The following is a 72,089-nucleotide window of genomic DNA, read 5'->3' as shown; positions in this document are numbered from 1 at the left end:
TCGAACGATTGCAAATGCGGTTAAATATATTTCCGAATGACGCTTTTGAGCAATTTAAAAATTTCAGCATGAATTCTCTTCGCCGCAGCTCGAACATTGCCACTCTCCGCAGTTCCGGCGGAGATTTACGTAAGAGGCGTTGTTTATGTTACTAGAGTTTGCACAATAATTTCTTTCTCAACTTGACATGAAGCGCGGCTGAACGACTTCTAGCGCTGTGTAAACAACAACTGCGGAGGCGGGAAAACTGGATTGTCATGGAGCCTATTTCTGCCTTTTCTCTCTTCATGAGAATAATCAAAAATCAATTAATATAAAAAAGGACCCTTGCTGTAGGTTTCCATTTAGCAATAGAAAAATTAACATTAAACATAATTTGATTAAATTAATTAAATTTTTAAAATTCCAACGGCGAAATAAAGAAAGACCAAGTTCTTTCATCTTGGTTATATATATGAATAATAAATCGGAATAAATAACAGTTGGACATTTAGAAAATTTTTATCCCGGCTGCTGTTATTTACGTTCGAAAATTTGCATCCAAAGCCCAGAATCTTTTGTTGTGATTTTTTGAGTTCTCGTGGAGAACTGTGGAGCATTTCTTTGCTTGAGTGCATGTTTATCTTGTGTGTTGCCAACTGAAGTCTTCCGAGTATGTCGTGGCATGATGCACTGAGCTAGGCTGAGATACTGATGTACTTCCTTAAAAAATGGAAATACTTAAGTTATTCACAACATGTTTCCGGGAATTTGAATGGGCGTGAGATTTACACAAGGATTTATTCTGTAGTTCCTATGGCAATAATCTAAGAAAAGTGGCCGGTATAAATTTCATGGTGTATCTTACATTCCATATAGTTTAACGATTATCAAGAATATTTTTAGATAATAATAATAATTTGAAATCATTTGAAATCATGGATAATTTGCAATCATGAACAGCTTAACTTATTGAGTATAAGAAAAAAGTAGATAAAAACACTAAATACTAAGTCGAATTGTGAAAAAAATTGAAAATTTATTAGTAAAAAAATATTAATATTAATATTGAATATTAAATAATAATATTAACATTAAAAATATTAATATTAAATATAGCATTCACATGGAGTTTCGAGGGAAATGCGCACTTCAACTGTGGTACATTATTGTCTTCGTACAAGGTTTTAGCTCTTTACTGGCTCACGATTAACTTTGCTCAATACAAGGTATATATGCCTTGTGCTGTAGTTTGAAAACCATTTCTTGTTATGTGTTCCATTATATGGATTCTATTTGATGTATTTCACAAGTGTGATCACAATTAATAATTTAACAATTTTTTTCATTTTAGTTATTGGTATTAATTATTTGCGCAATAAAAATTTTCTAATAAGAGAGACAACAATTTTTATAAATCAAAATTTTGTTAGAGAACTGATTTAAGGGCAACGACACGCTCAAAGTGGAAGTTTATCTCTCTTCATACCGTGTGAGTTGTAGTGGCATCGACATATGTGAAGACTCTGCTGTCGGTGTTCGGTAAAACATTGCAAGTTTTAGAAGCAACGCTTTACAGCTGCAGCGTTATAGTTACAAAACTGCAGCGCTATAGTAACAAAACTGCAGCGTTATAGTAACAAAACTGCAGCGCTATAGTAACAAAACTGCAGCGTTATAGTAACCAAACTGCAGCGCTATAGTAACAAAACTGCAGCGCTATAGTAACAAAACTGCAGCGCTATAGTAACAAAACTGCAGCGTTATAGTAACAAAACTGCAGCGTTATAGTAACAAAATTACAGGGTTATAGCAACAAAACTGCAGCGCTATATTCGCCGTTAACACAGCGTCGCTTCCAGTAGTTGTTCGGCGTCCTGCCAGAAAAAAATGCGCATATTTTTCCAACAGTTTTGAGCCTAGAAATAATAAACCGCGGCTCAGCGCTCCAGAAACTGACTTTTGTACACATTAATTTCACTTAATAGTTCCAATCTGTCCTTTTTTCGGAAGTATTTCTTTTTTATTCACGTAAAATTTTCGGGAATATTTTAATTTTGGGGAGTAATTTTTTATGGATGTAGGTATTTTGAGGGAGCTCACATAATGCATGTTTATTAGCGACAATACAGCAATAAATTTATTTGCGTAGAAATGATTTTCTGAAACAAACTATAATAGCTCCTCATGGTAGCCAAGAACGATGCGAAAGTAAGGCAATTGATAATTTTATTCTATTTGTGAAGCAATGAAGTAATAAAGTGTTGCAGATATTTTTTCCGGATAAAGGAAATATCAAAGCAGATATTGAACTAGAAGCATGCAAAAAAATTAATTTTCTGGATTCAATGGAATAGAAACCAAATTGTCATCAATTTATAAGAATACACCAGTTCCGGTCAATTAACATTTAAATTATCGGTGCAACCGCACCAAAACTCGCGCTAATAACGTTTATTTAATTTATTCTGATAAAATATCCTGCAGTTTTCACCTCCATCCTCAGGCTTAAATTTAAGTTTCCGCTGAATCATATATTTTAGTGATAGCTGGAAATGTCAATGATCCATTTACATTGATATCTTAATAAACTGAAGATCAGAAAAAAACGTTGTGCATAAAATATAATTACTTTCACGCATAATTAAAAACAAAGTATTAGACCCGCGCAGCCCCAGCTGTATTCTGTAATGGGAGAATGAATAATGTAATTTTGCTAGAATTTCAGTTTCTGCGTTGATCCATCCAATTAAGGTCAATTTCCTTTTTTAAATGTGTTTCGAAATGAAATATTCCTTCACCTGCAGACCTAATCCATCAGGAGCAGCTGCAGAGTCATCAGTTGTGACACAAAAGGAAAGCGCTTAGAATATTCATGTCGGACTTACTGAAGCCATGCCATTATTTTTCTGTCCAATCGCGTAAAAAATAAATTGTTGCGGTTAAAATTTCTGAATTTTCATCAATTCAGTTAACGAATTGATTGGCGTCACAAAACGCCGGTTGGCTTACAAGACATAAAAATTTCAGTAGATTAATGGTCATTAGAAAATTTAAGTGATGATATGCGTTAGTTCATGCAACTTTTGATGAAGACCAAAGAATAAATCTTACTGAATTTTTATCGCTTATCTCGATTTTAGCTATTAGAGTTATGGTTGTATATTGTATTTCAAAGAAGGAAACATTTCATTTTTTTTATTTAGTGTGACGTTCTAGATTAACGTATATAAAAAAATTGTTGAAGACATCAAACTAATGTTGCATGAAAGAATATTCTCTGTCGAACTATACATAAATTTCACTAAGTAATGCCAATTTTCTTGGATTTTTGTTTCAAGATAATTCTGTTATCGCGAAATTAAATTCCGATACTATAATTGTTTGCAAATATTTATTTGTATTCAGTACAGTAATAAATTATGCCAAGGATTCTTATTCTTCATTTATCTGAATGTTTAAGGGAACCAGTTACCCATATAGTTCGAGAGAGATTAATAATGACTAATTTCGGTTCGATTTAGCTTTAAAATTTAAAATTTGTGAATCAAATGAACTTAAATTTTTATCGTATAACATATGTTTGATTATCTGGCCGCTCTATTTCAAAACATATCACTCAACCATTGCGTGCATAATTTCACTTACTATACATTTTTATTGATCCATTTAACCTATTCATATACAATTTACTGTATCTCACTCTAATTTCAATAAACATTATTTCCATAACACAACCGCTACGATACCTGATCATCATATATATAAAGTTTTACCCCTAATATTTATGAGGCTTATTTTTTTCACAGCGTTTTGGGACCTGTTGGTCGGTTCTTTTCATACGTTACGTGCGCGCTCCGTAGACTAAGATTGATTCGCTCTCGACTGGTCATTAGTTTGGGAGATCCTCTTTCTTCAGCGCGTGAAGAATGGAGTCTCTGAACGAGGCAAAACGAGACCAACAAACGCTTTCTTATAAGCCTTCAAGTGTGATACTTCGTCTAAAATTATAGCATATGACTCAGATATTTAAAGCCGTTTCTTACGGTTAATTGTTAACTTCCATTTACAAAATCAAAATCAATTTATGTATTATTCACACAACATTGATTCACATGAGATCTGTTACGAGGTAAAAATAAGTAAATTAATTGCCTTTTCATGCATGTTTGTTGTTTAATAATTCCTGAACTCATATACCATGAGTCCTTAATCATACCAACGATGATAAAATCCATTTTAAAATATCAAGCATCATATCAATATTTCTCAAATAAAATGCCAGTTTTATTCTCTACGTTTCATACCCGATGAATTATTCTAGCGCTGAATATTCGTCTCCATGAGACCAGTTTAAAATTGTCTTCACCTGGAGACAAAGAAATCGATTTAAAGAGCGAGCCTTTTCCGAAATTGAAAGGAAGCGGAATTGGCACGACGCGTGAGTGGCATAACAATTACGAATATTTTTACACTGCTAACTGAATCAGTCGAGCTCCTCTTGGCTGATGACTCAGTTGGTCCTGTAACCTGATCAACCGAATTCGTATGAAAAATGAATGTGTTATTCAGGATTTAATCAGCTGAGCTACTAATGGCTGATGACTAGGTGGCTTATAACTAAATCTGCCGAGCTACTAATAGCTGTTGACTAGGTTTCTTATAAGCAAATAAGCCGGGCTACTAATATCTGATGACTAGGTTTCTTGTAACCAAATTGATGAAAATTAATAGTTGAAAATTTTGCTAAGCCATTTACATGCCGATAATTTTCTCCGGTTGACTGGAAAATAGACCGTCAGGTCATGTTCATAAGTTTAAAAAAATAAGGTGACCTAAACATGCACGGCTAACTAACATGTCATTGTAAGTTAAGGAAATCATTATTAAAAATGGCTGTTAAGGACTTACGAAGTTAAATCATTCCAATTTACTCCCCCTGGTAGGAATTCTTTCAGTGTTCATATTCCAATTTAGCCTCGTGGTTTGTAAGGGGATTACTAGTGAGCTCAATGTTTGAACTATGTTGCTTTTGTCCTGAAGCATTTGCAAGATATTTACTCATGCATCCTAAATAGCCCTCCATTTACCGCCGACTTATTACTGATTCACACGGACTGAGGTAATTGAACATTTCTGAATAAATTCCTGAATGTAAGATTTGGTTCATGAATATTGTGCCGCTCGCGCCCCGTGCAGCTATTGATACAAGCCTTGTGTTCATTACATGGATAAAAAATTATACTAAACAGTTTTAAAAATACAGGATTATTGAATAACCGAAAAACCTATAAAAAAATAAACAATCTCATTTTCACGGATGAAATTATAAATAAGAAAACTGATCAGGAGATAAGTTCTGAAAATGTTGTGTTTTCAAATTCCTTGGTTCGAATACATTCTTGGCTCGAATATCTGCGAATTTACCTTATGGAATTGGAAGAGTTGGTGTTCGTTGTTTTTCAACCTAAAATTGGTTTTATTATAGGAAATTGTCCGTAAATGTATAGTACATTGATGAAATGTTAGAGATATCACAGAACTAATAGCTATCGATAAATTTGATGACATAAATTGTTTATAGCAGGTCATATATAATTTTTGAACACATATATTAGATTTTCAGAACCCAATGAGATATTATCATCCTTAAAAAATCCAGCTTAGTAACGATATGTTTTTCTTATAGTATAAATAACAAGACACCAAAATCTGTTCATTTTAATTACTAAATAAGCTGTAAAGTGGTTAATATGAGTATATGAAACAAATTATGGCGCTGAGATTATTCTATCACATTTCTTAGTTGCACTACATAATACGATGAAAATCCTCTAAAATATAACTATTGGATCATGATTCCTGCCCTGTTGAGGACATGATAAAACTTAGTAAAACATAAGGCCTCACTATATGAGGTTACGGACCTCACTGCATTCGCTGCCAGAAAAGAAAATTCGGTAATTCATAAGCCAGATGATAAATTTTTATTGTATCACTGGTCCACCAACACTCTAATCACACAATCCGAGATTTTTCACTAAGTTCTATAATATTGCCGAAACAATTTAATCTGAAATCCTTCGGTTTCGGTCGTTCAATTAAAAAATGCCGAGAGCTCGATCTTCGTCGGCTGCTACAAAACAATTTTTCCGACGGCCTTCCCGTGATTCGGATTAATTTTTTCCAGCGCTGGCAGAGAGAACTCATTCCTCAGCGCATTGTTCTGTTCGTTTCTTTTGGGAGCCTACAATCCGTTTTCTTGATTCGTCATCTTAGCTGTTTGCTTCATGAATGATTTTTTCAATTGTTTTTTTTTGCAGTCATAATTAATAATTTACTTAATGTCATGGCATGCAACTTTGCTATTGGTTTATGCTTTTATTATTTATTGTTTTTTTTTCTATTGGTTGATATTTATGTTGAAAAATTCCAGAATGTCATTCATCTTTCTCTCACTGTAGGAAGCTCAGATTGTTATTCGTATAGGAGTCATCAGCCTTTGTTCCCCAGATAATCCTTACACCATTCATTTCCTTATCAAGTCAATCGAACATGGTTGTTCACTATTTTAACTTGAATCGCCTCATCTGCATCTGTTTCTACAACAAAAGTTGATTATTATGTATTTTCATTGAGCCTTATTAGAGCACCAATCAGTCAGATCTCCGGAGTCTCTGGCACGATCAGAGCGCCGAGGATAATTTCAAGTGAAGACTTCGGGAGCTCGATATCCTTTGTATGCGACGCTCGAAATCTCCTACTCTGTCCGGAACTTGTGACGCTAACTTTCTCAAGAAGAGACGCTACGAATTTCTTGTATATTCTCAAAGAATTCTTCAGGTGTTGTGTGCGAATCAGCAGCGTATTTTAATTTTTGTATTGAAATACGCTGATTTGATTTCAAATTTGATTCGTATTAATTTTTTATGGATTCTACTCTACTTTGAAGCTTTTCTTTGCCATTTTTTTAGTTTTTGATGTTATTTCTTATTAGAGAAAGGTATTATTTATTCTGAACTACCTACTTTAATGTTCAAGACAAAGTTCCCGAGTTTTCTGTGAGAAGACTTTTCATACATTTTGTCAATCGTCGTGCATCCTGCTAATCGGCTTGTCGCTTTCGTCCATTTAGTATCTCGGCAAATTTTATGTCATATAATCGCCGGAGAGAAAAGATAGAATTTCATTATCAGTGCAATTTAATAATGATGAATGTAAAGAATTTTTCTGAAAATACTTCTCCCGTATACATAAGGTTGGGACCATTTAGGTAGGACCAGAGTTAATGAGCTCAGACAAAATTCATTTTGAACCAAACTTGACCGAGATAGTTCAGCAATTTGGTATGTTATCATTTACTTATGTTATGATCCTTTTATTACTTGTTAACTTTGGCTACTTTCTCTATATTGTTTATAATCTCGAATAACCTCAATTTGTATTCAAATTGTTCATTCTTTGTTTTCAGAAACAGTTACAATCTACAACGCGTTTTTATTCTGAACAATCCCCCGAACAAAGAGCCATATTCTTTATAATGAATGTATTTGACACTTTACTTTTTTTAAATTCTTGGCTATAATATCTTGTCACACTGTCGACATGACTAAAATACCTTCATCTTGGTTATATCTTTTTTTGGAAGCCCTATAGTTACTTGCATCCTCCATATTACTTGCGCATTGCTCATATACCACAACCATAATTAAAGTAATAGAAGTAGTACGATAGTTTCGATTCAACAACGTGCAATGACCAATCCTCTTTTTTTCAAGCCAAGTCTCAATACATTTTTGTTCCTCTTTGCCACGGTTGCACTCGCCCCCCCCCCCCCTCTCACGCCTCCTTCATACCAGACATGGAGCCAATATGAAGGTAAAGTTTTCATTCGGTGTTCACACAAGAATTCTTTTTTAATAATACTGGTGGCGTAGCGCGTGTTTGTTCCAGCCAACAAACACGACCGGCGCTGCAGGAAGGCATTGTTTTTAGGCGGGACTGTGTTGGTGTGCAGTCTTGATTAAAAGATTTGAAATCCAGCGAACTTTTTGCCGCAATAACCAATTATTTGCGGGACAGGAAATTGTGGCAGGATAAGAGCAAGGATACAACTTGGGCCTAAGAATCTAAAAAGAATTGTTTGCTGCAACTTCCACCATAGCGACTCTGCAGTAAGCAATGTTCAAATAATATAGATTTCTGGAGGCTCTACTGAAAGTTTGTTCAGTTCAGGATCCACCTAAATTTTTAGCATACTCGGATTTTAGTTGTGCATGAAAAAAGTGATCTTCATATTTATACCAAAGCAAACTTCTATTATTGGTGGTACGAAATTCCGTAATATTTTCTTTTCGTCTTCATCCCCATATCATGATAATTTATTCTTTGGTGAAAAGAATTCCGAATTTAGTTTTCCTCCATTCTAACCATAACCTTAATGAATAATAATATATAAACACGAGTCTCTCATATTCAAACCTCTAATAGCCAACACCCGTAATAAAACATCATAATAACATTCCTGTTCCCTCAGTTGCTATATTTCTCTCCTACTTCTTCCACCGGCGCTGAGTTTCAATTATCCAAAAGTTTGATACGAGGCGCTCTTAATGACAGCCCCTCGGGCAAACTTCACGACCAGGTCGGGACAAACTTGCTTCTTTTATGTAGAGTTTGTGTCATTTTTGTTGCCAGCGATCTTGGCCATCTTAGTGATGCCCTTGTTGGTCTTCCTGAATGCAGCTCATAAGTCTTTCTTTCAAACGGTCCTCCGATCCATGAATCTTTTGCCCGTGTAGCTGAGGATGCAATGAGGCTTGGGGTACACATAATCCGTATGCAATGTGTAGAGATTATTCATATAATCTTGCGTATTATTATAATAAAAGAAATTTATTAATTAGAAAGAGTTATATTCCATGACCTCGCACTTTAGTTCGCAAAAAAATTGTGCACAAAATTTTCGTACTCAAAAGCAAGAAAATTGAGAACAAAAACGAAACACTCTCTATTCTAGCTTAAGTGAAAATTCTTTATTTGATTAGTTTAGAGGTCAAATTGCTGGGATCTTTATAATATTCAAAAGTTCAATTTTAAGTTGCAATATAAGCACTCAACGGCAACTAACAATTGAAAAAATTTTTTGTAAGTTAACGATGCGAATTGCAACCTATAGATAAGAATGTTAGTACCCATATTTAAACAATAAATTTTAATTTCACTCCGTACACAAGCTAATGAAGATATACAAAAAACGAACAACGATATTGTTTTTTTTTAACCTGACAAAGCAGCTTAGTTCCTAGTTTTTAAACGGAAGCTTCCATGATACAACAGATGCTTAATGCCTAGTTTTTATACTTCCATTGATACAACGGATATTTTCACACCATCATCCCCATAGATCTCGGGGAGATAAGCAGAAGAACTTATCGCGGTTGATGAGACGAAATTTATCATGCAGATGAATGGTCGACCCGAGTAGGACTAATGCCTCGAGATCATCCCACGCCGCGGGGTTGAAGCAAGGGGCAAGGGAAGAGAGGGTTAAGCCCCCTGTGTTTACCGCTTGTTCTTGAGCCGTGAGCCTAATGAGGCGCAGATCCATGGCCTCATTTTAGCCCTCCTTGCTTTATTATCATGCAGGAACCTTCCACCCCAACCACAAATCTCCATTTAACCCAACGTTTTTGATATAATTAACCAAACTCGATTCCACAGACGATCTCTTGAGAAAAAAACTTTAAAAAGTTATGAATTATAGAACGGAAGTAAAATGAAAGTTGGATCCAAAATAATGTATATAACACTATATAACACTAAGATTGTCCTCACTAACAGCACTAACAATTGTCCTCACCAAATGTAAAGATTTTTGGTATTTTTTACATAAGAAACAGTTTCCGTTCTGCCACATCAAGTTCTCTGTACGATGTCTGTTCGCGTTGATTATATCTATCAGTTTCCTATTGTCGTTGCTGAGAGCACATTTTACTCTTTATTTTTTTCAATTATCGGAATCTTCCTTCTAAATTTTCCTATATTTCCACTCACTGCCTCATAGTATATTGCAAAATCATGAATCGGGTACCTCATTTACCTGCCTCATGTCTCACATCCTATATAAACATTTTCCAAGCAATCCTAAAATCCAGTGTTTTGTCTCACAGCTTCACAAGTAGACGTTCCTCTTTCCCTTCCCCCTCACACGCGGGGCATGTCCCTCATTACCTCCTATCCACCTCACAAGCCTCATTATCATAATGAAGTCGTGAAGAATTGATGCAAGGCGAGATACATCACTGCTGGTGTCTTCACTATAAGCAGCTTCTTGCATGGCCTGATGATATCAAGCCACAGTATATAGCAGAATTAGTATCCAATTACGATGCGTTCCTGGAGCTGGGTAGGGAAACTGTTCTAACGTTCACGTATAAGTTTTGTTGATTATTGCAACCCTTGATTAGATCCGTTTTGTTGGTTTGCAAATTTACCTGCTGTGAAATTAGTGCAATTATGGCGTCCATCGTGCGCCCGAGCTAATGGCTCCTTTTCGTGTCAAAAAATTGATTAAGTTGCTTGAATTGAACCGTTTATGAAATGCCTAGACTCCATTGCAGTCCATTTCACATAGTTGATTAGTCATTGTAGTGGTATTTGTGATTGACTGCACGTCGTTTATTATATAAGGCGAGATTCACCAACAGTTGAAACGCACATACTATTTTTGCCGGGTGTATTGACTGCCCAGAGGATCGGAGGAAATGAAAGGTTCGCTCAAAATATGAGGGAATCAAAATAATAAACATGGTAAAGCTTAACCCTCTCTGTGCAATTAGAATCCGGGTAGGGGTCTTGATTTTAAAGTCCTAGTGCTGCAAGATTGCATAGCATTGATTTCCTTGTGAACGTAAGTAGCCTAATGGCTAAAATATAAATTAAATAAATGACAGTTTTCATTCTTTGACCGATAAACTGATGAACAGATGAGTTAAACAAAGCGGGATGAAATTTTTCAAAACTTTCCTGCAAAGCTGAGAATTAAGAAACTCGATCAAGGAATAATATAACGAAATAAATCTACTAAAATATTTGTAATAAAGGGCAGGATGGGATGAATATTTAATTTATTATAACTTATCAGCTGTCAGATTATAACTTAGGTTAAATTTCAAAAAGCGACTATATAACTATCGCTTCTAAATTCTTATGGTTAAAAGTGCATTTCAATCCTACCTCTAATCACTCATTCTCCCATCCCCCAAATTTAGCATTAAACAATTCAACGTGTTTATTCCAATTTGTGAAATATAAATTCAATACATTTACCTCAACACGATTGAATTTCATGATTTATCCGTCGATACCGCATTTCATTTGAAACTTCTCAGCCCAGGGAATATCTTCCTTCCTATATTTGTTCAGGATATAATTTTATATTACGCTAATGTAAAACTCCTATATTTTACGGCTAACTTATTTACATGGAAACCTTTTAGCATATTGTCCTCCGTAGTATCTTTAAGGTTTCAAGATTATTTCCGTGTTGTCTAAGTCACCCCTTACATTCCTCCTTCGAAAGTTTGTAGTTTTGTTAGGAATTTTGTTAAAAACGCTTGTAGCTCTCAGTTTGCTCGGCTCGCTGCAATCTTCTGGAAGACCACAAATCTAAAGTTTCCGACGCACGCCAGCGATTTTCGAGCAAACTTTCATCACGTGTGATCTAAAAATAATACAGTTCGTCGGCTTGGAGTCATTTCCAAGTGAACTGAAGTCTTGTATAGATACCTCGAATAATGTTGAATATTTGTGAAGAATTTATTCGTTTTTAAACTTATTTTATAAATTATGAAACTGCTGAAAATATATCATATGTATTTCAGCCTGTATATTGTGTTGATAGTAATTCGATCTTAAGCATTCTTTTCCCTTATTAAAACCAGATTTTTACCAACCATATAAAAATAAAATTATTTAAATAACAAATTTACTCAATAATTATCGTTTACCAATCACAATCACCAGTCAATACACGAACATACCATAGGAAAAAACTACTGACAAGCTCCCGCCGTCGCACGTACTCTTCTTTTCATTAGCACCAAACACAGTTACAACGAGTGTTTCGCAATCATGCGGAAAATAGACGGTATTTATATAAAACAATCTAGAAAATATGCCCCTATCTGTAAATTTATAAAATTTTGTTCATAGGAATGATAAAACTCCATATTTTAATTGAAAATTTCTGACCTATTGATGACTACACTAAAATGTAACACAAGGAAAGTTATTTACATTTTTCATTTATAACACCCACCTCTCTCCATCTTCTGCCAATTTGAAGAATCATAATGTTTACTTGAATCGCAATTTGTTTTTTGCTTAGTATATAATAGCGAAGCAAGAATATACCAACAAAGAACCACTAATGATAAAGATTCTCCACGCATCTATTTTACTGATAAAATTTTCTAATATCGGATGTTCTCGAAGCTCCTTCTCTCTCCATTTTAAAAAGAATTAATAATGAAGACATGGAAAGATAAAATACGGATGGCCCAAACTGTAAAAATGATATGTACCTACCAACGTCACCACAAAACTGCTTTTCAAAATATCAGTTTGAAATCTTTAAGGCTCACTCGAACAACGCTTCATTCTTTATTCTCCTGTGGAGGAGGCTAGGATGAATAGAGACAGCTTCCTGGCAACCTGCCGCCTCTCACACAATCGCTCTTCGCGTGCATAACAGTTTTGGGAGCCAAAGCTGCTTCAGCAAGAGGCTTCACCTTGCAACGTTTCGGCCAGCAACGCTATATACTCTGGATTTCAACGATTCACTGATACTTCTTCCATAGTGTCTTTGATTTTAGGGATTCTAAGACGATCCCGTCAAGTTCATAAACAACTTAAAGTCTCAGAGATTGTTGACGCTTTTCTTCTTGACTTCGTTTTATGTGTCTTGGAATTTCTAGGTCAAGTTTACCAGCGTCTAAATTTTAAAGTTTTTTTCATACTCCGTGAATATTTTCTAGTTGCTTGGAAATTTATTGTCTGGGTTTATCCCAACCCACGCAATTTATTATCTGCATATAAACGTGTTTAACTCTTTAATTCGAATTTGTTGCTAAGGCTCTAACGAGTTTAGAAAATTTCCTAGTTTTTCTGATTACCGACAATAAATAATATTATTAAACGTTTTTATTCCTACTTAAGATTTTCGTAAAATATCCAGAAGATATAACTTTCTCTATTTTTTTTTTGGATGAAGGGCTTTTGGAAAATCTTTATATTTAAAAAATTGGTGATTAGTTCTTTATTTAGATGAAAATTTGAAAGTCACCCATCATATTAATCTCCCTCGCCTGCAGACGTAGGGTTAGTGCCTAAAAATTAATTAGAAACATTCATATTGGAGAAATAACTTTATCTCGACACGTCAAACTTGGAAGATTTTTAGCTTGAGAATCGCCACAAATTCAGCCGAATTTCAGTAAAAATATGTGGTCCGAAGAATCGTCAAGAACTTTAGACATTATGAGTCCTAGGAACGATGGAGCTGGCGCTTACCAAGCAGTTTTCATCCATTAAAAATGATCGGCACTCACTTGAATCTTGAAGCTTACACGCGGCTTGCCCGCAATATTGTTCGGCTCTTGCACAGACCTCCACAGTCGAAGTCCAGGATACGGAGCAGGGACGCTATCTCTAATATTCAATTCTCGTCTGAACAAATTACTTTGAAACAGCACATAAATTACAGAACTTTTTACTTTCAATACGATAAATAAGCCTATCCAAAAACACGAGGCTATTCAATTGCAACTCAGTAGCCATACGTCCGATGCCCGTCTCGAATCAATAGATGAAAGAGCACCAGCATATATTTTTTCAATACTCGAAATTAGTATTATTTGATTTTTCATTAATTTTCAATCATTTCATCCTATCTTGGCAGTGATTGAGTCAATAGAATATAAATGGAATGCATGAGTACATACTTCATTAGTCTGCCTAAATTGCAACCTAGAATTTAAAAGCAAAAAAATACGCCAAGTTAATAATTCATCATAACTTCATTGAAGACGTTTCGAAAAATCAGCTGCATAATCAGTTCAAAAAGTTCTCTACAATAAAAAACAATCATTAGTGAAAAGCTAAATATACATGAAAGATATCTAAACCTAGATAACTATAAAAAATACAACCGTACAAAAAAATTATACATTTACAATTTCAAGAGGAAAAGAACCGTACGCGTTATTAAGACTAATATGTGAATATTATATTTAATGGGTTGTAATTATCAAATGGTTGAGTCACCACTGAATTAGACACAGAATATTATTTTCATTATTGAATGTTTATTCCAATGATAACGAAATGGTAAATTTCGTTATTATTCTCACTTTACTCGGGATGTGCTTAAAGCCGTACGCGTTTAATTTATCCTATAATCTAGTAATGGATGATCAAGTATGTAGCTATGTCAGAAGACTGTCTGCTAGGATCGAAAAATGTTGCTTTGAACTCGCTAATCAAAACGATTTCAAAAATTTTTAATCCCTTTGAATTCCTCACCCCTGAGCAAATTGTTATATTAATCCTAGACGGTATTCACTCCAACTCCTCAGTGTACGTTCAAGTCCGTCTGGTACTCGCATTTAAAGGCTGATAGCACCAGCACCCGGAACTACGGTACAGCAGCAGGATGGTTCCGGCCTTCCTCTATCGGACGAGCTGTCGCGCTGGAAGTCGCTCGCACTCCTACTGCAGTCCCAATGTCGACGAGAGCACTTCAGTGTTCTCNGATGGTTCCGGCCTTCCTCTATCGGACGAGCTGTCGCGCTGGAAGTCGCTCGCACTCCTACTGCAGTCCCAATGTCGACGAGAGCACTTCAGTGTTCTCGAAAAAAAGCTGCAATTCACAAAGGAAAATTCATCACAGAAAATTAGTTTTTTGAAACTTTTCTAAATATGAACCGTTAATTTTAATACAGACCATTATTAGCTCTTAAAAATTACTAAATGTGATACCAGCTGATTGTGAATCTAGCATCAAATGTAGCTTCCGTCCTATATGGTAAAAATTGAAAAGAGCCATAAAATTTCGAGAACTTCAGCGTATATCGTTATTTCAAAGCAACCCCTAAGATTTCAAAATTATTAAATGAAGTCTTTACAATTAATCTCGTCACATAATCCTGCCAAAAACCATGACAAAAATCTATTTTTCAAGCATATATGTTTGATTTACGAATCCCTGACTTCTTGTCAGTAGCTCTACCTCGAAAGGCATATTAGCTTTACCTCAAACTCGAGAAATTGCAAAAATTAGTTCAAATTTTACTGAGATTCTTCTTCGCCTAAATAACATCACAAATGTCACCGCTAACATGGGAACGATTCGTCTTACACCAGTGTTCTCTTATCTAAATTTTTTTTATACCACTGCATCCATATCCGTTACTACCTTCGTCTTCCATTTCCCATGCTGCCATTTGCAACACCCGCAAAATTGGGCTATATATCACGGGCTTATTCTGCTCTCTCTGGAGGACGATTGCCATAGTTTTTTTCTCATTCGCCACGAAATGCATTGAGAAAATCACTAGCTTGACACACAGACTCCTACGTCTTCATTTCGAGCGTGGCGTTTATCGGGTAAGGCATCAGCTGGGCAATATTTACGCCTGTTAAACTGGGTCCGTTTAGATAAACGCAAGTTCTTTGCACTATTTTAGTTTTTGCACACAAATATTGATGCAATCCTGACGCTTTGTCGAACGGCTTTCATGGATCCGTTTTCCTCTGAGTCACGCTGCACGTTTCTCTTTCAAATAATTCATATTTTATTTCTTATAATTTAAATTGTATTTCAATTGTTATAAGTTCCGGATAATAGTTCAATTAAGGCTCGTTTACTCTGGCATCAACAACCATTCCATAATCATTTCTTGTTTTTTGTTAAGATAAACACCGATTTATGCCATTCTTCGACCTCATTTTGTTGTGAAAGTATGTTTATCTATCTCGATCTATCGTATCCATATCATGTTTTTTTGCGCGGGGGAGGGGGAATGTACTTAGTGTGAATTGTTCTCCTTTATCAAATACTGAGCTTTTTTCAAGGTAATAATTGAACTTGCATGCATCAATGTACACTGCAATTAAAATTTTGTTCTATAATTACTAACAATCAAGATGGACATATATTGTTTCCATGAACTATTATTCCTTCCGTGACTTTCAAAGTCATTTGTACTAACCGTCAACTTGCAATGCGATTGCGATAACTGTGAAGCATTGAATGGTCTTTCGAACCCTCGCTGTGTTTCTTTGCATGCCTTCGACTGCCAGCTTCAGCCATGCAGGAATAAATTAGGTTACAACGCTAAATGGATTCACAGTTGTTTATTTAGTTTTTGAGCATAGGATAATGTTCTCCCTGCAGTGTACACTGTACAGTTAGTTTAGAATTTTTGTGTCCGCACTCGTGTGGTTTGGTTAGATTCATAAAAGACTATAACCCCGAAGTGTGGCGGAATTATTGTTCTGCAAATATTCAGCTCAAGTAGATTCAGAATATTTTGAAAAGATTTGTAGAATTTCGTTGCTGTAATCTGGTATTCCGATTGTGATCTCTTCATCCCTGTACGTAACTGCAATTATTATATAATTTATTACTGAATTGATAAAATATGGAATTAACTTGATATTCACTTTGTGTGGAAAATTTTTTGTACATTTAGTTCGGCTTAGAATAGAACAGCTATTGTTCCATTCTGCGATTAATTTGACAATGATTTCTTGCCTCGACGTAGTATCAAAATACACGTGACAGTTCAATATTGTGACGCGTAAATTTATCGTCTTCTCTTCTCCGTAGAAGAAATAAAAATTTCCGTGCCAATGCTTTGGGCTTCTTTGCGACCAAGATGTAAGATTTACAGCTCTTATTTCTCATGGATGCGCCTATGGGCATGTTGACCTATTTCCTTGCGGCTCTTTCAGGCCAAAAAGAAATCTTTTGATTTTGTACCGGGGCTTCACGCTGTTCGGTATCCATGATGCGGCCTGATCACAGGTCGCCATGGAAAGACTGGCGGAAAATTGCGTCATTTTTTAGGTTCGGTAATGGCGGCTCCATAGCGTGATATTGGTTGTTGCGAACGTGTCGGGGAAATGGAAAATGTTTAGCTTGCTAAGAAAAAAGTTTGGTACACTAGCCTTATGTATCGTTATGATAGGGGCTTGCAGGGATGCTGATCAAACAACTTTGCGACATTACCAATATCCATCATTTGACTGATATTATCAATTCGAATGCAAATTTAATTTCATCAAAGTAATTAAATGTGTATTAACGGAAAGACTGAAGCACTCACTAATTATTTCAATACAGCGTTTCCACTGGAAGAGTTGACAAGTAAATAATACAATACAAATGAGGTAACAATATTTATTATGACGTATGAACGCGTGCATCCGCATAATAATAAGACCCTATACTGTGGAAGAGTGAAACTAAGAAGCATGAATAACAATCGAAGGCATTACTCTAGGAAAATGGATGAAAATGTTGCTAGGCGCAACGTAACTGAGTTCCGAGGCTGCAGGAAAACGCGTAAATTGCCTAACCTGATAACCTCTAGTTAAACTATGAAACTAGATTAATAGAACACGACCTCACGACCTACGCAAGAACACCGCAAACAAAAAAATATAACTCGATACTCACTGCAGTGAGTGACAGAGAGCGGATTTTCTCGTCGACGAAAACGTGAAGTCACGGACGGACGGACAGACAGACGGACAGACAGACGGACAGACAGACGGACAGACGGAAGGACAGACGGACATGGCGAGCCCAATAGTGCATTTTTTTCTCTTAAATGAGAAAATGCGTTAAAAAGCTTCTTTGTTCTCTAAAGCATTGGTGTCAGTTCGCTATGCTCTAATAACTCCAGGAACGAAGACCTAATATAAATGTTAAATTTGTGAAGAAATATAGGAGAACCTGAAAATATGGTATTTTGTTTGAAGAATACGACTAATGGCAAGAAACCTGAAATTATATCGTTCATAGCCATTTATAAAAGAATAAAATATCATCGAAAGAATAAACTTGAAATTGTGTATACACTACTAAAAATTACGCATCTATCTAGTTTTACTATATCCTTTCCTTCAATTTATCGTGTACATCTTAATTTTAATAAAGTTTATTCCATGTTTGAGATTGTCCCTCAATCCGCTTAGGAATTGCAAGGATCCAGTGAATTTATTAAATAATTTCACTGGATGACCGATCATGAGTTGAAAAGATTGATCCAGGCTATAAAACAGTTGATTACGTGCAGTATTAGACCTCCAAAATATAATCAAGGTGTCAGGTAATGAGCTACTCGTTCATAATTAAAAGTTCAGCACTAAAAACTGAACTTTTCAGAACCAAATTGTTCAGTACTCTAAAATTCAATGTGAGCAGCACTAGAGCGCAGCTTCCCCACAATAATAATGAAATACATTTGATAACTGTTCACTACTTATTGTATTGAGTTAAGTAATCGATTTTTGTATATAGAGTTTTTATCGCAATCAGAAAAAACTGCGAAAAAACGTTTCCAACTGCAACACATCAATTGAAATTTAGCGGTCAAAACAATCCATGCAATTTTTTTAAGCGCATGATGCTCTGTTTCGTTAATCAGCCAACGTACCGTATCCTACCTTATGAAGATTTAAAAAAATGTTTCCTACTCAGGTCATTCATTTGTGCGTTTTATGCGATTTATACGATATAACACATAATTTTTGATACAATTCACCTCTGCGGTGCCTGCAAAGGATTAGCAACGACTGCCCACGTACCACTGTAATTAAAAGGAAGCAGATATGACTTACAATATCATCTTTCAATAGGACAGTTTGGACTCTGCAATCAATCAAACTTCACTTATCTTGTCGATAAAAATTGTGCAAAATTACCAAAATTTTTGTAAGATTTTATAAGAGAGTTAATTTAAAGTAAGATTCAAAATTTTCCTTAATTTTTATTTAGGTAATGCAAATTGGATAGGTGGAACCTTACATAACTTTTCCATCATACATTATTTGATTTGACTGAGTTAAATTTTATAGACATATTTGGACAGTTGAATGAAAAATCTACTCTTTTACTAGTAAAATGATTGTCCATCTTGTATAGAACATATATTGGACTTTGGTAATTTTGTACATATGCATGCACCGAACTACGGAATCCGATAAAATAAAATTCCCTAAAGTATTTGATCAAAATTTTTCTCAATTTAGAATCCTACTCGAAAGTTATTTAGAATTTCAATTCAGTTTCTAAAACGATAAAAATATGTTTGCTGAATGTTGACAGAAACTAAAATGAGTCGTAAATCAATTTAAACAAATTCGCTTTTTCGAACTTTGGCTCTAAATTTTTACTTAATTTGACTTGAAGCAGGCAGCGCGAGTCACTCCAAAATTGGAGCCTGACAGGCTAGTGTTCATCAATTCCAGAGTCAGATCGTACTTCGCTCTCCAGATTCATTCCTTGCCAGACAGTTCTTCGCCGATTGTTGTCGGCTGACAGATATTTGAGCAAATATCTGTGAAATGTGACCCGCGGAAGCTATTTCCTCTATCGAGGCAGGCTGCTCTCAGCAGTCCTTCTTCCTCAACTGATTTCAATTTCGAATGACGCTTAATCGAGAAAAAAACATAGAAGCAAGTTAAATTTCGGTCATCATTTCCTTCCTGAAAGTACAAAGATGATCTTCCACGACATGCATATGTCATGTTCTCGTTTTGGATTCAGTTTTTTCATCAGTTAAATTCACGATTTGTACTCCTTGAATTGGGTCTTCAGCATCCCAGTCCCTGAAGACTTCAAGTTTCTCCAGCTTCCTTGCCTGAGGTTTGCCTTTGATAGGCGTAGGAGGAGACATCGTTGACATATGTAATATATTTAAATTTAAATATTTACAGACTCAGGAACTCTACGTGTGCGTTATATTTCGTAATACTAATGAGAAGAGATCTAAATCTAACATCATAATATGTCAATGACAAAATAATTTTCTGTGTTTTATATCTGTCACAACACGTACTGGTGGATAAGGATGAAAATCTGTACATGATTCAAATTTTCATTACTTTAATTTCATCGCATTGCAAGTCAGAAAAAAACGAACAAAAATAATTTAAGAACCACGTACCTTATTACTGAAGAGCTTATCAGTGAGATAGCTTTAGGTTTGTCAGTGAACTATTTTTCATCTATGACTGCAAATGTTCACAATTTACATATTTGTTTTAGGTTTCACAGTTACGTAATTAAGGCGACGATTGCAGGATATTACAGAAATTTTGCAATGCTAGAATATATAATGTTTGCATACGAGAGAAACGCTGGAGGTGAGGTGTATAATCAATTCCTATTGAAATATTTAAAGTTATACTAACTAACTATTATAGACTTCAACAATGTGAGAGTGAAGTTAAACTTAAACTTTGGTTGCTGAGACGTTAGGCTTTAGGCTTTTGCGTCGTTTGAGGTGTTGAAATAGAAAAATTTTCAACTGGAGAAAAGAAGTACAAAGGTTTTGAAATTAATCAAAAAAATTATAAGCCTGAAAATGCATTCCTGAAAATTTTGAAATAAAGACAAAGGATGACAATGTATGAATTCAAAAAATCAATTGAAAAGGGAGCATTTGCCTGACTAAGGAAATTCAGGCAATGTATCAACAAAAACGCACTAGGAGGCAGCTGATCTTGCAGGTGGTTGTGCAGGTGTTTTTTTCAACCACCTGCACATGCGACCAGCTGTTGAGCAGAGTGGTGACCACCAAGTATGGCCCCATACAAGGAGTTATCCGCCAACACTCATCAGCAACACTCCCCGCTGTGGAGGTGTTTTTGGGAGTACCCTACGCCAGCCCTCCTACAGGGGAAGGACGGTTTACCCCAACTAGCTCCCCATTGCCATGGGACGCGGTGAAGAAATGCACAGAACTTCCCCCTGTGTGTCCCCAGCAACTCCCTCATTTGGGGTACCCAGGAGGGTCGCTGCCACCTGATCGAATGCAATATCTCAGGTATGAAACAAAAAATATTTTTGTCCATGAGATAGATTTAGATTTTTTGCTGGTCAATGGACTCCATTGATGAAAATTAGGTGTCGCTATATCGGTAAATCCCTTTGACTCGAATGAATCAGAATTACACACCAGTTTTCCTAATTTATTTCAAATAATAAAATAATTTAATCCATGACATGCGTGTAAATATTGTGCTTGTTAATTGTATTAATTTAAAATGAAATGTTTGCACCCAGATCTGCGAGTCGAAAACTTGAGCGTCAAAGCGAAGACTGCCTCTACCTCAACATCTACGCGCCTCATCATGGTGAGTAGACGCACTCATTTCTTTCTACTCATCAGACAAACAAAATATTATATATGAGCTTCCTCGAAAAGATACCTCACTCATTTAAAGATGCCTAATTCAGATACCTCATTCAGATACCTCACTCAGAAAAGATACCTCATTCAGATACCTCACTCAGAAAAGATACCTCATTCAGATACCTCACTCAGAAAAGATACCTCATTCAGATACCTCACTCAGAAAAGATACCTCACTCAGATACCTCACTCATTTAAAGATACCTCACTCAGATACCTTATTCAGATACCTCACTCAGAAAAGATACCTCACTCAGAAAAGATCCCTCACTCAGATACCTTATTCAGATACCTCACTCAGAAAAGTACCTCACTCAGAAATGATACCTCACTCATTTTTTTCTACTCATCAGACAAACAAAATATTAGAAATGAGCTTTCTCGAAATGTTACCCATTGTAGAAACACGACTCGACAATGGAAAACTGAGCCGTACCTTGAATTATATAGTCTGGATTTTGAGCAGATATTTCGTAGTTAATTTCTATTCCAGAAGGAAGCGATTAAAATTTAAAAATAATTCTATAAATTTTATTTCACTCCATCTTTCGTCAGTAGAAATTTGAACATATTTTATTAAAAAAATATATTCAGTCGTCTGCTAAGATAAGATTGCATATTCCATCGCCATTCATTTTGTCAATTATTTTATAGGTATTTGCAACAAATAAATTATCAAATTTACTACATAGCACGATGAAATTTACTTTCATTTATCAGTCTGAAACTAAATATATTATCATAAATCTCAAATTACACGTTACTTTTCGTTTTTTGGTCTTAAATTACGACCACATTAGACCAGGTGAAAAGCTCGGCGCGGAGACCGGTATTCATCTTTGCTAAAGTAGCGCGGGCTCGTAATTCCCTAATAAATTTACTTGTTACAAGCCTCGGGCGATTATGAGGTCTATATTTTCTCAGGGTTTCTAGAGAACATCACTCTTGCTGTGACAGACGGATTATCATAGCGTTGTAATTTACTAAGACTAGCGGCACGTCTATTTTCAAGGCAGGAACGCGATCTTTGCAAACGTTTATAACAAATGGCTATTATGAATAATTCTTTCGAACGTTCCTTATAAACGTGCTTAAGAAACGCTTCTAACCACGTTTATTTCATAGACGAAAACATCGAGGGGTTCTATGTAATGAACGCTTTTTACGAATTGTGCTTACGAAATGTATTTATTATGTTAGTACTTTACCGTTATCTAGGGAAATGTTCTAACGAACATCTCTAGGCAACGATTCCAAAGAAACTTATAACGAGCCTTTCTAACAAACTATCCTAAAGAATAGTTTTAGGGAACGATTTTAGTGAACGATTCTAACGAGCGCTACTAACGAAAGTTTCCATAAAGTACGCTTCCAACGATCGTTTTTAACGAACAATTGAAACAAACGCTTCTAACTAGCTCCTCTAGCATACGCTCCTAAGAAAACTGTTCTAACGATAGATAGATTCTAACAAACTCTAGAGAACCGCATGGCAACGTGACTTTACTTAAAAGATTATAATACCATTAATTATTTTCAACTAACCGTTCACTGTTTCAACTAAGATATTCACTCTCGAAGTGAATATCTGTCTTAATTAGTAAACCCCAAGCAACGTATGAATATTGTAATGAAATAAAGATAGAAACAATAACTCTCAGTAAGGGATATAAGTAAATAATTTTTTAACTCTTCGCGTGGCTAAGAACGAGGTCAAGTGAACGCAGCTTCCTTCCTTCATTTTTCGAACAGCAGCTTCATTATGTCATGCCAAAATATTTTCATCACTGGTATAACATCAACGAACAGATTTTTAACGTGCATGATAATAAAATTTCTAAAAACTTACATCTTCAAACATTTTTGCTAAAAAATAAAATTCTGGTACTTAAAATCGAATATTTTTCATGAACTGGAAACCTAATTATTTCCTCAAATTTAGGAGAAAATATACAAAACCTTTTTATTTTGAGGAATAAACTTCGGTTCAGCATTTTTGGAAAGTCAGAACTTCCAGAATGTTAAAATATTGCTCCCAAATACATTTCCTGATATTCACAACGTAATCAAGTTAAATAATATGCGTTTAAAAATTACTTTTTATAGACAATACTTCTAAAGAGGCCAGTGAGTCCGATGTTAATAACGTACAACGAATTTCTCTTTTATATGTAATATATATATAATTTTTTTTACTCTTCAAAATTACTTATTCTGTCACTTGATTCATGCATTGTCTCCGACTTCACGCAAGTGTGCAAAATTTCAGGTTGGTTGGACAGGTAGAAGTGTGTTAAATATCGATTATAATATTTGTAGCAGACAAAAAAGAAGTGAAGTTAAAAAGAAGTGTTGTAAAAAACACCAACGCTTTCATAGGAATTTCCAAAACAGAATTTCGCGAACGCAAAGCACTCTAAAAACGCTTCAATATTCTCGTAAGATTTTGTAAAGATATCTCTTCATCTCAGGCCGAAATTGTCCGGTTCACAGTTTCTATATGTATATATCTATCGTCGGACGAGCCATCACTCTTGGAAGGATATTTTTCACAATTTTCAGGGCCCAGGAGACCATTTGATGACTCATAGATCAGGTTCAGTAAATCGCTGACGCCTTTCTTGCAAGACGACGAGCCTCGTTATTTCTGGACGCGATTCTGAAGAACTGCGGCGACCCGGAATTTTTTCTGAGGCATCTTTTGAGTTCAGTTTCATTGACAAGCTGAACGTTTATCATGCGACTTATTACCACGACCAAAAAATGGAGATGGCAGCAGTTGAGCTTCTTTGATATTCGGGAGTCAAAATGATTGAAGTTTGGTCCCACCGTCGCTATGGATTTTGTTGCGGCTTGATATTTCAACAAATATCACATCAAATAAGTACAAATAAATCAGGGCTTGCAACTTCGGAATTAGCTTGGTCATCTACATCATCGTAGCTTAAGATGATCAAATCGAGATTTTGAAAATAGTTTTTGAAGGACAGTTAAAAATTAAAAATGTAATACAAGGATTTGCAATTCTATATGGATGACTGGGTGTTATTAATTTTTAATTTGAAGTTATTATTAGCAGAAACTCTTTTATTTTACTGAACAAAGGTAGATTAACTACTAACTAGCATGCAGATTGACGTAATTGGTTTTGCAAATTGAATCTTAAAGACTCTCTTGCGTTCCGGTTAAGTACTTAATACTTTGGTCTAATACAAAAAAAAATATTTTTTTTTCAAATACTTGTCAAAATCAATGTGCACATTGCTTCAATTTGGCCAAGTTAATATAGAAATTATTTTAAAAAATATAGTTACGAGCCATACAATGCCAATGCGCAATTTTTTCCAGCTTTTCTTGCCCGAAATAATTTGTTTTTACAACACTTCTCTTTAACTTCACTTCTTATTGTTTGTTTGTTTGTTTGTTTGTTTGTTTGTCTGCCACAAATCTTATAATCGATATTTAAAACACTTCTACCTGTCCAATCGATCTGAAATTTTGCACACTTGCGTAAAGTTGGAGACAATGCATGAATCAATTGACCGAATAAATAATTTTGAAAATTAAAAAAAAAAATTTTAATATTAAAAAAATTGACAATATAATTTTGTCAGCTACAAATCTTATAAATGATATTTGACACACTTCCACCTTTCCAATTGATCTGAAATTTTGCATACGTGTGTGAAATTGGAGGCAATGCATAAATCAATTGACAGAATAAATAATTTTGAAAAAATTTTATATATTAAAAAATTTTAAAAAATTTATTTTTTTAATTTTCGAAAATAAAATGAGAAATTCATTGTACATCTTTAACATTGGGAACCCTGGATTCTTTAGAAGTGTTGTCTTTAAAAAGTAATTTTTAAACGTATATTATTAAACCCATTGTTATATGAGCCCAAAATCCCCATAAGTTTTTCGAAGTCCGTTTCATTTCATATCCTTATTTGACTTTGCCGATCGCTTTAGCGAGGCAGCGGGAAAAGAGATCTCCTACAGAACAATAATTCTTTGTTCGGCATTAATGAACAATATAACTTTTTGCACATATTTCTTCAGAGAAACTGCAGCGTTTTCTATCGCCAAAAAATGAAAAAAAAAATTCTCTTGTCATGGCCATGAATGTCAGCAAGCATTTCTAAATCTATAAATAACTAAAAATATTATCTTTTTATCTTGTGCAGAACCTGGATGGAACTTTGAACATCAATCAAAATTTAAGAAGCACACATGCATCATATGTTTAAATTATATTTTCGTGATTTTATTCAGGGTCTAAATTATGCAGTTAAATTAATGCAATACGCTACAATATTTTTCCTGTCATTCATTACCTCAAATTTTTATGTGCTAACATAATTAGTTCTCGATTTATAAATTCATAATTAATTCTAAAATTTTAGCTTACCATCTCCTATAGAACAATTAAATATTATTAATATTAAATATAATAATCAAATATCCTAAATGGTAGAGAAGTCAGAACTTGCAAAATTTGTAAACAACAACAACAGAATTTACAAACAACTTTCTGTCATTTTTGGTGCGATAACCGGATTTATTCAAAGGAAATCAAGTGCACGGCAAATGCAGTCAGTGATTTTAGCAAACCTCACTTGAGTGAGGAATTCATTGCCACTTCGATTGGATCCTTTTACGCCGTATTGACAGGTTCAATAGATTGGTATTGCTTCAATTTATTTCTTTCTCGCTTTTGCGACAAATATTGTGTCCACGATATTGTGTCCAAGCGTTTAAGGTTTCTTGAAAAATGCAAACAAACTCCAATTATTCGGAATAGAACATTAGAACTAGCAGATAATAAATAGGTCTAAATCTAATTTAAAGTAGCGATTCGACGTTTAACTCGAAAAATGAAGCAAGAATGTGAAATAAAAACAACTATCCAAACACATGAAAAACAAAAAAAAGTATACCATTTTTCTTAGCAACTTCGTTGCATACGGTAAACCAAAGGAAAGAGTAAACGATCACCTGAAAAATTAGGTATAATGTGTCCCATCGACGTTGTTCTGACTAATGAAAGATTTTATTCATAACCTCTCACACAAATCTTCCAAACCATGCCAATGCTGGGAATAATATTATGGAATTCAATGTATCAGGATGTAAGTAATTTTTGCTGGAATTGTTTAGTACAATTTTAAGGTAAAACCACTTGTCACGTGAATTATCTATGTAGGTTATTTACACAATTAAATTTTTAAAATAAACAAAGCAGTTGGGATAATTGCTCGTGTTTAATTTTAAACTGTGTGGAGAATAAAGTTTCCAATAGTTATGATGCAGCTCCTTAACATCTAAACCATTGAATGTCTATATAATTTCACCTTTCATCATCAGTCAATTCAGTCTTGACATGACCTAGACATTCCTGTTCTCAGTGCCTAATGCGATTAAATAATACATTAATCATAAATAAATAAATTAATCATTAATCTTGTAGCACCTACTGTGCTTTCATCATCTACTCAGATCCACTAATCGGTCGCAAGTCTAATTCAGTTTTCGTCGTCAACCTACTTACTTACATTATTGTGCTCGAATCAGCGGAACAAATTAAACACATCACCTTAATCGCAGCATTGCAAGAAATTTTATTTCGATCATTTTCAATTTAAACACTATTTATCACTCTACACACTGATGACATCTGCCCAAATTGCAACATCGGCCATTTCCCCCAACAGCCTGCACCCTTCAACTACATTGCACGCACCATTTGAATTTTACTCAATTTACCCATGCTGAGTCGGTCCACTTGCCGAGCGTATAACTACTTAGTATACTACTTAGTATACTACTTAGTAGTATACTTAGTATAACTACTTAGTACTATTTATCCAGGTCTCACATTCACTGTTAGAAAAAACGGTGAAAAAACGGTCCCACTGGCGTTCTAGTGGCCGGTCGCCCCGTGATTATAAACAGTTTCACCGTTTTTATTAGATGTTTTACGGCTTTCTAGTGTTAAATTATAATAAAAACGGCGACACGGTGTTTTTTTCACGTGCCGACCGGCCACTGAAACGCCGGAAATACCGTAAACGGTAATTTTTCTAACAGTGTTCTACCAAGCTTTCATCCGTAGACCTTTCCAGCGTCTGCCCACTTCTCGCAAGTGCCTCAGGAAGTAAATATTCTAATGAGGTCGTAACTCAAGCTTTATGAGGCCAGGATTTTCTCGCCGTCTTGTCTTTAGGTCGATGGCCGACTAAGCTTTCCTTATCACTGCTCAGCGAGACCAAAAATCACATTCCTTCACCGTTATTGACGGTAGAAAACGCAAATCCGAAAATCTTCGCACAGAGCGCTGCCGAATTTTTGGGGCCTTGCGTAATTACGGAAACGGTTTGGTGATGTTTTTGCGTCGATGTTGCTCATCGACGCAAAAATAGAGTTGGCGTCTGAGTTTATCGTCTTAAAGATAAGGATTAAATTTATCGAGCTTATTTCACTTACTGCCCTCTAGGGTCAAATGATGAACGCTGCGCGCTTTTTATGGCTTTGGGAGATATTAGTACGGAAATCGAAGCAAGGTTCAAACAGGCGGAGAGTCATTTCAGCGACGAAATTGCCAACGGTACGACTGTCGTCGGATCAAAATAAAAAAAATGTAAATGCCATGAATGATTGTCTTAGTAATAATACTCGTAATACTAATTTTTTTAACAATTAGTATTATATAAGCAAGATATTTCTGTTTATTATGACGCGTTAAATAGAAATAATACAATAATAATTTAAACTTCTTAATTCTATATGCCCACTGACCGATCTGATTCCAAGACAGAATGAATACTGCTTAAGCACTATTTACATTTGATATTATCTGCAAATATGTCAAAGAATTTGATTATCCTGTAACGTATAGTCGAAAAAAATATTGCTTATTATCACAAATTACATTTTTACCCCAAATTTCTACTGACGAAATTTTTACTGGCTAGACATTGATCCACACATTCATTCACAACCTAATAGAAACCTTTCAACAAATAATTGCGCGTGAAAGATACTAAAAATATCCCTGCCATTGAGATGAACACAGACTTCTGATTGTTGGCTACACAAATAGTAATTTTGCTGGCTTCAGGATGACGTCAACAAGTTTTGTTAGTATAGTGTTATGCATGAGGTCTGGGTATTGTTTGTTCGCAAACAAATCTATAGCAAGGTTAGCTTCATTAATATGACTTTAGCGTCTGAAAAATCCGGTTGACGTTGGTCATGAAACTTGGGATAAACATGAAAATTTCTCACAAGAATCAGGTCATTCCTGCAATGTTATACCACGCTGTGTTTTCATTTTAATTCTCTTTGTCATTTTAATTCTGCGTTAGTCGTGATGTTTCGTTCTATGTTTTTACTAACTTTTACGGCATTGGAATACATTCTTCGGGCATATTTTATATTTTTTTCGCTTCTTTTAGCCAAATTGTCTAATAAATACAATGTCTATGCTGCGCATGCCACAATTATCTCAACTACATTTCACTTATCTTAGCGTCTACTGATGTTGTCGTGGGTATAGTGGCAGCCCACAGGTTCGTTACTTAATGAAGCACCGTTATATTAAAACACTTTATTGCACACATTACAGTAAAACATTGCACAAGGAATAATTCACTTTAGTGGACTTATCGAGATATCTGTGCATCGACAAATCTAGTTTCAGCGTAGCGTCTCACTAGACCCTTGTTGCCGTACTGAAGTCCACTTTCTTACTGCTCGTTCCTAATCCGCAATCTCTATTCTGGACTCTAACTTTCTCTAAAACATTCCTACAATACTAATTCTAATTAAATAAAAATTTACAATACCTATATATTTAATAGAAGAATTATATTACAACAGTAAAATATAATTTACAACAAGCCCTCTACAATGTCATTTATATGATTCATTCAGTCATAAAACATATTTTATTTATTTAGTTGAATCATAATATGATGCAAATTCTGAGAATTTTAGTTTAATACTAATTATTAACCGCATTATTATTAATTCTGCGACTGAAAAAATAGGCTGAATCCAGTACAAAGAGAAATTGAGGATTGGTCTAGACTTTTTGACACTTTGTCGCATTTGATGTATTTCAAATGATTTTCACCTTAACTTTTCTTGATCAGGGAATATTTCCCTCAACTTCAAACAATAATCATTTGGCCTGCAATGTGGGTTATTTTCTCTTTAAAATATTGAACAAATTCTACTTTCACTATTTATCAAAACAAATCAGTATTATCTGGATTTCAGAAAGAATCGAAATAGGCAAAACCAATTCATGCCAAACTGAAATATTTTCCGGTGCTCGTTTTAAATGGGAATAGGTTAGGGTTGCGTCATAAAGACACAGGAGCCTCGATATCACTTTTGGTTGGGCCTAGGATGGCATCGTCTTCCGTAGAGTTATTTTATTGACGTGCACCTCGCTGGCAATTATGCAAACTGGTGCGTAGTTTACGCTAAATTTAACTGGTTAAAGGAACCCTGCATTTCAGAGAGCTGGAAATTGAAGGCAGATTTTGAATCGTTACGGCGGAGCAGCGTTTGAGAAAGATTCGAGCATCTTATCTGGAAAATTGAATGCTTGAATTAGTAGCTCTCGTTCTCTTACGTTCGGAGACCGTTTAAATATTCAAATAACTGTATGATATGAAAATGTTCTTATTTATTTCTCGTGCTAATTGAAGTTTCGAATGAAGTTCGACTGTCAATTTATGTTTTATTTATGAATTTTATTCGTGGCAAATGGGAACAAACCACTCCTATGATACCACAATTAATGATTTAAGTAATCTACTATTGTAATTAATGCTATCTTTCAATAATTTTTTGTAGTTTAATGTATTACCATCACAAAAAAATTACTATGCGTTAAGATTTTTTAGTCCCTGATCTAAGAATTTAGATAACATGCACAGATGTCAAGCTACCCAATGTTCAACAACTTTTCTTGTTTAATGGTCGTGACTAATGAGCAAATTTTCTGATAATTTTTCCACGCAGGAGGCGGATCGTACCCCGTTATGGTGTTCATCCAAGGTGAAGCCTTCTGGTGGGGCTCCGGGAACTTGTACGATGGAACCGTGCTGGCCAGCTATGGCCGGTTGGTGGTGGTCACGCTCAACTACAGGCTGGGACCGCTAGGTGAGAGTCCTAATTATTGTGGTGAAGCTCGACTACAGGCTGGGACCTCTAGGTGAGAGTCTATAATGGTTGTCGTGAAGCTCCACTACAGGCTGGAACCGTTATATGAGAGTCCTAATGGTTGTGTTATCGCTCAACTACAGGCTGGGACCATTAGGTGAGAGTCCTAATGGTTTTGGTGAAGCTCGACTACAGGCTTGGACCGCTAGGTGAGAGTCCTAATGGTTGTATTAACGCTCAACTACAGGCTGGGACCGCTAGGTGAGATCCTAATGGTGGTGGTCACGCTCAACTTGTAGAGTGCTGGCCTAGCTGGGGCGGCCTGCATCACCTACCTCATGGTGTCTCCGGTGCTGGTGCCAGGTGAGCCGTCGTATTGTAGGTAGAGTGATGGTCTAGCGTGTAGTAGGCTAGGTATTTTATGTCATGTGAGTGGTAGACGGTTCCCTGTCATCTCATCATCTTGTCTCGTCCTGAGCCAAATCACGCATTAAATCATCGACATATTTTATAAATACAGCACCTCATAATTGAAAATTTAATCGTTATAGCAATTCTTCATTGCACATTTCATAACTGCAAAAAGTGCATTTTGCAAACATATGTGCATGTAGGTGTAACCTAACCTAGCACAACTTAACCTAACCTAACCTAAGCTAACGTTACCTAAACTAATCTAACATAACCTAACCTAACCCTTTACGCCCTGGCGTGACGAATTCGTCACACAGAAAAAAACATCGGTTTTCCAACAATTTCACGTTTTCTGTCATTTTTTCGAAAAATTCACATGAATAAAAAAAGTCTTAGACTTATTTTTTACATATGTGTACCAAGTTTCAAAGTTATCTGTCGGTAAGTAACCGAAATAAAATTTCCAATTTCCAATGGCAATGTCTAATTTCTTATGGAAATTCTATTTCGGTTAATTACTGACAGATAACTTTGAAACTTGGTACACACATGTAAAAGATAAATCTAAGACTTTTTTGTTCGTGGAAATTTTTCCAAAAAAGTGAAAGAAAACGTGAAATTCTTAGAAAACTGACAAAAAGGGGGTACTGTAGAAATCTATCACCTCCTATGATTTTTGAGCTACAACATGGAGACGCATATCATTCGATGCGTAAGGACCATATCTATCGATTGGTCCTTGCTGTTTTTCAAAATTCTAATTTTTGTTGGTGGGGTGGGCATTTTTCGAAAAAATTGGTTTCTCCCCCCCTCCCTTTTGAATTTCCCCTCCCCATTTTTTCAAAATATTTTCAAAACTATAACGAAAATGAAAAAAAGCTTCGACCAATCTCTAGATCTTTTATTTGCGAATCGAACGGTATATTACTCATTGCTGTAGCTTAAAAACTCTGGGAGGAGATAGGTTTGCAGTGACAATAAGTGTGAATGTTCAGTAGGGCGCGACAAAGTCCCGAGCCCCTCAAAATAGGCATTCAAGGTGACATAGATGCAAGACTAGACATTACCGGAGCCGAAATTCAGTCAAGGATGGTGGGAACGACTGCATGAGCACCATCCCACACGACAGCAGCCGGGTAACTAAAGAGCAGCGTCTTCAGGTTGTCTATTTATGTGCCCGTCCAGTAATTTTCGCCCATATTAAATGTTAAAGAACTCCCCCACCCCTAACCCTTTCACGAACTGTCGTCAAGGCATAAATCAACGTACAGAGACGATTTTGGTACCGTTGGATAGGTCAGAATGTCAGCTTTGAAGTGAGACTTAAAACCGAAAAAGTGAATTTTACGATTTTCATCCCAAAAATTCAGGGCGTAAAGGGCTAACCTGTGCGTTGGTTACCAAATGAACATGTTCTTGCCTTGAGCCTAACCCAAGGTTGGTTCGTGTCTCACACGATATATGTCATTTATTATATGCTATTTAATGGTTCAGTATGTTAATTACTTATTTACACCTACATGTACTGATGTTTGCAAAATGCACTTTGGGCAATGATGAAATGTTATGGTGATGAAATGCAACGATGAATTGCTATAATGATGAAATGTCCAATGATAATTGCTAGAGTGGTGAAATGAGTCAATAATAAAATGTTTCGTATGATGAGATGACTAGCTATCATGATAGGCATTACATATGGTGTGTTATAGCCCATTGAGTGAACGACATTATATGCCAGGTCCATGCAGTGTATTGAAAGCCCAAGTGAGCAGTTGACATCTCGGGTGATAAGCTTAGTACGAGTATATAATAGGCCTAATTTTATGTAAACATAGTATTAGATAGGACTTCTTTACAATAGGTCTATTGAATCATAGACATAGTGTATGATGGACATATTATATTGTTGGACTGGAATATCATTTGTCTAGGGAAGGGTATAGGAAGTCTGCTGTATAATGTAAGACTAATTATTTGTCGAGGAATAAAGTGGCTGGCCCAGTGCATTATTAGACTAGCGAGTGGCATACTGAACATGTAGAAAGAATTGCTTAGTGAACTCCGTAGGTATTACGCCATATAATGCAGCTAGGTTGGTAAATGACAAGACAAATATAAGAATGTGGATACCACAGGTTGCGTCGTCGGGCAAGAGTGATGAGGGTCTAATATGTTGTTGGAGACCTTTGATTTATTATTGCGCCTGTAGGGTAGGTGGGTGAAAGTTTTAGTTTGCAATGTAATAAATAGTGCACCGGGTTTGCTGATGAAGTAATATTATTACATCAATGCTTTTTTTACTTCTGTTTCATAAGTCACTCGCCGGTGCCTATTCACCTAAAGATAATCTCATCGATTATAGAATCAAGTTCTTATTTGTCCTTATTTCGGTGGGTTTTATCTGTAATAAATTGATCAACCAGAAAACAAAATTACAATGCACATTTCAGAAGCATCTTATGATATTTTCTCATCGTTTTTTTGGACTGTTGTTGGTAGAAAAGAACTGTCGCCGCGGCTGCAACGTATAAGTTATTCAAAGGACATGGAACTTGAGAATGTGGTATGCCAAGACACAATCGGGTTACGTTATGCCGAGCTTCTAAAGGTGCCGTGCTTGAAGCTCATGTTTCATAAGAAATATCTTCTACGTGGCAGAGCGTGACTGCGAATTTTTTTACGACAGCATTTTGTGCTGACTATTTTACAAGCACGTATCAGGGAAGAGTTGGTTCGGCGACAGAAGAGGAATCGGCGATCGGTCTACGGCCTAATAATCGGCGATCGGTCTACGGCCTAATAAACGCTGAAACCGCTATATTATATTATATTAAAAAAACGTATAATTCAGGTAAAATTTTCTATGGTAAATTTATAACCATGAATGAATCATTACTTATTATTATTATTACGCTGCAACAGGTGACCTTACAACGCATATACAGTAGATGCTGGTTTAGTGTTAGACATTTTTTATTATAGATTCTATCATTAGAAATTTTACATTCAGAGACAATTCTCATCATTATTAGTAGTTTTCCAAAATTTTCAATTCAAAGGCTTGCAGGAATTCACGGAAATAACGAATGATATTTTTCGTGGCCGTATCAATTTTTATAACCAACAGCTATGTATGGGTCGGGTCAACATTTTGTAACGTACTCCTGATTTTGAAGCCAGCAACGAACTCCAGGCTCGAACTCTGCGAACAGCGCCATAGTTTTGAGTAATAGCGAGTCCCTGTGAAATGATTGGCAGGGTCGGCCGTTGATTGCTGTTCTCAAGGCTGATTGCCTGCCGACGGAGTGAAAGTTTGGGTTGATTTTACTCAATCTTTGGATATTATAGAAGAAATCTTTGTGAGATTTAGAGGCTATGACTATCTATGTAGGATGAGTACCAAAATATATTCTCAATAATGACTCTATTCTTCCACAATTGATTCCTTCACAAACATTGCAATGAATTAATCAAAGTTAAATTTAATTACCGCTTGATAATTCTTAGATGTTAAGCAATATATTTCACGTTTTCATGCCCTCGAAAAACAAAACAGATGGTATACAAAGTTTTCAACTAGGAAAGACCATTCGTTTTCTTATTTAAATAGTTCTTTGAAGATATATTTAGGAATAATTACAAACCATGCAATTAGGCAACAATTAGGGAAGAATTCGAAATCTTTGTACCTAAATTGTAAAGGCAATTTTGAAGTCGATCTAATCTGATTTAATTTCTTGGAATAACAACTAGGCCAGCTGAGGGAATTCCAAAATCCCTGCTTAATGACTTGTGGAAATTTTTTCCTGATCTGTGCAATTTAGATGACACTCGTTTTCTGCATTAGGCGAACATAGTACACTCACCACGTACCATCAATGTTTGGTACGTGATGGTATCACGTGGATACCATATAACGTACCGGCTGCTCTCGTCCCATATGTCGGGATATGGTTTTATTCTCGGACTTACGTAGAATACGCTCTTAAGGGTCTCATTTTTTGTTGTAGCATATTCAATTTATTCCCTCTTTGAAGAGCAAAAAGTCCCTTTTGCTCTTGATTTGAGTCCCTTGATTTAATTAAAGACTTTAAATAAATATTGCTTCCCTCTACGAAGAGCAAAAAAGTCCCTCGATTTATTTAAACGCTTAAAATATTGCTTTCATAGATAACTCTGTGTAGGTCCTGTCACGTGATCCTGGCCCATATGCTCTACGTACACACAGTAAGGGATAGAATTAGTGCAGGGATGCTGGGATAGAATTACTTAGCGTCCTAGGACACGACCCAGAGCTTTGATTGCATCATTTATGAGTTCTTCATCATTCATGAGTGTTTGAGTTCTCAAGCACCGCAACGTAAACTCTATGTTATTCACGAATAAATTTATCATCTTAAGCCGATTATTTTTCAATGGGTTATATTTAACGCTGATGAAAACAACAGCATTTCTGAATATTATTACAAACTGGGGATTACATATTAACGCTAAGATTTCTTGCTACTCGCAGAAAAACGTGGAGAAACCATTGTAAAAGGGAATGGAGATTAGAAAACAAACTAGCGTGTTGTTCTCGAATAATTTAGATAAGGATTGAAATGTGATATCCTGACACCCCTCAGAAAATTTTCCAAGAAACATGAATTTTTAATCACAAAATTATGAACACAGTTTATTGTTATCACTGAACATTAATCGATCTAACAGAACATGGCGAGTGCTGCTTCCTCATCCAATGTAGGTTTGATAAATAAGGCTCTTTGGATGACTGAAAACTGCAGGTGAATTTTTAAGAAGAGGTGAAGAAGAGAGTTGATTTTTTTTCTAATACAACTATGATGTTTCTTGGAACAATTGAACTAATTGTATTCCTTTAGGGATATATAGGTATAGGACCTCTTAAATGTCGAGGTATGAGCTGAATAAAACAGTGTTATAAGATATGTACATCATAGAGAAAGTCAAGCACACACCTTGCTGTTGTCAAATCAACAAGAGTTGAATTTTTTTCTAATACAACTATGATGTTTCTTGGAACAATTGAACTAATTGTATGCCTTTAGGGTTATATATAGGACCTCTTAAATATCTATATGAGCTGAACAAAACAGTGTTACACGATATGTACATTATAAAGAAAATTAAGCACACACCTTGCTGTTGTCAAATCAACAAAAACATTCTGTCTATTATTGAAAACTTTTATAATCTCGGGAAATAACCTAACGTGTTTTTAAGCTCCGGTCTACTATCATTAAGATGAAAGGTCAGGACTTAATGGAAAAATTATATGTAAATGCAGTTTTTTATCAAATTTAGCCAATATGTTTGAGATTAAGAAAGAATGAAACGTAAATAAATACCCTTACGAAAATTACGGCTTCAACTAAAAATTTAAATTTAATTGCGAGAATTTTAAAAATCAGTTTTATTCCGGATGGCTTTGTAAATAAGATTTCATATTAGTTGTAAACATTATTATCATGTTAAAATCGTGTGTAAAACATAATACAACACATGCAGCAGCACTGCTATGACCATCAGCTAAGCAATTAGTTTCGGTTTATAACGTTAAATTATCCGATGATTTGGCTTGTGTGCAACGATTTACGCTTCGCAATCATTCATGAGAATGAATGCAATTACAAGTAATGTAGCCGATCATATACGAGCCGCGGAATAATTCTGGATTAATAGCCTTTAATTTGTAAGCTAATTAGTTATGCATGCGGGGTGGCTGGCTAAATGCCGGCGCCTGACATTTGACGTTATGACCAAGTTTCTGGTCATATTTCTCGACTAATCTTGGACTGTAAATTTGAGCTAAAATCAGAAATAGGTAGCTTATAATTACACATGTTATATTATATTATATTATATTATATTATATTATATTATATTATATTATATTATATGTTTTAGTACATTCAGCAGATATGGACGAATTCGGCAGATAAGCGGTTTTCAACGAAATTCATAGTAACAGTGAATGAAAAAATAGAAAAGTCACTAATTACTACAATATTACTGAACGTTAAATATATCTAATTAGACTTCAAATCAACACATTTTATTAAAATAATAAAAATTTCATTCGGGTATTCAGGAGTTCCTTAACGCGTGCAGCGTATTTTCGTGTGACGTAATTGTAGACATATAACAAAAAACACCGAGCACACCACAGTATAATTTATACGTACATCTCTATTAAAAACATTTTAAGTGATATTCTTAGAGTGATATATTAGAGTGAGAAATCGAAGTCTAGACGATGTTCTATAAATTTATTCTCGGGCCCTACGCTCAGGTCTAGAACTTTGCCAACTCGTGATGGCACCAAGTTTAAACTTGAACTCTGTTACAACTTTAGCATCGGCACTCTGCATGCACAAGAGGATGCTGCCGAGACTCGCTAAATTACATCAAGACCTTAGAACAGCTATCATTTTAAATTACATCTCATGTCTATCACAGATCCTTCAACAAATTTCGTATGAATAAAAGGTTCAATGATGGGTAATCGAAAATCAAAAGCTGTGCGGGACAACTTTTCGTATCTGTGATACCGGCTTAACTTGCGCCGTTATCTCGGATGGCTTCATTAGGATGGCGAAAATCGTCCTGACTTCTGCACGGAAACAATTTGCTGACGTCCAGTAAATCAGGAAGTCCGGAGCAGACATAGGCTTTTTTTAAGAACTCTTGCTTAGTTTGTTGCTATATCGCTGTTTTGGGACCTTACCAAGACTAAGGGGATATATTTGATTTAAAGTTACAATTGTGTATCAAAAATGGAACGTTTGAACGATTAATGGGATTTTTATGAAATTTTTTCAGATTTTAGATAATTCGTAAAGCAGCATTTGGTTTCATGAATTATTAATTTCCCCTGTTGCTTTCTTTCAATTAGAGAATTTTTGGGGACCCCTTTGCAGGTGCCTTCGATAAAGTCTGTTCTTTTTTAATGCTGCCACAATGTCATGAGAATTTGCAAGACGAACGTTTCGCTCCTATTATAAACACTGTAAATTACTTCTATCCACTGGGTACCAATTATAATTATCTATAAACGTCTGCCTTATTTTCGATTTGCTAAACCATTTCGGATCCTTTCCTTGTCATATCCTTCAATTTTGGATTTTCAATCCACTTTGGATCTTTTTCTCCTTTAAAATTACCCGTAATCTACCTAAAGCAGGCTACGAGGCTCTTCTGACGCAACAAGTTCTAGAAAAAATCTAACTAAATCTGTAATGATTTTCCACCAGGTTTGTTCCACCGGGCCATCCTGATGTCAGGCTCAGCTCTGAGCTCTTGGGCCGAGGTCCAAGATGGCATCTCCGTTACGGCTCGCCTGGCGCGAGCACTGAACTGCTCTCTACCCTCAGATCTGAGGGAGCAACACCCAGAGACCATCGTGTGTCTCAGGAACTTGTCCGCCCAGACGCTCGTCAACGCACCGCTCCCCAAGTACAAGTTCGCTTCACTTTTCGGCCCCAGCGTCGACGGTGTCGTTGTAACCGCTGACTACAAGATCAGACTTGCAAGGGTGAGAGGGATGATGAGTGGTCTGAAGGTTTGAAGTTTCGTGACCACGATTAAAAGACAATATGGGCAGGGCTAGTAGACATTGCTTAACCCTCTACCGCCTGGCATGAGTAACCGGAGCAATTTTGTCATAAGACTACTTCCCAAAAAGGATACGTTCTAGTGAACGCAAATATACTTGCACTGATGGTTGCCGCCACGTTTGACAACTTTAAAATGTTCTCTGTTGCGTACAAACGTCCTAAGGTTGCTACACTTAATAGTTAACGTGTAATTTTAGTTGAAAGTTATGTTCCCGGAGAGTGACATACAGCGGTAGAGGGTTAAGGGTGAGTGCAGAGCTCAGCACAGAGCGGGAGCACGGTGTGAGAAAAGAAGAGATGGGAGGTGAGATTTGAGTGGACTATAATGGTGATAATAATTAGATGCGAAGAATGTGTGAAGGTAAGTGTAGCAATTGCATATAGAATGATAGAGTGCCATTGAACATGTCGGCATATTGAATTTATTTATAATGGAAAGAATATAATGGAAATAAACATCATCATTTAGAGCCATCAGCTGAGAGAGTTTAATAATACTTAGATTGACATGCTACATGAACGAGAGATCATTGACCCATTTTGACGTAGAAAATGCAGTTGAATGTAATATGCACACACAAAAAAATTACTATACATAACTGATCTTATATGTATGCTGTGATTGTCTAATTCCAGCTCTCTTGTTTACGAGAATTGGGCTTAGTTACCGTGTTTGATTTTTTGTGCTAGAAATAGCAATGCAGCGCTGTTTTGGAGGCAGATCCCAATTAAATGCTAACTGGCCTCTAATTGAATCATATTTAATGGCGTCCTATGCCTGCTGAAAGACAACTCTGTAGTGGCATGTACATGCAATAACTTAATTGACCACACCGACAAGCTCCACGTCCTCTAAATCTTAACGTTAATTTCGAGGTTAAACCTGAAATTTTGTGTAAATAATATTCACAATATGATAACTGTTGTAAATAAACATTGAAATTGTATAATCGAATCTCCTCGATCAATTAAATTCATTGAAATTCTGAATGTCTGAATGGGAATTATTGCCGATGAGAAACTAATGTGGTTTTGCGTGGTGCAATTAAGTAATTGAATCTTTTTCTAATCCCATTAATCTTAATCTAATTGAATCTTTTTTAATCCCATCTTTTTCTAATCCCAATGGGGATAATTCCCATTATCATGTCATCTTTCCTGTAATGAGTATTGAAATAATTATTTTTTATCAGTATACTAATAACGCTAATAAGTGATGTAATAATACTGCGAATGTGGTACAAAATGCACTTTAGAGCATTCGTAAAGATAATTATAGCAATATTTTCTTTATGAAGCAATAACATGGAGAATTAGGAGCTAAATGTCAACTTTTGCTCATGGTTGGTAGTGCATGTTTTATTCTTTTTGGAATGAATCCATGAATTTTCTTGTGGAATAGGTGCAAAATTGATGAAGGTTTAAAGTCTAATTCGAAATACTGATTCTAGTTGAGGCTGCATTTAACGGGGAAAAAATAACATGCTAATTTTTAACGTACGACCATACCCATTTAGCAATAGAAACGGTTTATTAATTTTTCTTACAGATGGTACGAAAATGGACAAAAAAATACATATTTTCTATTTTAAGACTAACGATCAGCGTTCTGCTTTTCGTCGACATCTTCATGCTTCGCAGAAAATTTTCCTATTGAAGAAAAATCGTGAAGACGCACACAATTTTTCTTCAATAAGAAAATTTGCTGCGAAGCATGAAGATTGTTGAAAAGCAGAACGCTGATCGTTAGTCTTAAAATAAAAATTCATTTCCATGTGGGTGGCATATAGGAGTTTCAACGAACGGTGCGTTGATAGCACCACCTTGCTCCATCTCACCATAATATTATGCTCCATCTCACCATAATATTATGCTTTACCTCACCATAATATTATGCTTCACCTCACCATAATATTATGCTCCACCTCACCATAATATCATGCTTCACCTCACCATAATATTATGCTCCACCTCACCATAATATTATGCTCCACCTCACCATAATATTATGCTTCACCTCACCATAATATTATGCTTCAATTCCGAACCCAAGTTTACTGCCGAGCGAAGTGCCAGTCAACGTCACGTCAGATGCCGGTATCGCGCAGCATGGGAGGCTTGATAGCGTACACGCTCGACCGAGGTTTATGGTCTCAATGACAGATTTATTCATCAAATATCAATGATGATCAGATCAAAAATTATTATATCTATTTAATTTAATTTGAGATACTTCAAAAATAAATTATTTGTTGACTGGCAAACTCATCCGCTCGTCCATTTTATTATTTTAATTCTGTTTTGCTTGCATTGCTAATAATTCATTGCTATAAATTTCTCCGAATGAAAACCTTGAATTTATTCAGATCAATTGAATTTTCGTTTATACATTAATTCAAGCATAAATATAAATAAATATATTGTTATCAATCAACTCATTTCCACCTGAATTAGCAAATTATGTACTTGTATAATGGATTTGGTTCAACATTTTTAGTCAACGATATTTACTTTTGAACGTTCAGCCTGCATACTGTATACCGTTGGTTGTAAGTATTCGTGAAAATAATGTTACGATAGAATAATCGTGAATTACATTAACCCATTAGCCTAAAAAATACTTTCGATAATTGGATATTTCTACGCCGAAACTTCTGCTACGAAGCATGCTAAAATAGCATTATTAATCGACGTCGTTCAGAGTAACGAATTATTGCGGCAGTTTGACGTCGCTCTAGAGCCACCATTTCAGTTCTGTGGGTTTGTTCCCTAATTTCTCAGCTTCTCGATATTGCCGCATGCAAAATTTATGGCCTTACTTCGCCGAATTTGAGCTATCAACTTGGTCAATTTAATTCTAAGTTCCCGTCCAAGTTCCTTCGCCAAACCGCTGAGAAAATCCTTCACGCCTAAAATTTTGGGGGCGGATCGAATTGGCAACTCTTGATGACATAAGTTCAGGCTTGGCACGTCTTGACGCAAGTTAGGACTTGGCAAGTCATGCCATGAATTAGACCTTGACATGTCTTGCTTGATATGGATAGGCCATGGCATGCATGGACATTAGGTAGGACTTGAAAAGCCTTAACGTGAGTTATATAGGACTCGTAGAGCCTCTGACATAAATTTCGGGTTAGCATGCCTTGACATTTAAGGACTTGATTGTTTGACTTGATTGTTTAGGACGTATTTGAATATTGACTTGTGACTAAATTTTCTACTTGACTTGTCTTATGATTGTTCTTGAATGAATTAAGGACGTGATTGCTGTGGCGATTATTACAAGAAAAAATTATGTAACAAGGAAAATTATAAATTATATTACACAAGGAAATATTGGCAGGTATTGAACCCAATGCTGGGGTCTGAGCATGTTTTAACGGACACGCGAACACGACAAAAGAAGAATATTGCATTATAAAGTTGCAGTAGCAGCAAAATTTGCCTAATAAAAACTGTCGCGAATGCAGCTCAATCTTCGTCAAATGTTGTTGCAACAGCTCGCAGTATCAGCTACGTCTCAAAAATTTACGGTTGCACCGTGGCTAGGTTAGCTACATTCACAGGAGAATTTTAAGCCTGTCAACAGCAGTCATAGCAGCAATGTTAACCTCATCAGCAGTTGTCGCTTCAGCAATCTCAGCAACGTCAGCAATAAGAACTGATATGCTTTCTTTCTGTAGCTTATCTTCGTCGGAGACAGCGAAAATATCTCAGGGAGACGACGAAAGTCGGGTATTTTTTCTCATTGAAGAATATGAAGCACATCGTTCGCTCCATCCTTGCTGATGAGTTGCTCAAAATAAACAAGCTTCTATTCTACTTGTTTTGTTAAGATGGAAAATAAACTCGTCCTCTTCCACTCAACTTCTTCCGTTAACAAGAAAACTTCTTGGCACGGTGACCAGACTTCGAGTTCAGTGTTCGTGGCCAAGGAGAGATCAATACTTTTGGCAAAGGTTTTCACATCATTTTTGGGTAATTTTCGGGTTATATTGTTCCAATATCGTAAGAAAAATAAGTGTTACTTAAGTGTCTTGCAGCAAGATAGGAGAGATTCATTGTCTTTGGATGTATCTTAAAGTTCAGTGCAGATTTTTTTCACGACATGCATCGTAAATTACATCGCCACCTGTCAAAAATCTAGGAAACTCCACAAGATGCAGTTTATGAGCATTTGCACGATTGCTATACACACAAAATTTCGATGGAGAAACAATTGTTCTTCAAATACCTTCCGTGAAAAGTTTCGAAGAAGGCTTGATGTTAATATCATGCTCCGCGAAAGAATCTTTTGCACGAGTAAAACTGCGCAATCAAATGAAAAAATTAACACAGATCGCAAGTTAAAAATGAATTAATTTAAGAGAATTAAATTTCATAACATCAAATTTTCCTCCCATTTTCAAGCTACTCTGATATTATTTTACCATCAAGCACTTGAACTCTGACAATAGCCGAAGTCTTGGCGTAATTAAGTGGCTAAGTAACGTATATTATTTAAACTCCTAAACCAATTCACTTCTCATTTCTAATAACAGTCGCTGTTGAAGTGACTCAAAATTATTCAATGTCATTCGGACCAATTTTGATTTAAACGATGGTTTTCCACTCAAGGGAAACCATCTCACTTCATTCATTCCTGATTTCTCACTTCATTCATTCCAAACCAAATGAAATCTGAAAAATCAGTTTTTACTTAATTATATTCATGTGTTATTCACGAATTTCTTAATTTATGTAGTTTTCAATTAGAGTTTTGATAATGGTGCATTTATAGATTCGATTGTCAGTTGACTCAGAATCCAATTTTCGTTTTGATTGCAAAATTTTACAATCGATTTCCAATTTATTTCCAGTTATATTTTCTGTTGGTGTTTAATGCTGGATCTGCGATAAAACGAACGTTTTGAACATTAACTTACGAGTTATTATTTATTTTGTCGGGGTCACCAGAACACACCAACTCGGTTTACACGATCGCACCGCCAATTATTGAAGGATGAATAAAACGATAAACACAAACTATGATAATCAAACTTCAAATACAAATAAATACAAAAATATATGCACCGTTCGTTCGCTTTTGTTCTTATCATATTGCCATGATTTCGGGTTTCAACTTCAGAGCCATATAGCAATGTCAATGTAACAGGCTTGGCCAAGAGAGGTGACATTTTTCAGAGGTGACTCAGAATCGAGGCTAGCAAAATCTAACAGCAATCGAATCGAAGTAAGCAATACCAAATATTGCATAACATTACCTAACAATCTTTTCGAATTAATGATTAATCAATTAATTAATTAATCATTCAGTCGATCTTTATGTTAACTATTCACTGAACTCTACTTTTAAATAATGTAATAGAACCTAAATTTTATTATTTCTTCTACCCTTCATTAAATTATTTAAAAAACATTATTACCCGTCTGTAATGAAGAATTGGCTTCTATCAATCGCCTTTGGTATTCGAGCTAAAAAAATCAACCTATAAATTTTCTGTATGACTTTCAAGATGAAAAATGGTCATTTCTGGTAATAAATTCTCTGTTTATCGAGTTGAGGGCTAACAAATGGACAAACTAATAGCAATAATTTGTCAAAGCTTGTCAAATTCATGTATTAAAATATGGCTGGTCCGATAACAAATCATTTCTGAATCTCATAGGAAAATCTGTTGCTTATGAAGACGATAGTTAACGAAATTAAATGGATTTTAATTTATAGCTGACAACAAAGAGTGACGAAAATAACTAACATTCGTGCCATCATTACGTGAAAACGACAATAATTATTATTGAAGTAAAATTGCTTGGATGTTTAACTTTATTCTTAGAAATACGCAATACGGCGGTAAGCGTCATAATTTGATATATAATTACTTAATTTTCGGACCTGATTATTATGTAGAAAAATTGGTTCTGAATCAGGAATTCAAGCTTAAAAATATTCCATCTGAAATTAAACTACGATGATTTCAATTGGAACTTGATTATGTCTAAAATGATAGCACATAAATCGATTGTTAACTATGGCAGCGAGAGGTAAGTAAGAACATATTTTATCAGCCTGGCTAACTGGGTACATACGTACCATTAAAACTTGTTCAAGCACACCGTAGGGGCCTAAATACACATGGCTGCTAATTTTTCAACTGACTCCTGGGTTTAGCATGAAGGTATTACAATCAATGATTGGCTGAGGGCCTGGGTTACGTACTCGAAACCATTTTGGTTGGACGGCCCCAAAAGGCTGTACGTTAGTTAAGTTCTACACTGTCTTTCCCGCAGCTCTGATACGGGGACCACATGCTTATGCCGACTTGGATGAGGAAAATATTTATGCAGGATGCTTCCCAGTGTAACTGTGAACGAAGGCAGAGAGGCCACGATATCAAAAATATTTACGAGTTCGAAACGCTGTCGGTCAATCACTGACGGATTTCCTAGCAATTAATATACGGCCGCTACGTGTTCTTAGATCGTAACTTGTACTTTCGATACTACGGCCCTATTACACTTTCAAACTCTAAAGTATTTCGAACGATCTCACCCGCAAATATTCAGTCAACTGATGGGCATCTTTAATTTGTCACGATTGTTTCTTAGAAATTAATCAACTAAAAATCACACTATACCTTTTCCACTGGAAAAGGTATAGTGTGTTCAAAATTTCTCAGATGTTCTTTGAATGGTCACATGGATTCGTACAGCACGGATTGACAACATTCCTATTTATTAATAATTAAGCAACATTATGATATCTTGCCACCAATCTTTGCATACAAAAGAATATCTTACATCTTATTTTTCGTGATTCTCGATCACGAAATAGTGATCTGTTTATGCTTATACAACTTTTCTAAAGGTTAAACTCACTTCTATGCTCCAACGTCTCTAGGAGTAGTGTATATATATATAATATATAATATATCTATAGATATATTATTTCCTTGCAGCTATATTATCTTAAATGTTTCGCTATCTTCCTGATACACTAAGCTTTAATCGTGATCCTTCCTTTCATCATTGTACAATATGAAGAGATGGCATGAAAAAACAGCATCTTTTCTCATTAGTTATCCCAACACACTATGTATCTCTTGCAAAGAAAAAATGTTATCCTTCTACTCATACTTTTCTAACGCTAAGCTTTAAAGCTAATAACTTTACAAAGGAAACATTTTCTAAAAGAACTTGTAGCGTGAATTCATTTACTTGTTTGTGCGTTATTTTCTGAAGAAGAAATCATTATTTTGCTCAAAACATTGCAGATTACAAATATATAGTACTTCTTATTTATGTCTTTCAGTGGGTATAATGCTCAATTTAGCAACTATGTTTTTCACGCTTCTCATGTACTTTTTCCTCAAGTTTCCGGACATCATAACGCACTAATATATTTTAATATATTCTATGTAATCCTACACCTAAGAATCTTCATTCTTGCTGCCATGAAGTGGATAATAAAGTGATCTCTCAATGTTTTTCATGCGGAGAATGCTTCTATTCTTCAACTCATCTAAAGCCAAAACTTCATTGTGTGATTCTCATTAATCCATCTTTATCACCTCATTTCTTGAAAATGAATGGAATCTTGAAGCTAATGAAAATCTCCACGTGTATATTTTGATTTGGTTTGCAGGAGCTGAAAGACAGAAACATGTTCGTGTATCATGCACCACAAATATCTCTACCTATTTATTTTGATTTCCTTCACAGGAACTGAAAGACAGAAACCTGTTCGTGTCTTCATGCACCAGATAAATCTCTATTTATTTTGATTTCCTTCACAGGAACTGAAAGACAGAAACCTGTCTTTGTCTTCATGCACCACATAAATCTTTATTTAGTTTGATTTCCAATACAGGAACTGAAGGAAAGAAACCAGTCGGTGTCTTCATGCTCCAGATAAATCTATATTTATTTTGATTTCCTACACAGGAACTGAAAGACAGAAACCTCTCCGTGTCTTCATATATTTTAATTTAGTTTACAGGATTTGNCACATCTAGATGTGTATAAGAGATATGCTCTACACGGTGCATATCATCAGGTACGATCCAGAATATTACATCTACGTCTACGATCACCACGACGCTGATCATCAGGTAAGTTCCGTAATATTACGTCTATGTCTACGCTCACCAAGGTGCATATCATCAGGTAGATTCTGTAATGTTACGTCTACGTCTACGCTCACCACGGTGCATATCATCAGGTAGATTCTGTAATGTTACGTCTACGTCTACGCTCACCACGACGCTGATCGTCAGGTACGTTCCGCAGTGTTACGTCTACGTCTACGCTCACCACGACGCTGATCATCAGGTAGGTTCCGTAATATTACGTCTACGTCTACGCTCACCACGACGCTGATAATCAAGTACGATCCAGTATGTTACGCATACGTCTACGCTTTACACAGCGCAAGTCATCGAGTTCATTCCGTAATGCCAATTTTTCACGAGCTGTTTAATAAAGTTACGTTAGATATTTTATCGTTTTTTACTCCAAAATTAATTTTTGACAAAAAAATAACATAAGGGCTATGCAGGCTATAAATCCAGTAAAAGTATAGAAATATTTAAATCATATAGTGCATAATCAATGAGTCGCCATATAAAAGAAATGATTTGCGACACGGAATGCATGCATCCCACATATAATACATGCTTCGGAAATGTAGTGTAGTATACGTTTGATATTGTTTTCTCAAGGTATAATTTCATGTAAAACTTATAATCTTTTTCATTTTTTCAGCGCTTGGGAAGTAAATTCGCATCTGAGCTAGACCTTATGTTCGGGGCACCTTTCAGCGATGTCACCACTCCACCCACATCATCAAGAAGCTACCTTAACTCCCCGGGACATTACTCCAATTCACCGGAACCTTATGCAGACAAACCGGGATCTTATGGGACATCTCGACAACACCTTTCCAGGAGGGACAATCCTGAATCTGGTTTCCAATTTGAAGACACAGTACCCAGTGTGGTTTGGGTCTCAACAAGCAACTACACCCGAAATGATGCTCACGTGTCTGAAATACTCATGAAATTGTGGTCAACTTTTGCGAGATCTGGGTGAGTGTTTTTTGTCATGAACACAAATTATTATTGAACTGATGAATTACGACTTATTTTCTCTTAAGTGGCATGACAACTCTTAGTCGACCTGGAATCTATTGGATCAATTATTTGGAATCTATTGTTACGCATTGGGATCTATTGTGTAATGTTGAATAGAGTTACTAAAATTATATAGTAAGTAAGTTGCCTTAGCTTATTATTTTGCAATGTTTCATAGCTTGCTGAGCCAGTGCTTGCCAAGTTAATCAATATTTAACTCATTTATTTAGAGAAAAATATAAAAAACTGAACAGTGATACTAATAACGATCCAAAAATAAATACGCTATTTCTGAAAGTGTAAATCATTCGGAATCAGGATCTAATCATTTTGGTGGATCATATTGTTCTCCTATTAACTCAAATATAATAAAAAAATAATATTTTCACATAAAAATAATTTTTCAATTATAACGTACGGCAGCTCATTATGGTTACTTAAATTACCCTATCACAATTTTCTTAGCGAGAACAATTGTAGCAAGAAATTGTTATTAATGAAGCTAGGCAAAAAATTTAACGATAATATGTTTCGTACTTTTTCAAACTGAACAGAACTCCAAATGGGCAAGAAAGCAGCCAGCCAAACTTAAGTTATCCTGAACGTTCGCGTTTCAAAAACTTGACGTGGCAAAAATATGACCCTGTCTACGAGAACTACCTGGAAATAAGTGAGTGCTGCATGCGAACGCGAACTGCGTTGGTACAGGGCGAACCAGAATTAACTGACCCTTTTAATTTGTTGATAAATAAAAAACTAAGAACGTTATGAACTTGAAACTTGTTTTATTTAAAAGAAGAACATTTTTATGGTAATATTGTATCCTAGTTTTTAGGATACAGTAACTAACTAGGATACAATGTTACATACAATATTTTAACTAATACATATTAATAATACATAATAAGTATTTTAACTAATTCAATAATAAAATATTGTAATAGGATACAATATTTTAACTAGGATACAATAATACCATAAAAATGTTCTTCTTTTAAATAAAACAAGTTTCAACTTCATAACGTTCTTAGTTTTTGTGTTTATTAACAAATTAAAAGGGTCAGTTAATTCTGGTTCACCCTGTATAAGAGTGTTGTGCAATAATATGTCGTGTAGATCCACGCAAACTATCTCGAAATATACAAGATAGCCTTAACTGTTGTTGAAATATATAGTTTCATTTCACTTTAAATTGCTCTAAAAAATTTTGTGCTCGGGAGTTTTTGTTTTATGGTGAAACATCAACTGTATGATTTAACATCTATTGTATGCTAATTCGCAGTTTCCATCTTTTTGCAATTACCAAAAATATATTACAGACTTTTTATAGCATATTTATGAATGATCAAGGTCTTCCACCCGCAAGCAATAAGTCACTTTCGGTTGTTTCAAAGTTTAAATTTGCATTTGCACTCATCCATGAGAAATAAACGCTTGGGTGGTTCTATCAAAAATAATTACGAATTCCTAACTCCGTAGGCCTATAATTGACGGCTTTTCACGCTAAACTCATCAATCAAATGGGAGCAATTGACCGCCACGTGTACATAGCAACTTTTATATCACGGGCCTTCGATTCCAAATTCTCTGGATCGTGTTCTTAAACTTGTACGTAGCGAGTTTTGGTAGCCTTGATTTCAAATTGATTTCAAATTCTCTGGATTGTATTTTTTAACGTGTACATAACAAGTTTTGCTAGCACGGGCCCTAGATTTCCATTTATTTGGATCATTTTCTTTCACGTGTACATAGCGAGTTTGGTAGCGCGGGCCCTTGATTTCTAATTCTCTGGATAATTTTCTTACAAGTGTACATAGCGAGTTTTGGTAGCACGGCCTCTGACTATAAATTCTCTGGATTATTGTCTTATACGTGTACATAACGAGTTTGGTAGCACGGGCCTTTGATTTCCAATACTATGGATTATTTTCTTATACGTGTACATAGCGAGTTTCGGTAGCACGGCCTCTGACTATAAATTATCTGGATCATTTTCTTATACGTGTACATAGGAAGTTTTGGTAGCGCGGGCTCTTGATTTCTAACACTCTGGAACATTTATTTATACGTGTACATAGCGAGTTTTGGCAGCACGGCCTCTGACTCTAAATTCTCTGGATCATTTTCTTATACGTGTACATAGCGAGTTTTGGTAGCACTGCCTCTGGCTCTAAATTCTCTGGATCAATGTCTTACACGTGTACATAATGAGTTTTGGTAGCACGACCTCTGACTCTAAATTCTTTGGATCATTCTCTTATACGTGTACATCACGAGTTTTGGTAGCACGGCCTCTGGCTCTAAATTCCCCGGATCATTTTCTTATACGTGTACATCATGAGTTTTGGTAGCACGACCTCTGACTCTAAATTCCCCGGATTATTTTCTTATACGTGTACATAATGAGTTTTGGTAGCACGGCCTCTGGCTCTAAATTCTCGGGATAATTTTCTTATACGTGTACATCACGAGTTTTGGTAGCGCGGCCTCTGGCTCTAAATTCTCTGGATAATTTTCTTATACGTGTACATCACGAGTTTTGGTAGCACGACCTCTGGCTCTAAATTCCCTGGATCATTTTCTTATACGTGTACATCACGAGTTTTGGTAGCACGACTTCTAGCTCTAAATTCCCCGGATTATTTTCTTATACGTGTACATCACGAGTTTTGGTAGCACAACCTCTGACTCTAAATTCTCTGGATCGTCCTCTTAAGGTTCTCGGCCGCGCATGCGTGACCACTACCGAGCTCACCAGGTGGCGCTCTGGAACTGGCTGCTGCCGGAGCTGCAGCTGACGTCAGACGCTCTGCATGCCGAGGAGGCCCGATCCTGGCACCACAGTGACGATCCTGACTACTTCGTAGGACCTGTCAGACCCTTGGACCCATTCAGGTCAGCACTAATATATATCATGCTATACTTATTTTAATTAATTATCAAAAAATATCATCAAATATCCAGGCACTGTCAACGCAAAACATTATTTACTTGTTTATTCTTTTTAAATAGAAGCATTGATGTAGATCAGTTTTCAGATGATCAAATAAATTATTTTACACATTGATCAAAGCCTATTTTCTAACCTGAATCATTGTTCAATATTTTTCATGTTGTGATTATTTTTAAAAGGAGATTTTTCTGCGTCTTATCAATCATTTAGTGGATTCGGTTTGTGATCAAATTTTTTTTTCAAAAGTGAGTCTTTAATAGGCTCATTACTATGATTCAACCAGCTCCTTTACTTCTACACCGTAAATAATTTCCAGTTCATCCTTCCTGCTTTTCCAAGAATTCTAATTTTTCCATCAGATTCTTAAAGGCGACTCCAGCGTCATTTACATCACCCCTACCGATGCTTCCCAATCCACGCAACGAGTTTTTGGGTCCGAACATCAGCGCGACTCACGGCGTCGGCGTAAGCCGTGCAAACATTTCCACATCGGGGCAAGATTCCGAGAGAAATCCATTGCTGGATTACACGACGGCACTGACCCTAACTGTGGCAATTGGCTTGTCCCTGCTGGTCCTCAACGTGATGTTATTCGCAGTGCTACTATACCGCAGAGAACGCAGCCAAATGGGCTCTAAAATAACATACGACAGCGTTAGCGTTCAACCTCTCTGCACCGTCGATAGTGGAATCCGAGGGGGACCAGGGACCACGCAAGGAAGCATAACGCCACCTGGCAAAGAGGTGTTGGTGGCTACAACCTGCACCGCGGATATCCAAGTTACGGAACTACGGACATTCCCTACGCCACCAGATATCGGGGATCGCAACACGGAAGTGACATCGTACACTGCAGGGCCTGGAAAGAGGAACGGGTGCAGTGCTCTCTCTACCAGTCAGTTCATTCCGCCACCTCCCCTGCTAGCCACATCCACAGCCTCGCAACATGCACCCAGTGATTCGGACATTAATTCTTCTTTAGGTGAGTTCTGCTTCGACTTATTATTTAAAATAATTATTTCTTTCGTAGGCGAGTTCTAATTTAATTTACTTAATAATAATAATTAACCCATTCTACTTTAGGGGCTATTATCGTCATCATCATCGAAAGGGCTATCTGCGATCTATGCCCGACGTGCGATTCAAGTTCATTCCGAAATTTTTCCTTGCTGTGGAAAATTTTCAGTGTTGATATTCAGGGAATAAATTTCATGTTCGACCCCTACCCTAACACTAGGCTTAAAGTTATTCTGTGTCTGCTTGGCCACTCGATCGAAATCAGTTTCTGACCAGAATATCTTTTCCGACTTTACAGTCACCTGAGTGAATGCCAAGGGTTGCCTAAGACTATATAGTCCTACAGATCCTACCAACTTTGCAAGCTGTCCAGAAGCTGCCCTTCAAACCCAAAGTCGAAGCAGACATTTATATATTCGGCTGTTTGAGACCGGGGTTACATCATACTGCTTGGCACGTGCCAGACTTATGCCATTCACGGTCCAGTCCAACATTCTTTGATGCATTTCTTTTGCAGCATCCACACCAGCCGTGCACGGCATCTCCCATATCCATGGTATAAATGCTTCTATGGAAATACATTAAAGAATATCAGACTGAACTGCGCCTGGCATGCGTATGCCTGGCACGTGCCTGTCAGTATGATATAAGCCCGGCCTTAAGGCTCTGATTGAGAACCGCGAGGCTACGAAAGGGCTCGGCTCTTCCCTATGACTTTCTTTACATATTAGGCTGAATTTTACTCCACTCGTAAATGAGATTGCGATATGTATTTTCCATGCTTTCCCATCTATTTATTTATAAACGGTGACCAGGAACAAAAAACGTGTAGACTTTGTACTAAAAGAGTTATAATGAAAAGAAATTTCAAGAAACTTTTAATATTATTGTTCACCAAGTCTGCGGCTTTTACACTTTTTTCGATATGTAAACGGGTTGTAATTTTTATTCTCCAGTAAATGGTATTCCAGGCATTCCTTGATCAGTGTCCTTGTTGTAAATATTGTCTACCGAAAAATAGTTATTATCGAGCCTGCTGATACGCGGGGGGGAAATCCCGCATACTAACTGCTCAAATGCAGGCGTTTTGGAAGGTATGAGGGGAAAGAGACGTCGTAAATTACTGAACAGTCAGTTCACGACGGGCGGTAGGGTGAAAGCGAACTCAATGAGGGGCGAGGAATAATACGTGACCATGCAGTGGTCGACCTAGTCCAATTAGATATAGCCGACCACTGGCCATTCCTCGGCCACCTGAAAGCGACCAGTTTCCGCGAAAAAGGGTCTGGCTAGGATATCATATTACAAAGAGTACAAGCTCGAGGGTAGCGACTGGCCGAGCTTCGGGCAGATCAAGGATTTCGCACGATGGTCGCGAAAAACTACTCGCTCTCAAACTTCGCTGCATTCTGACTACCAGTCTTAAGCTGCCCCTAGACGCTAAATTTTCTTGTGCAATATTGTGGTTTACGCGATAATATTGAGCATCTGGTGAGCATATTAACGGATGGTACGACATATTGTGTGATTTTCATGACCTTAAAAATATATTGTGCAAACGGGAAGATTAGGTGCCGTCTAGGGGCTACATTGCACAAAATTGGCTCAACTAGTGCTTCCCGACTGTCGTTCGAAGTAGTTTCGTCAATCGCGGGTCCTGATCATTTCCGGCGAAAGAAACTTCTTCTGGACTTTATTGAGCTTTAAATTGGTCTTCAAACATTACGGGATGTTAAATTCAAAGATTATACTAATATTTCAAAGAAAGGGAGCAGTACGAGATACTGGTTAGAAAATAATTTCTCAGTTCATTTACTGTTAAGTAACTTTCTGTGAATAAACTTGTCCCTGAACTATTTGTTCCTTTCTGCCAGCCTTTGCTTTTATATGCTGCAAATTTTGGTCACATAATTATGACAGAACACGATTCAGTTCCGCTTAACATATTAAATTGAAATTCTGGCAGATTCTGTTTGTGCAATTTGTTGGGCGTCTGAGGGCGTGATTGCGCAATATATTGCGCAATCTCTCAATATTGCTCCCAGACGCTTAATATTATGTTTCGCAGACCAAAATATAGAGCAATTATATTGAGCGTCAAGAGGCTGCTTTTCGTTCTCCCCGAGTCCTAAGCGCCGCCTATTGTAGAATATAGACATGATGCACTTAATTTCATTAGGTATTAAAATGAGACTCATCTACTGGAAAGAATTTTGCAAAGATTTTGCCTATTCTATAGATAATCTTTATGTGCAGGAAATTTAACTATAGTATATCGGTCCTAATTCTAAAATATTTGTAGTTATATATTAAAATTTCCTTCAATTTTCTTACACAGGATGTGAAATGCTCCTTATAATCCTTGAGATAATGTAATATTTCACCCGCACCTCACAGGTACTTCCGTACTTATGGGTTCACCGGGCCCCCCTTGCACTGCAGGGGGCTTGTGTTCCCTGTCCCCCGGCCATCAAGTTACTCAGTTCCCTACCACTTCAGTAAGTTACTGCCCTCCTCCTCAGTACTGCAACGAGTTCCCCGTAAGTCAGTATTCCCCAAATCCCTACAACGGGAGTTCTTCATGTCAATTTTCAAACCCCAATCAGTTCCCGAGCCCCACGAATTGCGGTGGTGGGAACCTTTCCCTCCAGCGCAACAGTGGAACATCTGCTACGCAACGTTCTGCCACCCTCAACAGAAGTGGAGGACCAAATTCTGCTTGTCTCGTCAATTCACGGAAGCCGAAACCCCCGCCCAGAGATTCGTCTTCATCTTCTGTGAACGCTGGCTCTACTTTTGCCACGTTGCCCCGACAATCGTCTTTGGATTCTAGCTCTCATATTATAGCCTAGGCTTTTATCAAGGGTATAGCGTTTAATTCCCTATGTGAATATCAAATAATTTTTATCTATCTAATGAAAACTTGATAAAATAAGAATTAAGGTCTCGTGGAGCTAATGAAAAATCGAGTCATTGAAAAAATTGGACAGAAGTAAAATTGTTTCACATCTTTAGAGAAATCGTGCGCATTACCTCGTTTAGTTTCTCCAAAAAGACGATTAAGAATGAGTTCAAAGCGAAGAAAACACTAATAAAAATATAATACTATTATGTGGAACTTTTTCAGTGAAAATTCTGGGCATATTAATTACTTCGAAGCTCTAGGACGAATCATCCTTATTACGTCTACAGCTCTCTTATGAACATCTTCTGTGCATACCCTAACATAAAATTTATACCGATTTTTAAATCCATTTTTATTAATAGTGAAATGAAATATGATAATTTAATCGTGTATAAGTTTTGTCTTTCCGCCAAAGTCAGCCACATTTTTCTCCGCCAATACATTCATTTGCGAAATTCGGAAAGCATTATAGAGACATGGGTGCGGATAAAACATTAAAATGTCTATGCGTCCATGTAAGCTGCGTATGAAAAAATATAAGCAAATAGATTTCATCCCTACCAGCTGTAGGAATTTACCGCAAATTCATTTTAAATCTTCATGCCATATAAAATGTATTTCAGTGTTACGGTAAATTCTATCTCTTCGCAATAATTGTTCTTCCTTCTTAAGATTCTATCCTACCTAATTGTAAATTAATAGATTTTTTGAAGCGCTGACAACTAAATCTACCATTTGCTGGCGATTTTATATGTTCTCTCATTACAACATATACCTAATTCCAACTGGTTAGGAATAATTTAAATTTAAAATTTTTACAAAGATAAACTCTTATCGAAATAACACCGATAACCATTTCAGCCATAAACTTTACTTAATTTTATCCCTGCATCTAATTTCATGCTATTTTACAATGCATATTATTCTGAAAATTCAATTAATGCTTCTATCACGTGGCTTTTTATGGCCAATGGCGTACTTTATAAGCATATTATTTTATAATGGGGAATTACCATAGCTCTAAAACTATCTCGGCAAAACAATTCCTAAAATATAGATTGAAGCTCGTAACGGATGTCGATTATAATCATAAATAATGAGGTTAAACCTCATTAATGAAATTAATTATTATATAAATATCAGGTTTGGTCTAAATCATACTGCTAAGCTAGTGGTAATTAAATTTATTTCGAATAAATTTCAGTGCAGCATTCGCTATTACATTTGGTTCGAATGTTCCACAAACGTCGTTCCGTACGAGACAATTAACGATTAGTAGGATTATTCCAGAGAAATGAATTAAGAGAGTTTACAAGGAAAAAATCGATTGGATATTTGATTGTTATCAGCAATTACTTTGCATATTTATAGATGTGCTTATTGTATATATTGTCTTTTTCTACAAATTTAGTTACTTAATGAATTTTTTAAATTGAAAACATGATGTAAATTCGCAAAATATTATGGTCTGGAATGTAATGGAAAGGGAATAAATGCAATTTTTGATTCAGGGTTGTAAAACAGCTTGAAAATTGTAAACACGGTACCAGTTCCCCTCCCCTCCGGTACAAACTTTCAAATTAGGCCCGTATATAAGATTATTGAAAGGTGAACCAGCTCGTATATGAGGGTTGTAAAAGTTTACCTCTCATCCTACGTACATAATTTGTTGGTAACGACTTCGAATATGACTCATCTCCTGGGAAGTTTTGTTGTTACAGTTCTAATACAAGAGGTCCGCGATAGAGATAAAAAGTCTTTGAAATTTCACAAATGTTTCAAAATCGGCAAGTGTTTCAGTTTAATCGCCATGATGACTTACGAAAGGATACATTGTAACTGTAACTGTTATCATAACTCATGACTGAAATTGTAATTGCAACTGACAAAATGGTTGAAACAAGAGGGTAAATTGTTAATGGTAGAATTAGTATCGTACATTTTTCAACTTAATCTAGCAGTGAATGAAAAACATGCGCCAAATATCACATTAAAAAATAATTCAATAATTTAATTTTTATAAAAATTGCTATCCCATATGTCCAACATAGTTCAGGAACATGGATAGCTTACACCTTTTTTCTACTTAACATCCACTGCAGATAAATTTCAACATAATTTTTTCAGGTGACCGGTTTAATTATGGAAGCTATCATGCTATTATCAATATAACCGGTCTCTAAAGGCGTCTATTGAGTCTTATTTCAGACACGCACATCTTATCATCTTTGAACAGATATGCTTCACGAAAACTAAAAAAAACGTAAAATGTTTACCTATTTAAATTATTCATCACTTCATTACTTCGAAAACGCTTCTAAATGTTTTGATCCGGGAAGTCGGGTATATACACTGCATAAAAAAAAGTTCAGATATGTCCATCTATTAGAATTTAGAATCGTCCGCTCTTTAAAAATGAAGTGAATTGTTGTGAATTTTTACTAATGCTATTTAATTCAAAGAAATTTATTAAATCTTTATCTTGCCAGTAACAAGAATAAATTAAAACCTGCACTGACTAAATAAATGAGTTGTTGATTTCGTGAATACATCATTGTTAATGGTTTTACTCATGTTATTGAAGCAGAAGGGCGTTTCTAGAGGCTTCAATTGCAAATTTTAGTGTAAATTTGCCCCTTGAACTCATATTTAATGTGAATAAAAATATTCTATCACTTTGAATTACCCAGCTAATGGTCATTTCGTTTAAAACCAATTAAACTGCAATGGCGTTGCAAATGCATTAAAAAGCGTATCCATAAAAGATAAGTTCAAGGAAGTTAACGATGACTCGATCGTAAAGTTGGGAATGAATTTTATCAAATGTTTCGAGTAAATATTTTAATAGAAGTAATCTATGTTAGTGTCAAGCCTTTATTGCTTGAGTCGGTCCATTTTTATCTATGGTAGTCCTAAGAATCGATGTATAAAACTTTTTAGATCATTTTATTTGTTGGTCGAGGATGAGCTGAGAACTAAATAAGAGTCTAAGCCAAATTAAATCTTGTAAACTATATTGATCCAGATGAAGCATAGAATTTTCCAGAATCAGTATAGAACTTATAGAATAATTCTACAACTTCGATGCTCAAATGACTTTCGGTTACATATATAGATATTCAATAAATTCAAAAATAGATTTTCCAACAGAAATTTCTATTGGAAACATTAGAGTTAAAATGAAGGTGCAATGATGCCTGAAGAATCAATCGATGATAGCAGCCGTGATTACTCTATACATTTTCAATCCAGTTAGGAAATGTACAGCTTTCATTAAAAACAATTTAACCTGGGCGCTAATGAACCGGACGTGGCGATCTTATTTGTTAAACGGAAATTGGGAAATGAATTCAAAGTTTTGATAGCTTTCAAGTAATGCTCTCAAATATTCAGTGGAACTCTACCAAGAAATTATTTTTGAATATTTAGTTCATCGCCAAATTGTAAAATTGTATGGAAAACGTAATTATTTCACTTCCAGTTACATGCTTGAAATCACTAGCAAATTAGTTGAGGCTTATCAATGATCTGTGGTTGAATAATTTTTTATTAAATTAAAAAAGCTGATTTTCATCTACCCTACTAGTCAAAACTAACTCGATGTGTATATAAGACTTTAAATACATTTTTGTAAATAGGCGGTTTCTCGTGTGAATATTTTGTCATTATAATAAAGGAAATAAATACGCAAAAATTATTTATTCGTCATCATTATCTTATAAATGCAGGAAGTCTGCCTTCACATGAATGCGATATTGTAGAGGGCGGGTTTACTGTCAATTTCATTCTAGAATTTTATATACGATGCACGTTTACCGTGACTGAGTGTTATGATTTCGAGGCTTGTTTTCATAATAAAAAAAAACATATTTAGCTTTCGCCGCCGCAGCTGCCGTTTAGCGCATGTGCACCGTGTGGCTTTTTTAGGAAAGCCACAGACGCCATTACGGAACCATCCGAACGAATCTACATCTGTTTGGGTGATTTTAATATAATTATCTTCACCTATTGAGAATCAAATCCACTGCAAAATGCGCGCCCAAAGTTTCAGTGCGTGTCTCTGCGTCCAAGGTTTCAAATTAGTTGACCTTCGTCGCCTATGATCTGATTCAAAAAGTTGACTGTAAAGTGAATGAGAACAAACAATTCATGATTTTGGTCATGAGCTGAAAAGTTCCCAGCTGCCTCAGGAAGTATTCTAAACGAAATTATCTAATCAGGTTTTCTACTCAGGCGGCAAGCTTCTTTGCAGCCTTGAAAAAGATCATATCCCGTAAATCGCTATAATAAAGTTAAAATTCACGTTGGCCTTCAATTTGAGTTATAATTTTGGTAAAACTCCCGGTTTTTATGAATTCGTGGAATAACTTTACTGTGATGCATGTTTACTATGGATGCGTGTTATAATTTTTTAGAATCTTCGTTTGCAGTGAATGTGTGTTATATTTATGGTTAAATTTTCAGTAATTTTTCCTTCTTTTAGGCACAATGCGTACTTAATAAGGTATCGGGTTAAAATTTTATTTGGGATGAGTTTTCATTCTCCATTTGTATAAGAATGCAATTTAACTACATAGCTTCTAACTAATTGACTGGCGTCCTTCGAGTTTATAGAAGTAACGGGAATTTTAAAGAGAGTGATTCCGTGTCGTATCAAAACATTTAATGTTAAAAAAGTTGAATTTTATTGGGACTAAAATATTTTTAGAAATGCTTCAAAAAAATTATATTGGATCGTTTTCTGTAGTCATGCTGCATTAAAAATTAAACCAAAATAGAAAAGCTACACGAAATCATTGAAATTTTAATTATAGCGGTGGAGCTAAAAAATGACTGCATTCAATGAGAATAGTTTAATTCGGCGCCGGCAACTATACTGTAATAAAACTTAAATTGAAGACCTTCAAGTTTGTCAAATTAAAACATGAAAGTAATCAAATACTATTCTGCACAATCTAATGAAGAAATTGTTCCCCTTTCACCCTAATACTGGGGAAAGGCGGGGAGTGTTTTATTAAATACATGGCCTTTTGCATTGCCCTATTCTACCTCTACATTCTACCCTATTCACCAGTACTGAATTTTCTTCTCTATTCCCGATAATTAACATCCACCGCATACTCCAGTGCAAAATATTTTGTCACATAACCCAGTATCGAGCGTTCTCTCATATAACGCAAGCATTCTTCACAATGATTCAAACATCTCACAATGATTCAAACATCTCACAATGATTCAAACATCTCACAATGATTCAAACATCTCACAATGATTCAAACATCTCACAATGATTCAAACACCTCAAAATAATTCAAACATCTCACAATTGTTCGAAAATTTCACAATGACTCAAACATCTCATAAGGATTCAAGCAACTCACATTCATCATCATGCATTCTCTTACATTCACCATTACCAAGCATTCTACCACACATACACCAGCACCAACCATTCCTCCCGCAATTATCGGTCCTCAATGTTCTCCCACTACAATCACAGACAACAGCCAAGTGGATCTACAAAGGTCTATTTTAATGCATGGGCTTGATTTGTGTAAGTCATTTCAACACGGTGTGATTTAAATGTGGTATTCCTCCTGGCTAATAATATTATCATTCTGAATTATTGGCGGTAATGCAATTCAGGGCGAGACCCACTTGGTTTGAATTTCCACCCGCAGGCGGGTATAAATTATATACTGGTATATAATTTGATAACGACTTGTCACTTCACCATATGTCTCTAGTATGTTGCGTTCAGCGAACTGTTTTGCATGGGTCTATAAAATTCTGCTAATTAACTACGGAACTTATACATATAAGTATAACTACCGTCTAAATTGCAGTTGGAATTTGTCTCCTTTCTAACATGCTCGATGGCAATTTAAAAAAATTATCTTCTTAAAATAATAGTAAACAATTCACAACTATACTTCGATTTCACTCCGGTAACAAACCTGACATTGCAAAGAAAAAAACACTTAATCACTGGAAACAAGCATAGCAGACTTACGAATCACTCGGCATCGGAGTGTATTAATGAAACACGGCATTTAAACGTGTAAATTCTCTAGCAACGGCTTGGTGGTGAAGACTGAATGATGAACCTAATTACGCTTCTGCCGACTGTTAAGGGGTTGACCGTTGAACCTAATTCCTAATTAGCCGACTGTTACCAATGCTCAATTTTCAGTTCCACAATTCTATCCAGCTATCTTAATGAATTAGGATATTTAGAACCATAAGCGTACGAACACGAGCAGCTAAAATAACACGTTCATGCGGATATATACCTCAACTTAAAGAAATTCCATTACCGTCAAAATTTTGAAAGCTCAACTGTGTGTTCATGAATCATCAGTTGAATGCTGTCAAGCCGGTGTCGGTTTTTTCAACGAACTTAGTTCACTGCACAGTAATCTAAGAAACTTTCAAATTCTAACAATGTTCAGAAATAAAATGTTTAGCCTTTAAACTGGTAATTAATTTCAAGTCACATAGTTCACTTCTCATTACACGGTTACACGATTGAAATGGGCAGCGTTAGTCGTTCAACTCCCAATCAACACATGAATCACTTAAACACATCAGCCAGCAACGACAGCGTCTGCACCCTTTCACAGCATACCTTTAAACGGGGTAAAATTTAAATATTAAACTTATCTTGCTACAAATTTTGCCCTGCGAATACAATAAAGTAACTCTGTGAAATAAAAACCGTAAAAAATGTACTAGGTTTGGTTATCGATGTCTTTCGAACCTATGAATGGTGTGCGTTTTAATTTATTCAAAAAATAGCTGAGTACATGGGCAAAGTCGGCCATTATACGCACCACAATACCACGCTTGCCTGAAATTATTCTAATTTTGTAGACCTTGCTTGTATAACCAAAGGAGCATTGTACAGCGCCTGTTAGCAGGAATGCACTGGTATCACAATATAAAGCAGTGTAATCCTAAAATCATGATAATTCGAACCTTTCATAAAGCTTGTAGGCCCTGCCGGCAAAACCGGACGTTCATCTGTTGCTGGTTCTGCCAATTAACAGGTTGCATATCAACTAAGTATATCATTACAGAGATGTGAAATTACCTCATAGAGCTACAGGTATAAATTTTTTGCTGTTACGTACTCTTTATCAAGTGTGTTTCTCCTCATTCACCCCATAATCTTGTTTCCATGTCTTCAGCAGCCTCTGGTGTATAAATATAGGATAGTAATAATTAGAGGCATTTTGCCGAAAAATAATTTTTGTTGTATACGTAATAAAATTACTACCTAAATACCAAGTAGGCTCCAAAAATTGGTCAAGTAAATTCTCATCTTGATCCATGGTACGAGTTAACAAACGCAACGCGTATGCACGGGGACTGCCACAAGCGGGAGATGGTCATGGTTCGCTCTAAAAGCAGAGTCTCATCAGGCTATCATAGAGCAGCTTGACCAGCTGCTCTTTTCGGTTATATTATGCAGATTCGGAGCGTCGGGCAATCGATTCCCGTAAAAGGTTCCTAAATAATAGCCGAATACAGTGAGGTGGCCGATTCAAGACTGATTCAGCTTGAAGGTGAGAGTTGCAACCGTTAGGCGTCCGAAATGATATGAATAATTATTGCTCAAAAGGCTAGATTTGGCCTTCTACCGGCTGACATGAATAACCGGAGCAATATTGTCACAAGCCAACTTCCCAAACAGGATACGTCCTAATGATCGCAAAATGACTTGCACTGATGGTTGCTGCCACGTTCGAAAACTTTAAAATGTTCTCTGTTTCCTACAAACGTCCTCAGGTTGCTACACGCAATAGTTTACGTATAATTTAAATTAAATGTTATGTTCCCGGAGAGTGACATGCGGCTGTAGAGGGTAGAAGCTTGTCGCGAGAGGGGCTCGTGAACGAGAATAATGAAGTTTGAAGGCAAAATCTACCCTTAAAGTCATCTGTTTAGGTTAAAAGGCTAAATCTGCCATCGAAAGGAGGAGGAAAGGGCATGCATGCCATGTGTGAAGCTCGAGGCCGGGCAAGTATAATTAGTGCCTGGAAGGCTTGGTCTGACCCTAATGCTTCGGAGTTTCCTTCGCCTTCTGGCGACAGGTAATGAAGTACAAATGCTGAGCTCTCTAACTTCCGATTAATTGCGAGCTTAGGGTACGCACACAGTGAAAGCAGGTTTGCCCGCGCGGGCAACCTGCTCCAACCTGCTACAAGAATGAACATAGGATAATAATGTAAGTGTTCACAGTGAAAACCTGTACGTACGAACAGGCTTCTGTATTCTATGGTTTCAGGCGCCAGCCTGAGCAGGTAACCAGCACGCTGGCAACCTGCTTTCACTGTGTGCGTACCCTTAGGTGGAAATGGAGTCGATCGTGTGTTTGAATTTTCCCCCCATTCGCGAAAAAATTTTCATGTCATGAATTTTTACATCAAGCTAACCTGCATTTTGAGTCCATATATATCTATTTCACATTAATAGAAACGCGCTCATTATTTCGATTTCGTCGCAATGAATGCAGCTTGAACTACAATTTTAGTGTACTGCACAATTGCTGCTGTCCTAGCAAATAAACTACAAGGCACCAGGTGTTAAACGGGGCAACGGGACTGTACAAACTTGTGGTATACTTTCTGGCATCCGCCAGATACCATGGCATCCGCTGGCTCAACGCCTCGGAGCGGGACAGTACGGCATTTTCAAAGTTCGAGAAAGATAGTTCTAGAAAGATGACGTAGCTGCCGGCCGAAGCCGGCTACTGTCACGGGAGCTCAGCACAAGGAACCTCTTGCCTCAAGGGTTAGAACAGAACTCAACTTGTGGTATACGCAGATATGCCTTGGAGCGGGATAATGGAAAACAACAAGTGCTGCTAGAACCTCGAAAGCAGGATGAATTACTGATACGCAAGGTTAAACGTTTGGAGTGCTGCAGCATTACGGCCAGATACAACAGAAAAACGTATGTAACATCTAGAGGAGAAATTACTGCAGCATTTAGTGCAGAATCTCGTGTAGTATTTAGTGCACCAGTAAGTGCGGTATTTAGTGTAGGATCTACTGCAGCATCCATTGCAGAATCTAGTGAGGTATTCAGTGCCACATCGGTTGCAGCGTCTAGTGTAGCATCTACTTCGATATCTAGTGCGGCATCTAGTGTTATGAGTTTTGAAGGGAATCGAAATATATTTCTATAATTGTCATTGCTACTCCGCTTCAATTTGCCAGATTTCGCATAGCGCAATATTGACTGAGGTTTGGTCATGAGATTTGCCTTAATGCTCGTGCAAACTCTTTCAAAGTGCCATGATTCTTACACTCAGACAAGAATTTCCATCCACATGCAAACTCCTGCAAAATATTTTGTTACTTATACACACTTATTTAAATGTTCGCAGACATTTGAATACTCTTGTAAAATGCCTATGTATATACTCTGAAAGACACATCAAGCAACTATTCCCACCAAGGAACTTTATTTCAGATTACTCCGTCTTCGTTTGTGGATGAGGTCGAAAGAATTTTTCAAAAGCCATAAAATTTCTAGCAAATGGAACAAGCTCAAGCGATTGTTTCCGTGAGCCATTTCAGAATCGCGGTTTGTATTTCACTCGTCCCATTTCCGGGAGTAATTTCTTTAGGAGTCCAATAGCAGATCTCGAGAGGAAGTTGATCCCGCGAAAAGTTGTTCAATTTTCTCGAGATGTGGAGTTAAATTCACTTCGTGGAATCACCCTCTAGCCTGCCGAGGGGCATAGTCGGCCCTATAGGCCTAAGAGTCAGTGCATTTGTTCTACTAATTGACTATTAGAGCACAAATCGCGAGCAAGCATTTAGTTAAACGCTCTAAGAAACCATGTCTAAGAATTATCGGTGGCAGATCGGTTGCCAACCAATGACATTTTGAGCGCTTGAAAATTCGTCTTCAGATGATAACCCTGCCGAAAATTATAAGCGGCTAGTCGGCGGCCAATCGGCGGCCACCACAGGACCAACGATGGGCAACCTAAGACAAGGGGTGAGATTATCAATAGGGTGATTTCGAGCCGACCAGAAGCAAACAAAAATTTAGGTACTTAACAACCATCGCTCTTCTAATGACCCTGAATTTTTCACAAATTCCTATCGAGCTCCGAAAATGTTCTCCGATATCTTTTGATTTCGATCTCGGCTGGGTCTTAAGAATGCTATTTCATGGCATTCTTTCCAAAGCTAAGATGTGTTGAGAGACCTACGATTTGCGACACTCGAAAGACGAGGATGTCTCGCAGATTGAAATTCACCTTCAACTATGAAGATTAAAGTCTCCAAGCTTCTCAAATCGATGGCCAAAATTTATACATATTTAAATTTGGATGAATATTTTATGTTCAAAAAATTTTTACGTTTCGCTAATTTGATTACCGACGTGTAATTGAAGGTAACATGTCAGTGGTTCGGATGAGAGACATTATGACACCACGGATTAGAATAAATCAAAATTATTTACCGCGAATTGACGACATATTCCAAGAAATTCTATGCTTCAGTGATGAGTCAGCATGAAATTTGAAAATATACATAAGAACAAAACCGATATTCAGATAGAAAATAATTGATACCTATTCAGTGTTCTTTGTTGATGTTTTAACTCCCTACTCTGCCCTACTTTCATCATAAATAACTTGACCGAGTAGAACGTTTTAGAAACGATAAGAAAAAATTCCTAATGATTAACAAATTGAAAGGTTTGAATATGTGGCAAGGAACAAATATTGGCCGGTCTGCTTATTTTCGGCTATCGATGAGAAATGTCGTTTAGGTTTTTTAATTCAAACTTAAAGTTTTGATAATGATAATAAGTACGTTTCGCTTTCAAGGGCAGTATGGTGTAGAGGGCTTGTTGTAAATTATATTTTACTGCTGTGATGTAAGGCTTATACTTCTGTTATAAGAAGTATAAGGCGTTATACTCCTGATTAAGCTGGGGAACATATAATTTAATAGCTCAAATCAACAGTCACCGGCTCAAGTCATCCCTCGGGGAGGTTTACACAGGCTCAAGGGAGACCTGGCTCGAGCCGGCAGCATCACTGAGTGAGAGGCTTTCATTGAGAAATCATCTTGCAGGAATTAGAATGAAAAAACATCATAATAAAGGTATCATGGAGATGATATTATAAAGAAGGCTTCATGGAGAAGACACCGCTAAAATGGCTATGCGGAAAATACATCACGAAGAAGACATCATAGTGAAGACGTCACGAAAGATATATCATGGAGAAGGTGGAAGAGGCACCACGAATAATTGATAAAAGAGGAACTTCGTGAAAAATGATTCATTGTGAATACCGGAAATTTGCTTCCGAAGATTGCATCGCCGAGCAGATCCAAGTAATCTCAACATGACTTCCTATAAAGTAACATCAGCGGAGAATTTATATATAAGCTGAACGGGAATTATAGGCTGAACGGGAAGTTATTGATTCTTGAAAATTCTATTAAAGAAATTTTTAACTGTTGCAAGCAGTGTACCACTTAGAGGTCTTTAAACATTAATAGAGTACGAAATTATTTCTGTCTTTGCATAAATTTTGCAGATAATTTATTCTTAAACATCAATTCCTCATAATTATGTATATTCTTCTTTGATATAATAGGGAAAGTTTTGGTCCAAATATTATCGAACTTCAGTAATAGGAGTGATTGAAGTTGAAGAACTTAAATATCGAGGTGTGACTGATAGCTCTTAATATCAATATATTAAATACGACACGAAAGGCCGAAGACAGTTCCTCTCTGTAGTTTAACTTTATTTGAAGGAAGGCAATTTAAACTGGTACCGCATCATCCTCGAATATGCCAAATCGATTGCAGACTTGTTATATAAGAGCACTCGTGCTATCATGACACACTTGTGACTTTAAACATAGTGTAGACTTGTTATCATGACACACTTGTGACTTTAAACATAGTGCAGACTTGTTATCATGACACACTTGTTGTCATGGCACACTTGTTACTTTAAACATAGTGCAGACTTGTTATCATGACACACTCGAGACTTGAAACATAGTGCAGACTTGTTATCATGACACACTTGTTACTTTTAACATAGTGCAGACTTGTTATCATGAAGCACTTGTGACTTTAAACATAGTGCAGACTTGTTATCATGGCACAATTGTTACTTTAAATATCGTGCAGACTTGTTATCATGACACACTTGTTACTTTTAACATAGTGTAGACTTGTTATCATGAAGCACTTGTGACTTTAAACATGGTGNGTTATCATGAGGCACTTGAGACTTCAAACATTGTGTAGACTTGTTATCATGGCACACTTGTTACTTTAAACATACTGCACACGTGTTATCATGGCACTTGAGACTTCAAACATTGTGTAGACTTGTTATCATGGCACTTGAGACTTCAAACGTAGCGCACACGTGTTATCGTGGCACACTTGTTACTTTAAACATAGTGCACACGTGTCATCATGACACGCGTGTTATCCTGACACACTTGTTACTTTAAAGATAATGCAGACTTGTTATCACGGGGCACTTAAGACTTCATTACAGGTGTTTTTGCAGCAGCAGGTAAGCTCAATAAAGTGAAGGCGCCATAACACAGCCTCTTGGGCCTCAGATTGCCCTCTCCCCGCATGCCATTGTTGGTCTAATTAACTGCTTAGTGGCAGCTGCGATAGCGACTTAGTTTAATGACAAAAATTTTGATGCCACGAAATGGTTACTAAATAAGATAAAGTGAATTGTGTGCACTTCAAATCTGCTTAGATAAGTAACAAGTGACGGCAAAATGTTGTTATTAACTTGTTATCGGTTATCAACCTATTAAAATAAATGGGAAGCTTCTTGGAAATGACTAGAGAAAAAGAGTATGCCATAGAAGATATCACTCAAAAGACAACATGGAGAAGGCATGGCAGAAATACATGTCAGAAGCCATCATGGACAACATTAGGTACCACTGAGAAAGTATTTTCATGGAAAAGGCATCGGGAAGAAGGTATACATAACGAACCCCATAATTTAACAGTCGGCAGAAGCGTAAATAGGTTCATCGTGTAGTATGCACCACCGAGCCGTTGCTAGCGATTACACTCGTTTAAATGCTTCTTTTAATACACTTCGATGCCGAGTGTATATATAACGGATAAAAAATAACAGTGTTGGTACTACTGAGAAAGTGTCATGGAGAAGGTATCATTTAGGAGACGTCACTGAGAAGTCCAACAAATATTCAATGAATAAAATGAATCTGAAAACTTTGGTTGATAATTAGTTATAATTTCCTTTTAAAATTAATTCGAATCAATAGCCATCCAACGTCATTCTGTGTCCTGGTCCCGTCACAAACTATATGCATATACTAGAGGCTAACACTTAAGCAAGTATATACTATTTTTAGAAATATGCGTTCTAAGATAAAATTTCATTTTGCATCTATATAGTCATCTTCTTATTCTTCGGAAGCTACCTTTCTTTAGCCCCTCGAGTTCCATGAATGGATTTTTCATAATAGAAAAATAGGAGGAAAGGGATTACTGCATCAATATTTTAGTGATAGAACATCCTTCGGAGTTAACAATAAATTTCGTGAGTTTATATTTTAAAAGTTAGGCTACGAAACATTGCCCGTACCCTATGGTGTCTCCCTAGGCCTGTGAAAGATATGCCTCCTCAGGCTGATAGTTTGCAGTCCAGAAAAAATGGCGGTCATTTCAAAGTGGCTCCTCGGTGCGACGCAGCTTTGACGCTTTCTAAAATTAGGGAAAACGAATAACTTTCAACATAGAAGTGAGGGAAGGGCAGAGCTTTGGATGGAGCTTTACGAACTTTGAGTTGCTCACGAAATCTGAAAAAAATATAACTCAGTACTCACTGCAGTGAGTGACAGAGGGCGCATTTTCTCGTCGACGAAAACGTGAAGTCACGGACGGAGAGACGGACAGATGGACAGACAGACGGACGGACGGACATGGCGAGCACAATAGTGCATTTTTTCCATAAATGAGAAAATGCGCTAAATATGTGCAGTAGATTATTTTTTGGTTGAAATAATGAGTGAAAAAGGTAATCGTGAAGTAGTATTTTTACGGGTAAGGTATGGGTAACGAATTAGAGAAATTGTCATTGAAAACTATGATAATTCAATCGAATGTGACTCCTTTCTCCTGTGAAGTTGCTTCGACGACTGGCACATAAAAGCCAGTGACACGACAATCATTTCCATCTTACTTGCTCAGTTAACTAGAAGTTCCATCCTAAAATAAAATTTCCATAAGCATATTTTCAATGTTAATGTAAATGGCTGGTTAATTGAACCGCTATAGTTTGCATTTTCGATCATAAATTAAATATAATTATTGCCCGTTATTTTAAAATATTCACGTCAACTTGCGTTATATATCCGGTGATTTAGAGATCAGTTAAGTGATATGGGAAAATGTCGATCATAATAAATGTTGATCATATATCGAAACTTAGAAATTATTTTACCCTTTTCTCTGGACTCAACTTATTTAGCCGCAATTTCAAGTCACGTATAGTATGGAAGGCAAAAAATGGGATATTTTCCCTCCGGCGGCGATTAATTTGAAATTTATTCAGATAATATCATTTTATTTATCATTATCATTCATATAAGTTGGATGGTTATTTTGCGTACTGTACAGATTAATTTTCGACTTCTTCCTACCTCGTTGGAAATTTTACATCAATGAGTGATGACGCAGATTTAATGTAAATAATTGACTAAAAGCATTCCTAACATTCATTATCCGTTAATTTATCGAAAAAAATCGTGTTGGCGAACCATAGTACTGGCTATCAAGGAAACTCATATTGATTAAATTAAACAACAAAAAACAAGTCTTCATTCTACAACTTATAATCATGATATTTGCTCTAACATTCCGATTCTTGTGATGATATGATGGAGCAATTATTACAAGCTGCTAAGTTTCGAGAAAACATTAAAAAACCGGAAAATATAATATAATGCTAACAATAATAAACGGGAATATAATGTGTCGATGAATAATTAATAGAAAGCATTTTTTTTTGCTTGAGCATAAAATTACTCTATGAGGTAATGCACAGAGCAAAATAAACTTCAGAAATCTCTCGTTTGTACGTAATCCCAAAAATCTTGAAAACTTCCGATCCTAATTTTTTTGTTGAGGAATGAGATTAAAACTTAAAATAAAAAAGGTTGCAATCTTGTGCGTAAAACTAGGCTTCGAAAATAACCCGTGACTTTGCATATTTTTCTTAAAAACACGTGCGGATTTGCCGAGAGAAAACCACAACAATCTTCACAGACATGCTCTCGAAAATGTCATGATCTCTTTCCTATACCAGCATCATTAGGAGAAAATTTTGTGGAAAATATCGAATGATGCGGTATTCCCGAGCCTCGGCCTTCATCATGCTATGATAGACCGATATCGTTGAGCTTTAACTTCTTCCTGCACTGATAAGCCGACTTTCCAGGATATGGCATTTTGGTCTAACTTTTTTATCCTTGATCGGTAATGACAAGATCTTGCTAGGAGCCAGCACAACTTTAAATTTATTTAAATGGGATCGCGATTACCGCCACGAACTTTTTCTTTCATAACAAATGAGTCGCATTGATGACTTTCCCGAACTTATATTAAAGTTGACAGTAGTATCATCTTCTCCTAAGATCACAAGTTTGAAGCCAACATTCTTTTATAGGACATTTGTGATGTGAAACTTACTTTGATACATTATCACTGTTCAGAATTCTTTTCTTGTTTATGAATATTAATTGGATTTAAGTATAAACGGGAAAAGTCAATAATCCTGGACCGGTTGGTAATTAACTTTTTAATTTTGTACACCATTTGCTAATTCCTAATTTTGACCCGAATAATCTTACCGTAGAAAAACTTTCAAATTGAATAAACATATCGCTGCCGATTAGACTTATAAATTATTGTGGTATCTTTATTACTTTTAATTTCAAACTATCAACTAGAAAATTTTGGTATTCGTCTATATATTTGAGAGTTAAGGTGTCTATAACTTAATTGTATAGTACACTTTTGTGTTTCGGTGAACATTCGCTTGAAAGAATTGTTCATTTTATAAGCTACTTACTTCTCTAACGGGACACTAATGCCGCTTATGTTTTACTCATTTATACGTCACGATTCTTCGCATAAGAAAAACTTATTAAATATTTGTGCTAAAAATTACTATAATAATTTGCTGGGATTCCGAACTTCGCGCATTAGATAGCAGGCAAAGTTGAGTGCTGAATCGGGAAGTTTAGCAATGACGTTATGCAAGTTCGTCCTAAGTTTGCAATGCAGTCTATGGGGCGTCGCAGCGATTGCGCTCACATCTTTTCATTGTAGATCCTCTAGTAACATCGCTGTCGCAGTCACTGCAGAAGAATTCAAAATACTAAACTATCAAACATATGCAAGAATTTTTACTGTTGTTTTAGTGATCGTTATGATATTGAAAGTGCATGAATTATGTAGTTCAAATAATAAGCGTGAATTAAATGTAACTATATATGAGATTTTGATTTACGTGAACATGAAACTTACTTGAAAAAACATATAATGAAAAAACAATGAATACAAAACATACAACGAATGAAAGTAAACATACAATGAAAACATACAATGAAAAACATACCAAAAAGAAAAACATACAATGCTGGGATGATGGTTATACAACTATGATTGCAATCTTATTTCCAAGAAAAATTGAAAACACACAATTCGTTATATTATATAGAAAGTGATTTTGTAATTCCAATATTCAAATTTGATTTACACAGAGATATTTTTTTTCACTTTCGATATTTAGTGTTTTATCATGTTTACCTTTACTTCAACTTAAAAATTCGAAATTCTCGCCGGAGAATTCATTTAAAGCCTTGGCTAGACGTGTTGATTTATATGCAAATATATTCGGTCTGAATATCGGTCGCTTCATTGCGAAGTCTGCAATGTATGCTCTGCGCTAGATTGTATTTCGTGTGTTATTGAGAATTACACATAAACTCCTCATCCTGCGTAGTTTACGAAGCACTTACTTCACTTTGTTGATTTTACAATTTCCTTTCATCAAGGACGATTGGATGAAGCAAGAAAACATGTTTCTTAATTCAAAAATCATTGCCATGTGCATTTAACTTATTTGCAAATAATTTATATGAAAGCATTAGGAATTTCTCCAGAAAGATGAACTAGATATCACTTGAACTAATACTTAAAAATACACTACCAAAATTCCCATTGAAACCTTAAACAAAGGCTATAACATGACCAACACGACCTGTTACTAGCCCAGTATACGTACGTTTCTTTTCCATTCCTATGCATAACAACCTAG

The 72,089-nt window shown here is 36.1% G+C and overlaps 1 protein-coding gene across 1 annotated transcript; it reads left to right on the top strand.

Moving 5' to 3' along the window:
* Positions 1 to 20,623: 20,623 nt before the first annotated feature.
* On the top strand, positions 20,624 to 57,169 carry LOC108673972 (neuroligin-2). The gene is given in 13 exon segments (XM_047884617.1): positions 20,624 to 21,101; positions 21,341 to 21,411; positions 30,510 to 30,773; positions 30,963 to 31,013; positions 38,339 to 38,619; positions 46,498 to 46,517; positions 46,758 to 46,812; positions 46,868 to 47,032; positions 47,465 to 47,787; positions 48,387 to 48,502; positions 50,550 to 50,727; positions 51,145 to 51,767; positions 54,200 to 57,169. Coding segments are annotated over 13 exon segments (2,961 nt in total). The 5' UTR covers positions 20,624 to 20,742; the 3' UTR covers positions 54,655 to 57,169.
* Positions 57,170 to 72,089: the final 14,920 nt, after the last annotated feature.

The sequence above is a fragment of the Hyalella azteca genome, unplaced genomic scaffold (assembly GCF_000764305.2).
Source record: "Hyalella azteca isolate HAZT.00-mixed unplaced genomic scaffold, Hazt_2.0.2 contig15733, whole genome shotgun sequence".
In the NCBI taxonomy this organism is placed as follows: domain Eukaryota; kingdom Metazoa; phylum Arthropoda; class Malacostraca; order Amphipoda; family Hyalellidae; genus Hyalella; species Hyalella azteca.
The sequence above is the reverse complement of the archived record's forward strand: the minus strand, read 5'-3'. Positions and strand labels throughout refer to the sequence as shown.